This window comes from Lepidochelys olivacea, assembly GCF_965140295.1.
Source record: "Lepidochelys olivacea isolate rLepOli2 genome assembly, chromosome: 1".
NCBI lineage: Eukaryota > Metazoa > Chordata > Testudines > Cheloniidae > Lepidochelys > Lepidochelys olivacea.
In genome coordinates, this window is record NC_140411.1 from 156,682,595 (window position 1) to 156,748,395 (window position 65,801).

The 65,801-nt window shown below is 42.9% G+C and overlaps 1 protein-coding gene across 1 annotated transcript; it reads left to right on the forward strand.

Annotated features, from left to right (window-relative positions):
* The first annotated feature begins 21,977 nt into the window (after positions 1–21,977).
* On the forward strand, positions 21,978–60,361 carry LOC311522839 (amine oxidase [flavin-containing] A-like). The gene is made up of 15 exons (XM_084632368.1): positions 21,978–22,203; positions 30,390–30,484; positions 32,663–32,800; positions 44,414–44,518; positions 45,755–45,846; positions 48,715–48,856; positions 49,421–49,570; positions 49,924–50,083; positions 50,913–51,009; positions 52,997–53,050; positions 53,950–54,007; positions 54,444–54,541; positions 56,011–56,122; positions 58,010–58,072; positions 58,600–60,361. The coding sequence occupies exons 1-15, from the start codon at positions 22,158–22,160 to the stop codon at positions 58,753–58,755; spliced, it is 1,566 nt and encodes a 521-aa protein (XP_084488494.1). The 5' UTR covers positions 21,978–22,157; the 3' UTR covers positions 58,756–60,361.
* The last annotated feature ends 5,440 nt before the right edge of the window (positions 60,362–65,801 follow it).

A 65,801-nucleotide genomic window follows, 5' to 3' on the forward strand; every position in this document is an offset into this window, starting at 1 on the left:
CGGCTGAGCCACTGATCCCAAAACTACCAGTCTGTCAAAGTTCTTCCCTGCGGCTCCCCAGCCCATCCCTAGAAATATCATCATTTAGACTTGCCCAAGAGACGTATTCTGTAAGTCCTGGACTCCAAGAAAACACAAGCACCTGATTTTCCACTCACCCTGGAATAACGCAGGAGTAAGTCCATTGGCATCAACAGAGCAACTCTGGTGTCCAACTGGTTTAAATAAGTAGAGAATCGGACCCCACTGTAAAGAAGTTTGAGATTCTTAAAAGCCACATAGGTGCCCTCCAGCACACAGGTCACATTTAATAAAGTCTCATACCATAGCATGGCCAGCCACATCTATACTATTAGGGTAAAGAGATTTAATTATACATTGGTAGAGGAATAGACTCACCACTGGCCTTCATGGCTGTACATGGCATGGAAAGCTCTCTTCATGCAGAGCCCTCTACCAACCACCAAACCAGCCTTGGGGTGGTCTGTTTCTCCCATGACTCAGCCCTCTGGCTGGATCACTTTAGAGTCAAACCCCTTCCAGAGTAACCAGAAGGCCAACAAATAATAGTCCTGTGGCCTCAAGCCAAGACTCTGACTCAAGTCCTGACTCACTAGTCCTTCCACCCCTGCTCTCCAGGATCTTTGCACCATTTTTTTCCAGTGGCTGGCAGAGGAACCCAGGCCCTCCTTCTCTGGGTTCCAGCCCAGGAATTATGTAGTAAGCAGACCAAGTCTGCCTATTCAGGGCTCCCTGCTGCCTCAGCCTGTCCACAGGTCTTTCACACAGCCCCTTTCTGGGTACAAACAAGCTCACTTGCCAATGCTGAAAACTCCCCACAAATATCAATGTATTCAGTTGGTGGTTTTCAAACAGTTTATTATTTACTATTAGCAATAATAATGACTCATTACAGTGTTTTTACCATTATGCACAACAACCAAATAGAAGCAATCAAGACCCCACTTGACACTGAGGTTGAAGCTTCATGCTTTTTCTAGTCTTTATATAACCAGCCCCCACTGAAGAATGAATCATCAGTGCTGCTATAAACTGTGCATTTCCATAAATAGATCATTTACAGTGTTGAAGTTTAGCAGTGTTTTCATGTGGCTTATCCAACAGCTCTGCCAGGGCCTAGAACTGTTGCGTCTCAAATTTTAAGATCCTTGACAACATCAGTAATTTCACTTTTTCATAGGGTTGGAAATCTTTATACCTTTATTTTGCTCAGTCCAACAAATGCCACAGGGAACTAAAAACACATAGGGTGGGATCCACAAAGGGACTTAGGTTTTGCAATGCTGAGCATAGCACTGCCTAACTTTTGGGTGCCTAGACAATCATAGGAATTATACTGCGATCCACAAAGTTGACTTAGGCCCCAAGCTTCCGGTACAATGAACAGGCAGAGATGGGCACTTCAGAATGTGATCCACAAAAGCAAGCATGATAGGCACATAAGGCGGGTACCACAACCTCCTCCTCTGGCTGCATTTTGAATGGGACCCAGTCTGGTAGGCATGCTCAGGGGTTACTATACCAGGCCCCTCCCACAACTTAGGAGGTCAAACGCCTATCTTCACCCAGTTCGTGAATTGCTCTGAGGCTTATGTGGGAGACAGGCATCTGGATCCCTAGAGTGGGGCAGCAGTGCACGTGCCCTTAAGGCTGTGCTACCCCTTTGGGGGCCCCCACATACAACACATAATAAAAAGTGAATAGGGCCCTGTCATGGTTCCTTCCCCACTCTGAACTCTGCGGTACAGATGTGGGGACGTGCATGAAAACCTCCTAAGCTTACTTTTACCAGCTTAGGTTAAAACTTCCCCAAGGTACAAAATTATTTTACCCTTGGATTTCCCCTGCCACCACCAAACTTTATCTGGGTTTACTGGGAAACGTAGTTTGGACATGTCTTTCCCCCAAAAATCCTCCCAACCCTTGCAAGCCACTTCCTGGGGAAGGTTTGGTAAAAATCCTCACCAATTTGCATAGGTGACCACAGACGCAAACCCTTGGATCTTAGAACAATGAAAAAGCATTCAGTTTTCTTACAAGAAGACTTTTAATAGAAGTAAAGGAATCACCTCTGTAAAATCAGGATGGTAGATACCTTACAGGATAATTCGATTCAAAACATAGAGAATCCCTCTAGGCAAAACCTTAAGTTACAAAAAAGACACACCGACAGGAATATTCATTCTATTCAGCACAGCTACTTTCTCAGCCATTTAAAGAAATCATGATCTAACACATACCTAGCTAGATTACTTACTAAGTTCTAAGACTCCATTCCTGTTCTGTCTCCAGCAAAAGCATCATACAAACAGACACAGACCCTTTATTTTTCTCCCTCCTCCCAAGAAAGTATCTTGTCTCCTCATTGGTCATTTTGGTCAGGTGCCAGCGAGGTTACCTTTAGCTTCTTAACCCTTTACAGGTGAGAGGATTTTTCCTCTGGCCAGGAGGGATTTTAAAGGGGTTTACCCTTCCCTTTATATTTATGACACCTTGTCATAAATATAAAAAGGGTCTGAACCAAGCTGAAGAGGGTACATTTTGGATGAGATATAAAACCAAGCTTCTAGATGTTTGTGGCCATTAAAAAAACCCATGGCCTTTTTATTTTTACAAGTGTAGGTATATTAGCTCTAGCGTCCTAGGCAATGTCCAATGTGGGTAAATCTGCAAACCTATTCTACATTTCCCCTGCAACTTCACTGCTGTGTGTATTTACACAGTTCCTGCATTTCACCCTATGGGCAGCCATGATTTGTAGTGGGTGAACTGATTCCTCTGTATGCTAGTTTGTCAAGCACTTTGGTATACATTGGGGATGAAAAGCAGGATCTAATTATTATTCACAGCTTTTTTATTTTCTGGATGACTGAGGAAGCGGCAGGCTACTAACTAACAATTTCTTATTTGAATCCTTATATTCTACTTGCCCTGTGTCAGCCCCTTCTGCTATGTGCTTTCTTTCCCTTTCTGCTGTTGCTCGATATACTGAATAAGCACTAAACACTCTTGCAGGCCCCAGTTCAGCAAATCACCTTAATACAGTGCAACTTTAAGCACATCAGTAGTCCAATTGACTTCAAAGCCATCAGGAAGACATTCCAGAGGCTAATAGAAGACATGATGAAGACAAAGAAGTTCCCAGAGAATGACTGTTTCCTAACTAAAAAGAAAGGGAGTACTAGTGGCACCTTAGAGACTAACCAATTTATTTGAGCATAAGCTTTCGTGAGCTACAGCTCACTTCATCGGATGCATTTAGTGGAAAATACAATGAGGAGATTTATATACACACAGAACATGAAAAGATGGGTGTTATCATACACACTGTAAGGAGAGTGATCACTTAAGATGAGCAATTTCCATCCCAACATCAACCTCAGCCTGGACCAGTCCACACAAGAGATCCACTTCCTGGACACTACGGTGCTAATAAGCGATGGTCACATAAACACCACCCTATACCGGAAACCTACTGACCGCTATTACTATCTACATGCCTCCAGCTTTCACCCAGACCACACCACACGGTCCATCGTCTACAGCCAAGCTCTGCGATACAACCACATTTGCTCCAACCCCTCCGACAGAGACAAACACCTACAAGATCTCTATCAAGCATTCTTACAACTACAATACCCACCTTCTGAAGTGAAGAAACAAATTGACAGAGCCAGAAGAGTACCCAGAAGTCACCTACTACAGGACAGGCCCAACAAAGATAATAACAGAATGCCACTAGCCATCACCTTCAGCCCCCAACTAAAACCTCTCCAACACATCATCAAGGATCTACAACCTATCCTGAAGGATGACCCATCACTCTCACAAATCTTGGGAGGCAGGTCAGTCCTTGCCTACAGACAGCCCCCCAACCTGAAGCAAATACTCACCAGCAACCACACACCACACAACAGAACCACTAACCCAGGAACCTATCCTTGCAACAAAGCCCGTTGCCAACTGTGTCCACATATCTATTCAGGGGACACCATCATAGGGCCTAATCACATCAGCCACACTATCAGAGGCTTGTTCACCTGCACATCTACCAATATGATATATGCCGATGTAAGCAGTGTCAGGATGAGCTCCACCCTGACATCTGGTGGTGAGGTGTGGCAAGCTGTGGAAAAGAACTTCAGGGGCTGATCTCATTTGCATAGGCACACCCACCCCGCCTAGAATGAGGCCATAGCTGCCCAAATGGTCACTTTGGCTGCTGTAGGATCCCCAGTGTCTCTGTTATTGGGGCAGGAAGAATAAATTGTTATTACCCTGATTATGGGAATCAAGGACAGGGAACTGTACTTGGCCTTTTGTTATTATGGAGGGACTCACCATCAACTTAGTAGCACTCACTAGGCAAGGGTCATGGGTTCCAAAACTCTGTGAATTGAGAGAGGCTAGGAACAAGTATTAATACTTGGTGGCATGGGCCCCTTGGTGAGGGCCTTACATGCTAATTGCACTTCCCCCTCTCTCCCCTGTGGAATATCAGAGCTAATTTTGATTCCATTAGGAGTCTAGTTACAGGCTGCTGAGCTCACTTTGGGCTAATAGTGCACCAGCACTGAGGCTCCCCTACTACAAGCTGAATTCACCTAAGAGCTGAAATCACTGAGTGTTGTGTTAAGTAGTGGGGGAGCCTGAAGATATATTGTGGAGCAGTTTGTAGGACGGCTGGAGTGCCTTGTGGACAGGCTGGTGGAGCAGTTCGTAGGACAGCGGGAGCTGCTTGTGGGCCACGGAGCGGAGCTGAGCGAAGGAGTTCGTGGGGCGGTTGGCGGAGTGAAGCGAAGGCCTATGGAGCTGTGGGGCGGTCAGCTTCAGATCATGTAAGGTGCCTCTTACCCCGTCCCATCTCCACCCAGGTTGGGAGGTAAAGCTCCGCAGATAAACTTTCGAACTCTGGGGCTGCCCTGACCAGGGACAGAGACTTTGGGGTCATTGGACTTTTGGGACTTTGGGTGATTTGGGGTTGCTGGACTCAAGAACCAAAGGGAAAGGGGCATGCCCCAATTTGCTTGGGGTGGGTTTTTTTTGCTCATGGGTTGTGTTATGAATCCTGTTGGTGGTGTTTCCCCAACATAATGCCACATTGTTTCTCTCTGTTATTAAAAGGCTTTTTGCTACACTCAGACTATGTGCTTGCGAGAGGGGAAGTATTGCCTCTTGGAGGCGCCCAGCGGGAGTGGTATATATCTGTCCCAGGTCACTGGGTGGGGGCTCGAGCAGGTTTGCATTGTGTTATTGGAATGGATCCCCTAGATATTGAACCCAGCCCTTATTGCTGCCAACTCTGACGGGCAGAAGGGTTACACCATCATATGCCAGCAATGCCCCTCTGCCATGTACATTGGTCAAACTGGACAATCTCTACATAAATGGACACAAATCAGATGTCAAGAATTATAACATTCATAAACCAGTCGGAGAACACTTCAGTCTCTCTGGTCACTCGATCTCAGACCTAAAGGTCGCAATATTAAAACAAAAAGACTTCAAAAACAGACTCCAACGAGAGACTGCTGAATTGGAATTAATTTGCAAACTGGATACAATTAACTTAGGCTTGAATAGAGACTGGGAATGGATGTGTCATTACACAAAGTAAAACTATTTCCCCATGTTTATTTCCACCCCCCCCCCCCACTGCTCCTCGGACCTTCCTGTTAACTGCTGGAAATGGCCCACCTTGATTACCACTACAAAAGATTCCCCCCCCCCCCCGCCCCACCACTCTCCTGCTGGTAATAGCTCATCTTAAGTGATCACTCTCCTTACAGTGTGTATGATAACACCCATTTTTTCATGTTCTGTGTGTATATAAATCTCCCCACTGTATTTTCCACTAAATGCATCCGATGAAGTGAGCTGTAGCTCACGAAAGCTTATGCTCAAATAAATTGGTTAGTCTCTAAGGTGCCACTAGTACTCCTTTTCTTTTTACTTAGGAAACAGTCATTCTTTGGGAACTTCTTTGTCTTCATCATGTCTTCTATTAGCCTCTGGAATGTCTTCCCTATGGCTTTGAAGTCAATTGGACTACTGATGTACTTAAAGTTACACTGTGTTAAAGCGATTTGCTGAACTGGGGCCTGCAAGAGTGTTTAGTGCTTATTCAGTATATCGAGCAACAGCAGAAAGGGAAAGAAAGCACATAGCAGAAGGGGCTGACACAGGGCAAGTAGAATATAAGGATTCAAATAAGAAATTGTTAGTTAGTAGCCTGCCGCTCCCTCAGTCATCCAGAAAATAAAAAAGCTGTGAATAATAATTAGATCCTGCTTTTCATCCCCAATGTATACCAAAGTGCTTGACAAACTAGCATACAGAGGAATCAATTCACCCACTACAAATCATGGCTGCCCATAGGGTGAAATGCAGGAACTGTGTAAATACACACAGCAGTGAAGTTGCAGGGGAAATGTAGAATAGGTTTGCAGATTTACCCACATTGGACGTTGCCTAGGACGCTAGAGCTAATATGCCTACACTTGTAAAAATAAAAAGGCCATGGGTTTTTTTAATGGCCACAAACATCTAGAAGCTTGGTTTTATATCTCATCCAAAATGTACCCTCTTCAGCTTGGTTCAGACCCTTTTTATATTTATGACAAGGTGTCATAAATATAAAGGGAAGGGTAAACCCCTTTAAAATCCCTCCTGGCCAGAGGAAAAATCCTCTCACCTGTAAAGGGTTAAGAAGCTAAAGGTAACCTCGCTGGCACCTGACCAAAATGACCAATGAGGAGACAAGATACTTTCAAAAGCTGGTAGGAGGGAGAAAAACAAAGGGTCTGTGTCTGTCTGTATGATGCTTTTGCTGGGGACAGAACAGGAATGGAGTCTTAGAACTTTTAGTAAGTAATCTAGCTAGGTATGTGTTAGATCATGATTTCTTTAAATGGCTGAGAAAAGAATTGTGCTGAATAGAATGACTATTCCTGTCTGTGTGTCTTTTTTGTAACTTAAGGTTTTGCCTAGAGGGATCCTCTGTTTTGAATCGAATTACCCTGTAAGGTATCTACCATCCTGATTTTACAGAGGTGATTCCTTTACTTCTATTAAAAGTCTTCTTGTAAGAAAACTGAATGCTTTTTCATTGTTCTAAGATCCAAGGGTTTGCTTCTGTGGTCACCTATGCAAATTGGTGAGGATTTTTACCAAACCTTCCCCAGGAAGTGGGGTGCAAGGGTTGGGAGGATTTTTGGGGGAAAGACATGTCCAAACTACGTTTCCCAGTAAACCCAGATAAAGTTTGGTGGTGGCAGGGGAAATCCAAGGGTAAAATAATTTTGTACCTTGGGGAAGTTTTAATCTAAGCTGGTAAAAGTAAGCTTAGGTGGTTTTCATGCACATCCCCACATCTGTACCGTAGAGTTCAGAGTGGGGGAGTAACCTTGACAATAGGTCATGAAGGCAAACTTAAATAAGGACCATTAAGGTAAAAACTATTATCTGGGTTTGGAAATCTCATTGTTCTCTGCATTAATTTATCACAAGGATTCTTGAGCTTTTCAATGAGAGATGGTGCCCACTCTTCACTACTCCCTTCTTTTGCAGTCGAAGACATGCATGAGAAATAAGGGTTAGCAGTGCAATTTCATACCTAATGAAGCTTCCAATCATCAACGATGTCCACTGATTAATTAAAAGTTCCATCGAGCCAATTTGTGGACTTAAACCTTTTTTAGTTGTGCAGTTTGTTAGCTGCAGTTAGGATATAGCACAAGGTACATTAGGTATTCTTCATTAAAGCAATCAGTTAACTTCTTGTGGAGGTGGTAAAATGAATTCTGTCAGGGTTTTATTCTGCGGAGCACAGGTGTGGGGTGTATATAAGCTCATATATAAGCACAAAGTAAAAGTGCTGAGCGGGGCAAAAAATTCAAGACAAACCTGATCCCACATTAATAAGGACATTACTCAGCCAGTGTCATGTTACTCCTTGATGCAGATTGTATTTAATCCAGGTCATCTGAGACTTGCTCATACTCCACCTTCGCTACACTGTGGACTTTTAAGTAAAAAACATTGGAAACTTACTGTGTTGCTGGTCAGTGCAAAGGACTGAGTCCACCTACACTCCCCAAGGGACTGCACACACGCTTAAAGTTAGGCACATTGTTTCATGCACCACTTGCTGGGTAATAACATGAGAGAACTATGTTCTTATTTAAACTGGTTCTTTATTAAAATAACTATTTTATAGAGCTGCTCCAACTGCCCCTAGCATGCCAGCTAGGTGTACACAGACTAATTTCCGCTGCCTTCAGCAAACACTTCCTTCTGCAACCTGCGCTTCTCCCTCCAAGATCCAAGCAGGTCACTATGCTTTGGTACCTCTCTCAGTCAAAGCCCTAGCATCAAACTTTACTTCTCCTCCGTTACCAATTGTACTGAAGAACAATAACCTGGCATGCCCTGCTGATCACCATGTAATGCAAAGATGGCAGGGTCAGGAGTACCCACAGGGATAGTCACACTTCTGTTTCATTCAGCTGCTTCACAGTTACAGTAACTCCTCACTTAATGTCGTCCCAGTTAATGTTGTTTCGTTGATGATCAATTAGGGAACATGCTTGTTTGAAGTTGCGCAATGCTCCCTTATAACATTGCTTGTCAGCCACCTGCTTTGTCCACTGCTTGCAGGAAGAGCGGGCGTTGGAGCTAGCTGGTGGAACCAGCGTGGGCCAGCAGCCCCCCATCAGCACTCCACTCCCCTCAGGTCCCTGTGTGGCATCTGCCCAGCAAGCTATCGATTGCCAGGCAGTTCAGCTGTTCCTCCCCCATTGCCATGTGCTGCTCCTGCCCTCTGCCTTGGAGCTGCTCCCGGGAGCCTCCTGCTTGCTCTGCGGGGGTGGCGGGGGAGAGGGGTTCTAATGTCAGTCGTGTCCCACCCCCACTCCTGCCCCCTGCTCCTTTACCCCATCTCCACAGAGCGGAGGAGGACACAACAGGACTCAGGACTGAGGGAGCTAGCTGGCAGCAGCTGCTGTCTCAAATTGCTGATCTATTTAAAAAAGGCAATGTATTTAGAGTGTGGTCAGCGTACTTAAAGGGGCAATGTGTATCTCTCTCTCTCTGACATATGGTGTGTGTCCCTGTCTCTCTCTGCCATGTTGTCTCCCCTCCCTCCATTTGTGCTGCCTTGTAGAGTGTGAGGCTACATAAACAACAATGCATTAACCCTTAAGGGCTCAGCCAAGTGCTAGTTCATCATTAAGCAGTAAAGCATTCCCTGGGAAATATCCCACCCTCTGATTCCACCACCTCAACCAAGCTTCACAATCACCATTGTGTGCAGTATTTAATTGTTTGTTTAAAACTTATACTGTGTATATGTGTGTGTGTATAAAATATAGTCTTTTGTCTGGTGAAAAAAATTTCCCTGGAACCTAACCCCACCCGCCGCATTTACATTAAGACTTATGGGGAAGTTGGATTCGCTTAACATCGTTTCGCCTAAAGTAGCATTTTTCAGGAACAGAACTACAACATTAAGCGAGGAGTTACTGTATGTGAAATAAGAACTTGCAAGATTGGAAGAGCAAGCATTTCCAATGCTTCGTATAAAATAAAACAGGAGGCTCCTATTCCCTTAAAACCCTTTTCATTAAATCTAATCTTCACTGAATAAAAGGCCCTACCTCCTCCCTAAATATAGGAACCTGTAAAAGACTTCTGTCCTCCCTCCTGGAGTAGCCATTAATATCCCACAATGCCCAGGTGCAGACAAGTATTTGGAAACAATGGTAAACCACATGCCAACTGAATGTCTGTTATTGATTCTCCTCTGCTACAACAGCAGCTCTTGGAAAAACAATGCAGTTTGACTGGAGTGTATATTCTGAGTGTGTAAACACAGAGGACACTTTTCAGACTAGTGTTAAACATGCTTTGACTGTATATTCTTAAAACACATCAACATAACACTATGCACACATCCAAAATAATGCCTAGTGTACAAAAACATTTTTTCTACTGAAAAGAAAGATTTGATTAGTATGAAGTACAGTTGAGTCCATGCATTAAGGGCTACAGAAGTTGATTCTTTGCAGCCAAATTATTACTAGTGATGCTGCAAGTTAAGCCACAATCCAAGTGGGAAACTATACTACCCCATGCTAGTAGATAATGTCTTTTGCAGTCTTGACTATTTTGACGTGGGACTATATTCTATAGGAGCTACACACTGTAGGTTCCTGGAGACTTGTGCCATGAGGAAAGTATTTCAGTCTTTGGATGTTAGTGTTGTTTTCCAAAGATCTGTTGATCTTTTGTGTTTCTCTTTGTGGCTCTGGTGTGGTGGATGGGAGAACCTCTGTAGGCAATGAAGACGTGTCAGTGAATTAACAGAGGATATCATTAAAAAATGACCCAAGGAAGAAATTAAAAGAATTATTTTTATTTTATGCTTGCTAATGATAAAAATATCACTCAGAGAATCAAGATAATCACTATCGTTAAAGATCCTGAACAATTGTAAAGTCCTGCTTTTCTGGCCGTCATTCAACCACAAAAAGACACGGTAACTCTTTTATGAACCACATCAGAAGCTTTTGGCAGATCAGAGTTTTTTATCTCCTGGAAACTTAAAGTAAGACTTTATGTAGCTAAGAGTGTGCTGGCAACCGTGAGTGATAGGCTCTTTAAATGTCTTACTATGAAGACTTTTTCTTTATCAAGGTGCTGTGTACTCTAATGCCAGAATGAACCGTTTACAGCTGAGAAGTGATTCATCTGGAAAGCAAACATCTCCATTCTTGCCCTTGGCTAGTAGCACTAGTCAATAGTAGAACTGAGCTTAGTTGCATTCTGCTCTATAGAAGCTAGCTAAAATGCTGAATCTTTACTTTTTCTGCAAAAAGGCCACTCCATTCAGCATGTAGTCAGAACCTACAGAACATCATGGAAGCTGCCTTTCTCTTTAAGGATCAGATTGTGCCATCTTTGCTCACATGAGTGATACCTTACTCTAATAATCCCATTGAATTCAAAGGGGCTACTTGCAGAGTAAACTACTATTCAGCCTAAGTAGGGGAGGCACAGTCTGTCCTCAGTGTGCCAGCCTCAGGGACCAAACTTAAGATGCCTTTGAGGATATTATATATCTGTATTTGTATAAAGGGAGCAACATATGGACATGGTTCTACCCGGATGCAGATGCTCCCCTTTGTAAAAATTTGTGACCTATTTTTTTCTTTTCTTTTTGTCCTTGAGGAGTCCCCTGTGTCTCCTTGAATTTTAAAAAATGATTACTGGTAGGTTTATTAATAAATTCCCTTAAAATTTATTGAATGCATTATTGCCAGGACCTGTTGGTTTGTACATATTCAATTTTGCCTCAGCTATCCCTTTACCTGCTTTTAGTTACTAACTATTACTGAGGTTTTCACTATTTCCTAGGGACATAGGAAGCAACAAATGTTTACTTAGACTATCTTGAAAACAGTATTTTTATTAGTTTGTGAGAAATAAGTATAACCCACTAATGGGAGTGTGCTACATGTCCCCCCGCTGTGCCAATCCACAGAAGATATGAGTTGTTATAGCTCCCAGCTGTTGCTGTCACATAAACACATGTTCCTTTGTCTCTCTTTATGTTTTGTGCTTGTGTCATATAGGTTGTCAGTTCTTCAGAGCAACGGCTGTGTCTTCTTTAAATCTCTGTAATGACTATCACTTTCCAGCATATTTGAGGACTCAGTGTGCCATATTCTTGTTCATCCCCCTGTTTTCAAAAAGTTTCAATTATACACCATTGAGCTTGTTGCCGGCACAGAGTGTCCAAGGCAAGCAACAGTAGGGGTTCCTTGCCCGGTATGCATCACCCAATAATCACAACAGGGTGGAGAAGCAGACAGTTTATTTGCAGCTGCAAACAGGCCCAGGGAGACACAGCTGTCTCAAATCCTGCAGCCCCGACTGCAGATTACATCATATAATTTGTACCCTTTTTCCCAATTTAGCTACAGAAGCATATACAACCAATTACCTATTGCCCTGTACAATAATACAGCCAAAGCGGCCAATTAGATGTTTCCTCATTAGCATTATGTAAGCCCTGCCTTATTTGGTTGTATCCGTTCCTGTGTTGCAGAAAGCTAGTGCAAAACATTCCTTTCTTATCTATACGCTTACCCTGGCCAGAGCTGTCTGAAGGCTGCCTCTGAGAGCAGGCTGTCCGCTCTAAACTGTTTTTGCAGCTTTCTATCTCTGTTTTTATACTAGCTTCCTCATAGTCTGGCAGGATTACAGAAAGTTCACAGAATTGAGAGGCTTTGGTTTGTCTGGGCCTAGCGCGGGGGGGCTTCCTCGGCACTCGTGGCCTTCCACCCTCATGAGTTACCTAGTATGATGCCCAGTGTAACCAACAAGCTGGAGTAGATTAAGAATGTCATTATGAGTAAGGAGTCAGAGGAATGGCCCAATAACTGCAGTAAGCAGTCATACTCTGCCACTCACAAACCAAAAGTTCAGAAATTGTGTTGTTAGGGTTCCACCTTGATGATCCAGAGCATCTTGGCAGCTTCAAGCATCCCATCTCCTGGCCTTCTTTCCTAAAGGCATTTCTCCTGTTTCCCCTTCCCTGGCCTACCTCCAAACCACAAGAGCACAATGATACAGGGAACCCCACTGCTGTGGGAGTCTGTCCCTGAGTTCTAAGCAGGGCTGATGAGGCCATGGCACGGGGATCCTGAGAGCGAGGGGCTGCTGCAACCCCTTGTAATACTGTTTTAATATGACTCCAGCATAGTATCTGTTAGAACGGATCCTTATAACTCCGCACAGCTACAATGTGGTATAAGGAGCTAGAAGATCCCACTTCAGGATCTGGGCCTTGGTTTACATTTATACTGTAAACATAACCCCATAATATGCACTGAGTATTGTAAGTTGCATGAGAAAATGCCAAGATACCAGGAGGAGAAAGTCTGTTATTGTGATATTTTCAGCAAGATTTCCTGATCTTACTGTCCTTACTCAGGACACATTCCCACTGAACCCAATACTCGTCTGAGAAAGGACTACAGGATCAGAGTCTAGTTTTGCAGACCTGAGAGATTTGGATGGTTCAGATAACCATCCAGACTTTTGGGTACTTACCTGACCTGCACTTTTACACTGTCACCCATCAAAGATATATAGCTGCCTCAGCACAGCTGCCTCAGCACAGCGTTTCAGATAAGGTATCAGTCCTATAAGACTCTTAACAGTGATGATGTCTGCTCCCAAACCTCTTCAGAGCAATCTTGTTACTTTCCAGGTTGCTTTGCAGCAGAGGAACTACATGCACATAAAAACACACACACTTACCTACACACACACACACACACAAGTTTTCAACCCCACATTAAAAAAAACTGTACAGATTCAATAGAATCTATTTAACCAAAATCCCACGTGCCAAGAATTCATTTGCCATGCCCCAAACCTGAACCTTGGAAGCCTTTTCCAGTGTATACTTCTAATGGGAAAGGAGGAGAAAATCTATTAAAAATAAACTAGTTCATCAAGGGGAAAATTGTCACCCAAATAACAAGTGTATTTTCTGAGTACCTAGCAAAGATATGTAATATAAAGCAGCAGAATCCTTGTAGTACCTTTAATATTTATATATATAAAAGAGGAATTTTTTCTCTTGTCTGAGATTGCAGCAATGGTGGTGTTAAAAAAATATAAAGTACAAGACATAAAAAAATTTGAGCAACTGCTCAGCATTCCATTAAAAGGTGATTTTATTTTTCAGAAGTCACTGATTTCTGAATTTTTATTAACATCTATGGTACCTCTTAATACAGAAACCTGCAGCAGTTAGCTGTGACAGAGACTTCAGAAGTTGACCACAGTGAGCTGAGTTTTGAAGTCAAAACAGGAGTATGTCAGGGGTGTATCATGTCTGCAATCCTCTTCAGCATTGCCATCGACTGGGTAATGTGGCATACAAGAGAAGACTTGCCAATACAGTCTGGAAATCATCAAAATTCAACACCAAAACCAAACTCAAGATTTATCAGAGCTGCGTACTTTCACTACTACTTTATAGTGCAGAATGCTGTGGAATGACAAAGTATGACATGTCCAAACTGTCTTCATTCCAGATAACCTGCCTCAGAAAAATCCTCTGTATCTTTTGGCCCAGAACAATCTCAAACCAAGACTTATTCGCACAGTGTAGCCCAGAAAATACGAGCACCATCATTGCCAGGAGGCATTGGAGATGGATTGGCCATGTGGTTTGGATGGAAAATTATTCCATCACCAGAGTAGCAATAAGATGGACACCTGAAGGTAAGCAAAAACGAGACTGCCCGAAAACAACATGATGAAGAGCTGTGGAAGCTGAGCTGAAAAATCTGGGGCACAGCTGGCTTCGTCGCTGCCCTAAATGCCAGAGGTGTAATGTGTACTAACTAAGCTAACTAACAAGCATTTCCCTGCCTCAGTTTCTTCACCACTCCAGAGCATTCTTTGGGCTTGCATCAGAGTGCTCTGTGGGATCCAGGATACTTCCAGCACAGCTGCATAACTGCTCTTCTGAAACATGGACATGGAATCTCTCCTTCCAAAACTCCTTTTGTGTATCTCCATGCATCTTCCAATGTGAGTCCTTTTATAACTTTTTACTTTGGACACCTGTCACTTTATCTTGCTTGGTAACTTTCTACCTCTCTCCACTTCCCCCTGTCCCTTCAGCCAGGAGGAGGAAATATCTTCTGTCAGCTCAAGCAAACCCATTGGCCACTGGCACTTTACCTTGAATCAATGGTCATTGAGTTCTAAGGACCTGTTCTTGTCCCTAGTCTGGCAGAGACATGACACAGCCCTGCCCACTTATGGTGAATATACACATCAACAGGTATTCAAAATAAAGTATTTTCATAGTAACAGCTCCTTAATATCAGCCAGAATTCATAAATTGTACATAAGCTCCGCAAATCACCACAATAATTAATTGGGTCCAATACAGAAAATTGAGATTTTTGTTTAAAAAAATTATTCCTTAGGAAGGTGGATGGGAGAGAGGGAAAAGGGTATTGCTAGGAGAGTTCTGTTGGAAGGATATACAGTAAATGGGATTATTTCTAATCAGATTACTCACTAAGGGATCAGAATATGAACTACACACCCCAGAGAGACAAAAGGTCTCTGGAGACACAAACATGAGCTAGAGAAGAGTGTTTACTAAGGTGAAACCAAACTTGCTTCCATAACAACATTGCAGCTGGCATAAAAACATTCAGGCATAGTGATGACTAAATATTCTCAGAAAGGTACATGGAAAAGCCCATAGCTCTGACTGTGAGTAGTCAAAGACAAAGATATTAACCATAAATGCAAGTTAGGAGTACTGTATCTGCCTTTATCTTTAGTGCTTTCATGTAATCCAATTTACTTACTCTCTTCTGGAGGACAGACAGCTGCCTCCATCAGAGAAATGTTTTTCCAGGAATCATTTTATAACTGGATACTAGCTTCCTATAGACCTTTGCAAACCTGTTCCTTTGTATTTTAGAGAAAATTCTCCTTTTTGAATAGAATGGATGATTTAAAGCTGCCCGTCTTGTAACCTCTTGAGCACAAGAACTAGGTTTTCAGGTAAAAGAGCCCCAGTTAGGTGTAATATCTCACATTCGTGGGGGTTCCCAGGGTTCTGAGAACAGAACTACATATTAAACCACACACACAGTTATTTATTGTGACAAATTCCTGTTTTTATCCATGCTATACACTCTACTTTAATAAGGTATTTTAGACAATAAGAGGAAAAAGTACAATCACATGATGATTTATAATGGTAACACCTTAAGGCCCCAGCTGAGATTAGGGTACCATTGTACTAAGCACACTATCAACTTGTGGTTAGAAGCAGGGTAAAGAGGGAAAAGGCACAGAGAAATGAAATGATTGTCCAAGTGGCAGAGCAAGGACTAGAGCCCAGATCTTCAGACACCCAGTACAGTGTCCTATCCACACTGACTCTCATATTAACAGTTTTTGATTTAATTTTATGGGCAGAGAATTCTACCTGTAAGAAAAAACATACATAGCCCTTTCCTCCAGAACTACAGCCAGCTGCTATAGCCGGTCAAACCATTCCTATTGCTGTCCCACAGACTAGATTTATGAGATTTTTGTTTACAGTTGCAAGCAAAAGTGAATTTACGTTGTCATGGTAGTTTTCTTCTAATCCTCCTTACATAATCTGCATGGGATTTCATTAGGGTAATTAAGGGTTTTATGTCATAATACAGAGTGTGAGTGCTGAAATAATTTTTAAGAATAATTTCAAAATCACAGTATACAAACTGAGATTGTCCCATTTCTTGCATGCTGCATAAAGCAGAAGAAACCGTGTACAATGCTCTCTTTTAGGGACAAACAGGTACAAGTTAACCTGCCAAACCCTGTGCTGCTTTGCTTCTTATTTCCAAAGCAGCAGGGCATTGTTGCACACCAGCTGCATGCTTTGGTCATGCAGAAATGCCAAAAGGGGCATAGCCCCACTGAAAGAGCCAAGGCTGGACCGCATAGCCACACTGAAAGGGCACATAGACCACATTCCTTTGTGCTCAAAAGGCCCAAGAAAACTGCCTCTTCCTGCTGTACATTATGTTTAGTTCTGGGCATGGCACTGTGGCTCTTAGGTTAAAAAGCACCAGAGAGAGACAAACAGAATTTCACACTTTACAGCAATGTTCCAGGCCTTACCCTCTGTTTCCCTAATTCTGTGGACTGAACTTAATTATCTTGATCTGGCTATATCGTACAAACCCCTTCTAAACATCTGCCTGCCTTCCATAGATTCTGGCTGTGTGTGTGTGGATGAGATATGGCATTGCCAGGGCTCCCTGTATGAGTGTTAATCAAGCGGCTGTGGTACTGCACTGTACAGATATTTGCCATCTGTGACCATTTTCCTGGCTGCTGGCCCCCAGTCCTGTTACATACAATAAGTGTGCAGTTCTTGCCATTGTGTGTGTTGTCTCACATTGGGGATGGAACTGTGAGTAGTCAGAGTTCGTAGCAATCAGTGCCATCACATGGTTTATCTGGTTGCCCTTGTAGGAAGCCAGACCAGCGTAAGTGTGAATGAGGGTCAGATTTCGGAATTTGCCAGTTAGATTTGAATGCTGAAATCCAACCAACTAGATTTGCTGATCTGATAAAATGTTGTAGTCCACACTGAAATTTGTTTTAAAAGGCATAGAGAGGTTATGGGAGGTGCAATCTGTGTTCTGAGGTCGTTTTGGCAGCTGGCAGGGGAGACCCTTTGTTTCCCTTTAGAAGTGGAGTGAAGAAGAGAATGAAGTGCTGCTTTCTAGGTCTGAACTTCAAAACTCCAAGACCCAGCAGGTTCAGCTGCTGAAGATATAAGTCCCGTCAAACCCATCTATAACCCCTGCACCCCCACCCCTCTCCTGCACCCATGTGGGGAAACTGACCTGGATGCACATTGGCATTTCTCCCTCCCCCTTTCCCCCGCCACCCAGGAGGCTGTGAGGGAGAGAGTGAAGAGCAACCTCAGGGCTCCCTGCATTCGGCATCAGGAGCTGCTGCTCCCCTCACAGCACAGCACAGGTGGGGAAAATGACCTGGATGCACGGAGCACTTCATGTTGCTCCTCGCTCCCCCCACCCCAGCCCAGCTCCCTAGGTGGGTGTGGAGGAACGTTGATGGGGATGTGAGCAGTATCTGTGTGTCACTGGTTCACCCAGTCCCAGCTGAGTCCTTTTCATATGCACTTATATCACTAGAAAGGTCAGGCTAACCAACTGGTTTATATAACATCTTACAGAAAACAAAAGTTAGCTAAATAAAAAGGCTAATAAAGCTTGGTCTGTAATTTTACTACCACAGAGACCATGATGCACAAAGTTACTATGCAACACTGCAAATGTCAATACAATTAAGGTTTTTTTTTTTTCAAATTAAGGCATAAATCCTTTTTCTGCCCTAAATCTGCGTTACAGTGTATTCCAAAAACAAACTAACAAAAACAAACAACCAGTTATTTTTAACAAAAACAGATGCAGAATCATAAGAACATGAGAACGGCCATACTGGGTCAGACCAAAGGTCCATCTAGCCCAGTATCCTGTCTTCCAGCAGTGGCCAATGCCAGGTGCCCCAGAGGGAATGAACAGAACAGGTAATCATCAAGTGATCCATCCCCGGTTGCACACTCCCAGCTTCTGGCAAACAGAGGCTAGGAACAACAGCCCTGCCCATCCTGGCTAATAGCCATTAATGGACCTATCCTCCATGAATTTATCTATTTCTTTGTTGAGCCCTGTTATAGTCTTGGCCTTCACAACATCCTCTGGCAAGGAGTTTCACAGGTTAACTGTGCGTTGTATGAAAAAATACTTCCTATTGTTTGTTTTAAACCTGCAGCCTCTTAATTTCATTTGATGACCCCTAGTTTGTGTGTTATGAGAAGTAGTAAATAATATTTCCTTATTTACTTTCTCCGCATCAGTCATGATTTTATAAACCTCTATCATATCCCCCCTTAGTCTCTTTTCCAAGCTGAAAAGTCCCAGTTTTATTAATCTTTCATCATATGAAAGCCACTCCATACCCCTAATAATTTTTGTTGCCCTTTTCTGAACCTTTTCCAATGCCAACATATCTTTTTTGAGAGGGGGCGACCACATCTGCATGCAGTATTCAAGATGTGGGCGTACCATGGATTTATATAGAGGCAACATGATATTTTCTGTCTTATTATCTATCCCTTTCTTAATGATTCCCAACATTCAGTTCACATTTTTGACTGCCACTGCACATTCAGTGGATGATTTCAGAGAACTATCCACAATGACTCCAAGATCTCTTTCTTGAGTGGTAACAGCTAATTTAGACCCCATCATTTTATAGGTATAATTGAGATTATGTTTTCCAATGTCCATTACTTTGCAATAATCAACATTGAATTTCATCTGCCATTTAGTTGCCCAGTCACTCCGTTTTGTGAGATCCTTTTGTAGCTCTTTGCAGTCTGCTTGGGACTTAACTATCTTGAATAGTTTTGTATCATCTGCAAATTTTGCCACCTCACTGTTTACCCCTTTTTCCAGATCATTTATGAATATGTTGAATAGGACTGGTCCAAGTACAGACCCCTGGGGGACACCACTATTTACCTCTCTCCATTCTGAAAACTGACCATTTATTCCTACACTTTGTTTCCTATCTTTTAACCAGTTACCAATCCATGAGAGGACCTTCCCTCTTACACCATGAGATAATCCAGGTTTTTCTGGTGTTTTTACACTGGAATCTTGATTTTTTGTTTCTGTTGTTGGACTCAAAGTAGCCGTATTGGTTCTCCCTTTAGACAGTGGAATTTGGAGGATCAGAGCCAGAATTTGTCTGGATGTGGGTAGGTTCCCAGTACTGGATCTAGATGTTTGTGATGCTGTAGGAGGACATCAGGAACTATTTTTTTAAAAAAAACTGGACTATTTTGATAGGCCATTCAAATTACAGAGATTTTTTTTGAGCAGGTGGGGGGAGAGGGGAAGGAAAGAGTGAGCAGGATCCAGGTAGAACCATCTTTCCCCCCAAACAGTAGATTATTAGCAGCACAGTCCCAGTTACCTATCAGGGAAAAGACATCAAAGTATCTGTGCCTCTTAGTCAGGGATGGCTAAACTGCAGCTCGTGAGCCACATGTGGCTCTTGTAGAGTTAAAGTGCGGCTCGCAGAACACCTCCCCGCTCCCCTCCGCCCCTTAGCAAATTGCGGGTAGAGGGGAAGCTCTGGGCTTCTATCCTGTGGTGCGACTATGCGCTTCTGCCAGAGACAACTGGTACCCACTGAGAGGTGGGTGGCACAATTTAAAGGTTTGCTGCCCCACAACAACTTGCACCACCCCTCCAGACATGCCCCCGTTGCCCTCAGCAGCCCCTCCCTCCAGCTCCCAGGTGTTAGCACCGCAGGGCGGGGTAGTGGCAAGCTGCAGGGAGTTGCTGCTGCTGCCTTAGCTCCCTGGGGAGAGGCAGCAGCAAAAGCAGCAGCTCTCCCTGCAGCTCCCAGCTGTTTGCTGCTGCCTCTCCCCATGGCTGTAGCTCCCAGCTTGTGGGCTCCAGCAGCTGCCATGTAACCATGTAACCAAGCAGGGCCAGCAAACCCTGGCAAAAATCTGGGGCGGCGGCACGTAAGCCCAGAGTCCTGGCAGGTGCCTCCCGGCTCTGGAACTTCTGAAGATTGTCATATGTGGTTGGGAGAGTCAGTAAATTTGGCCACCCCGATCTAGGTCCTTGGGCTGTACAGTGACTGGGGATCACCTGAGGGCAGGGCTGGATTAAGACCTTTAGGGGCCCTAAGCACTGAAAAGATTATGGTGCCCCCCCCCATTACATAATTCAAAATAAAAACAATACTATACCGTAAAATAAAATTTTCTTTTTTGAAATGACACAAAACTTACTTACATGTACATGCTGAAATTAAAATAGCTTCTTTCTAGATTTTCTGATTGCAAAATTCTGGATAAGTTCATCGAAGCTGACTCGACAAAGCATGTCTGCTTCCATACACAATAGGGAAAGTGAATCAAGACTGTCCTGACACAATGTTGTTCTCTGAGGGTTTTTTATTCTTTTCAGCTGAGAAAAAGAGCGTTCTGCGGAGCAGTTAGTAACCATCAATGATAGAAAAATACGTAGCACGATCTCTACGTTTGGAAATACACATTGTATTCCGTCTTTCAATATTGTGTCATGAAGATCAATGTGACTGAATTTCATTTTTCCTGTTTCGTTAAACTTTTTGCACATATAACAGTGGAACTGCCGTGCTTATCCTCAGAGATTCATGTTCAAGTCAAGAGGGTATGAGTCAACTAGCTTTTGGGAACCATGTGAATATTGTTCGTCAGATAAATCCATATCGTTTAGAAATAAAATCTCCTTGATACTTCTTTGTACACTTCACCTCTCCTCTTCATATGAGCTTCAAGTGTATCAATTATAGTATAGTAAGTAGATACGTGAAATTTGTCTCTAGGATTCAATGCTGTTTCTGTTGCACTGCTATCATTTGCTTGTTTTTTCCTGATTCGCTTGCAGGACTGGGCTTCTTTGTAGTTAGTATCAGGCAACATATCTTTTGATATGTCTTCAAATCTTTCGAAATCATTCCTCAAAGTGTGTAAATGGTCTGCTAATGATTGACAGAGGTCTGCACATGTTTTCAAATCCAATTCTTTTTCTTGGAGAGCTTAACTTGTGTGGTAAAAGTGTTGTAAAATTTCATTCCACACGGTCAACATGAATACAGACTCTAGTCCTTGCATCTTGTTTGCAATGTTTTCTGCCTCTTGTATAGTTTCTCCCTTTTGTGATTGGTCTTCAGCTATACTTGGAAGAATATATCAATAATAAAACATAACTTTATTGCAATACATGACAGGATCTGATTTCCCTGCATTATTCCGATCTACCTCAGTAGGATGTCGTGCCCCCCCCCCCCCGTTTAGGTGGGGATAAGTAATAAAAAGAGGACAGAAAAAGGGGGGAAGAGTGTATAGTGGAGTGTAAGGAAGTCTAACAAAGTTCTGATTTTTCCCATGATGACTACTTTGGTGCTTTTTTGGAAATATCAAATTTAAAAAAAAAAACTCTTTTTTTTTTGGTGCCTGCTACTTTGCTGGTGCCCTAAGCAGGTGCTTGGTCTGCCTCCTGGGTAATCCAGCCCTGCCTGAGGGGCTGAGGAGTTCACAAGCACTGCTGCTCTGAGGGCGCTGTCCTGGGGGCGCGCTCCCCTGGCCCATGCAAGAAGGAACTTTTCATCCCCAGGAGACCCGAGCCGCGCCCCACAGGGAAGAAGAGGACGCGAGACCGGCCGCCTGTGTCTTCCCTTCCCACGACAGTCCGGGAGGGGGCGCTTCGGAGGGGGGGGGGCTCTCCCCGCTTTTCCCAGGACCTGATTGACACGCGGCGCTGCGCGCTCCCTCCCCGCACCCCCGCGGCCGGCTCCCCGCCTCCAGCCGGCCGCTCCCCAGCGGGGGCCCTGATTGGCGGGGCGGCGGGCGGGGCCGGGAGCGCCGCGGTCAGACTCCGGCCGGCAGCGAGGCAGGCGCGAGCGGCAGCTGCTCCGGGAGCCGAGGCAGAGCCATGAGCGAGAAATGCGACGTGATCGTTGTTGGGGGCGGCATCTCAGGTCAGTGCGGCCCCTGGCGTGTCACGGCTGGGGGCTCGCTGCCTTTGTAACTCATCCTTTACAGAGGAGGGGGCTGTAATTTACACCCCCCTCCGCCTCTGAGCTCCACACCCTGGGGATGGCAACGGGTTGTGTGCCTGATGGGTGCCCTTGTTTAGCCCCCGCGAAAGTGCAAACCCGAGGCAAAATCGTCACAGGCCCCTTGACCCTGATTCAGACCTGGCACAGCGGAGAAGCAAAAGGTGCAGCTGCACTGCGGGTGGTCTTGAGTTTTGTATGCAAGCTGAAATGTGATGCGCCCCCCCCCCCCCAAGGCAATGGGTGAAAGCCTTACCCCATCGCAGTCCGGTGAGCCGGGTGGCAAGGAAACTGTAACTGCCTCTATCATGCTGCAACAGCTATAACTGTTGCAATGTCAGGAGTTATGTTTTCCCCGGCTGAACTCTATTGATACTGATGTGTTGCATAGGTGTCCGTTGCAATAATCAGCCCAGGTTAGGCTTCCCTTTACTTAACTGATCTTATAAGAAGTGTAGGGTAAAGCACTCTTGTGACCTATTTTGAATAAGTATCTCTGATAATAGATTGTCTGAGCAGGATGCTTTATTCATTTTCTCTACAGTTCTCATTTTGGGCTCATATTTCCTTCTTTAGGGTCTCAACCATTCCCCTCTCAGCAGCAATAACCCTGTTGTCCCCTTTCCTCAGAAGCGGAACAGTCTCCCTTGGCACTGTCACGCTGCTGTTTGGAAGATTGCCCCAGTGCATGTGACAGGTTTCAGAGTAGCAGCTGTGTTAGTCTGTATCTGCAAAAAGAAAAGGAGGACTTGTGGCAGCTTAGAGACTAACCAATTTATTTGAGCATAAACTTTCGTGAGCTACAGCTCACTTCATCGGATGTATGTAGTGGAAAATACAGTGGGGAGATTTATATACACAGAGAACATGAAACAGTGGGTGTTACCATACACACTGTAAGGAGAGTGATCAGGTAAGGTGAGCTATTACCAGCGGGGGGGGGAGACCTTTTGTAGTGATAATCAAGGTGGGCCATTTCCAGCAGTTAACAAGAATGTCTGAGGAACGGGGAGGGGAGTACTTTATTAGGCATATTAGCCAGGCTTAAAGGATTTATGCAAAGTAAACCCAAACATTCTAAAACAGTGTTTAATTCTGTTCTCTGGCATTCCTGTGCAGCTCTCACTAAAGTAAATGGGAGTCATTCACAGGTACATGGAGCAAGAATTTTCTTTATCGTATAAAAAAGTATGTGGTCAGAATATTGTAGCAGGTGAAATGTGAAAAGCCCAGAATTTCTGAGGGACCCAGGCTTCTAGCAAGGACATCTTTTCTCAAAGAAAAAAACCCCGTTTTAACTGTCGCACTGTAATTTGGAAAGATCAATGTTAATCAAGAAAATATAAACTACATCTGTGCTGCAATCATTTAAAAATAGTGTTTCTGTCACAGTTGAATGACAGATTGAATTGAACCTATCCTAAACCTTGGCCTACACATGTGAAAACAATAACATTAAACAAGAGCAATCTAGTTCACACACACACCGTTTTCTTACTGGCAAAACAGCAGTAACAAAGTGCAAGAACGAGCTATGCATTAAGAAACATCTGAAATGACAATAAGGGCACTTTCTACTTCTCTTGTAACTTCTCAGAAGTGAAAGACAAACTCTCCCCATGCCTACGATTCTAGTCTGTTTCAAAAGCAAGAATACCAAGCCAAAACTTTTATCTCCTGGCTCCATTCAGTTTCATTGTACAGTGGGGTTTACACGCCATTTCATTACATTGTACCTAACTAGGGTGCTACATTATTTACTAATATTGACACTGCTGTAACTTTACAATTCTATGAAAAGGGTTCCCCACTTAAAATCAACCGATGGTTGTGGTCAGCCTGTTGGCACAGTTGATAACTGACTCACTGAGTTGCTGCACTGAAAATGACCTCTTTCCTCAAACCACTAACAAAGATTTCCACATACACTGTAAAAGGAAAAGGAGAACTTGGTGGCACCTTAGAGACTAACAAATTTATTTGAGCATAAGCTTTTGTGAGCTACAGCCCACTTCATCGAATGCATGCAGTGGAAAATACCATGGGGAGATTTATATACACAGAGAACATGAAACAATGGGTGTTACCATACACACTATAAGGAGAGTGATCAGGTTAGGTGAGCTATTACCAGTAGGAGAGTGGGGGGGGGGGGCCGAGGGAAGGAGTACTTGTGGCACCTTTGTTAGTCTCTAAGGTGCCACAATTACTCCTTTTCTTTTTTCCAGTTAAAGCGTATCCTGAAATGGAGATCACTTATTCTGCATTGTTCTGAAAACTATGCCATGAATCAATTAGAGGGTGGGTTTTTTGATTGAGAGAAATGAGTTGATCAAGAAAACTAACACTGACAAACACAGAAACCAGTGATCTTAAAATCACAAACTAAATGAACCCTCATACTTAATATTGCCTAAACTGTCAGTGGATATAAGGAAGAACAAGTAAAGTTTCAGACAAATAGAAAGCTAGTAGCACTCTGGGTGAAGGGAGATTGAAAAGAGGAAATGAACTTAGCCTAGTTATGGTAGTTAGCATTTTTTTTCAGCTCCTAAATGGCTTTGCTGTCTTGTGAAAAAAGATAGTGGTTGAAATTAATGTATTTATTCATTTCATTCTTGTTTGTTGTTTTTCTTCAGTGATCTCAGATGGATCCTTTTACAGTCTGAAAAGAAAAAATGGGCCTGATTCTCCTCTCATTTGCAATCTTTTATACCAGGTGTAACCACGCTGATGTCAGTGAAGTAACTCTCAAATTACACCAGTGTAACGGAGAAGAAAATCAGGCACAACTCACTTAAACGTGTATTTGTGGTACCTAACCAATCTCCATTAAAAGGGAAATGGGAGTGGGAAGAGAGGAGAGAGTTTCTCCCTCAGGATATGGTGGAAATGTGTTGTAGCTCAGATTGGCACATCCACATTTGCTTGGCAAAGATTTCTGTTAGACTAATGAGAGCTGAGTTTAAGGTGACCATTGCCAGATTTAATTTCTCAATTGTGTGTGGAAATAATTAGATTTGCCATCATTGAAGCAGTAAAAGTAATCACAGCACTAGCATGTTGTTATAGTAGAACTTTAATGTAATAAAGATTTATTGATAATTGCCTTACTTTACTGCTAACTGATAAATCTTAGGAGAATAAAAAAGAAAAATATTCACACCTTAAGGTCAGGAAAAATTGCAGACAACCCCCTAAAGAGTTTTTTTTCCTTTTATTGCTCATTCAGACTCAGCCAAACTTACTGCTACAATGGGTTAGTAGCTAATTTTATGTGGAATATGTGAATTGCCATAATACTTTAAGAAATAATAGCCTACAGTGTTTTTTTTAAAGCTGGTCTCTTTGTTGCCTATAGTAAACAAATGAACAGAGAAAGAGGTTGACAGGTGAAAGATATTTATCTCTGTGTATTTAAAAAACAAAAAGATAGCCTTAATTTTGAAAAGTGACTATTGATTTTGGTTTCAGAGTAAGAGCCATGTTAGTCTGTATCCGCAAAAAGAACGAGGAGGACTTGTGGCACCTTAGAGACTAGGAAATTTATCTGAGCATAAGCTTTCGTGAGCTACAGCTCACTTCGTCGGATGCACGCAGTAGAAAAAATTTATTTTGGGTGTCTTAATTTTTAGGTTCCCAGCTTGGGAAGCCTTAAAGTGACCTGATTTGGGAGGGTTGGATGCTCAGCATTTTCTGAAAACCACTCTTGTTTAAAGTTCCTCAAGCCTGGCACCTAAAGTCATGAGTATTATTTGAAAATTTACATCCATAACCATATGCCCCTCCCCGCCCAATACAGTAGTTTAACTTCTTGCGTTGCCGTAATGTTTTTAAAAAGATTTCCCAAGATGTAATCTCACAGTCATAGAGGTTGCAGAGAAGCTAGGCTGCAAATAGTCTGACACAGGGATGTATAGCAATAGGCCATTGCGCTGCCATTGGAAAGAAAGAGATTCATGACTGAGACAAGACTTTGCTTCTCAGCCTATTACGGGGTGGCCAAACTGACTCGCAAGCCACATGCGGCTCTTTCACCATTAAAGTGCAGCTTGCAAGCCTCCCACGCAGCCCCCTCTTCTTGACCTACCAGACTTGGGGTGGGGGAGAGCTCAGGACCTCTACCTTGCAGTGAGGTGGTGGGATAGGGGCTTCTTTCCAGCAGGGAGGGGGGCTTGGGGCTTCAGCCCTGCAGGGCGCACCTGCTGGGGCTTGGGGCTTCGGGAGGAGTGGGGCTGAAGCCCTGAGCCCTGGCTTCTGTCTCTTGAACTTCTGAAGGTTGTCATATGTGTCTTGAAAGGCCAGTAAGTTTGGCTACCCATTGCATGAGGCTAGGCACTTGCAACGCCTGCTCTTTCAGGTTAAAGGTCTTTAACGTCAAATAGCTGGTCTCCAGGCTTACGGTTGTTCCTGATGTAAGTAACTTTGAAAACACGGGGTGAAATTCTGGCCCCATTCATGTCAATGGTAAAACTCCTATTGATTTCAGTAGGGTCAGGATTTCATCCAGTAATTCTGGATCTGATAGTGTGGTTTCAGACATATTCTTTGCCTGGTGCTGTGATATCAGAGATAGAAATATAGTTACCTCTGCACCGCACTGTTCCTCAAACTTTTGCAGTGTGCTGTGTGCTAATAGTCCACCAAGGTGCTGCTTTCTGGTCTCGCTGTGGCTGCATTCTTGTGATCTTCTGTGTATATCATTTGGGATATGCTTTGGGTCTCTCGGGATGGAAAGTGCTATCTGTAAGTAAAACAATAATTACTCTGGTTATGGCATAACTCTAACCTTCTGGTTATGGCATAACTCTAGACTCTTCGCTGCACCAGCAACTCTGAAGGTCAGGTATTAAAGGAATGTCCACAATATATACTGATTTTGGCAGTCTAATACAAATTTCAGATAAAATGAATACTTCCTTAGAGAGCTACACTGAATAGTCTACTTACATGGACCTCATCAGAACAGCATCTGAGCAGTTTGCAGTCATTAATGAATTTTTATCATCACAACAATCCTGTGAGGTAGGAAAATATTACCTCCATTTTACAGACAGAGAGTGGAAGCACAAAGTGCACTAAACTAAGCAACTTGCCCAAACTCACACAGGGAGTCTGTGGCTAAGCCAGGATTGAACTCAGATCTCTTGAGTCTGAGTCTTGTACCCTATCTACGAGATCATTCTTCCTACCCTATGAGCTAAAAGGCCTGGTTAATTTTATTGTGCTTGCAAATAGCTTTTTCTGGACTTCTATCTGCAAGCCAAATAGTGTTACTTGACAGCTGTATACTTTCTAAGCAGCTGTATTTTTCACCAGTTAGACTTGGTTTGTGTTCTGCAGGCTGACATTAATTTATCTTCCTCTTATCTAATTTTACTGTTTAGTGCACACTGTACATCTTGTGTTTTACGTCTGATGACTGCTTTGGTTGATATTATTGCTATTTCTTCTGAAATGAAGGCAGTGACAGGAGTCATTTAGGGCCTCCAGTAGCATGACAAAAATTAACTGGAATACAGTTTTCTTGTAGTGTCTTCAAATGGATGGAGCTTGATTTCAGGTTGCCATGGAAACCCCTATGGAGGCTGTACAAATTGTCTTGCCTTGTTTATCCTGATTTAATAACAAGTGGACTTCTACAGCTTGAGCATAAACAAGGCACGTTCTTGGCAGGCTCACTAGACCAGCTAATGCACCGCTAATTTCTAAACTTGGCACCCCCCAAAAAGTGGTATATAGGAAAACATGGTCCAAATTATGGTCTCTGTTGTGGCTTTTATAGTCTCAGCTATGTTTAGTGGGGATAGAGAATGCAGTGGTGCACTGCTCCAGCACCAGCTGCTGGAGGCATTCTCTTTGTGGCGGAGAGAAGCAGAGAGAATCCCTGCAAGGGTGTTGGGAGAACACCCTGATGCAGTAACTACTATCCTCCTGGAAAAGGTACAGCATGTGTTCCCCACAGTACTGGCCACCAGCTACTACAGGGCGCAAAAGGAAGGAAGCCTAGTACCTTAGTCACGGGAGTGCTTCCACTGAAGTCTACGAGGCTGTTTGTGTGCGAGGAAGGTGCTACCCAGCGTGATTAAGGCTTGGAGAATCAGACTCTGAAACAGTGTGCCCCATTTCCCTGTTCTTTACCCTGTCTTGTTGGAATGTCATTATGGGCTAGATTATACACCATTTACATACAGGGCCAAGCACAGCACCCCAAAGGTCTTCCCCCTCCCTCCCCTGCTGATAGGGTAGAACTAGTGCAGAGTGTGCTGTGCCAGTTTAAGGGTGTTAGCAGTAGGCATACTCCAAGCTGCTCAAGGAGACATCTGTATCTCTGAGATCCCTCTCTTAGTGCTCCCTGTGAGGCAGAGTCTCTGTGCTGCCCCTGTTGCAGAGCTACGCGTTAAAGGTATAGTTTAGCTCTATGATACCTTTTATTCAGCTGTCACCTATGTAGGGTCTCCCCTTTTTCTTTCCCTTTATACTGAGCTAAACCTGCATAATTCTGACACTGACTGGGAGAAAGGAACCTTATGGGTCAATGAACCTCACAGCACAGCTGACATTTAGAGACCATACAATGGAAGCACCAGATGGGAATATTCTTTCTCCTCCTTAACTCAGATATCACCACTTTCCTGATACAATAAATGTTTCAGAGTAACAGCCGTGTTAGTCTGTATTCCCAAAAAGAAAAGGAGTACTTGTGCCACAAGTACTCCTTTTCTTTTTACAATAAATGTTGTTGTTGCTCAAATGTATCCTCTTTAATGGGCTAGCATTTCTCATCATTTTCTAAAATGCACCAAATTATAAGCAGTAATGAGAAACTGTGTGGTGAAAGTGGAATGTAAAGGGAAAAACTGGAGACACCCAAGTTAGACACTTTCGCAAGCTTCTCACTAGCAATTATTTTTTTCAGTACAGTATTTCAAACTTCTACCAGCACAGCTGCACATAATCACGTATTTCATTTGTGCAACAACAGGGCATTTTAACTTTCTCGGTTTCTGAGAATGATTTTTTTTTCTTATGAATGTTTTTCCTACCTATGAAATAAAGTACCATCTGGACAAGGGCTATAGGGATTACTCCATTTTTGTCTTCAGAACAAATGCAAACACACAGTTACACTGTCCATAGCATTAGAATGATATATGATCTGGCCTTTTGAGGTGTGTGTGTGTAAAAGCAGTGGTTTTTAAATCACATTTCTAAGGAGTATGATCAGCATGAATATTAAATTATTGTTCCTTACTGCAGGGTATCTTATTGGAAACCTAAGACTGTCTTTCCGATACTTCAAAACAAAACAAAGAAGCTGCTCTATGCCAAATTGGCCTAAGGAACAATGGGTTAATGACAAACTTGTGATTGTTTTTCACAATCTTGGTTCACATTCATAAAAATAAAGAGGATTGCTATCCTAATGGTTTTTCGGTGTCTCTGATCTCCATCATATGCTCTCATAATTAGATCATCTGGAAGAGAAAATCATTTATCTTGCAAAGCATCCACATTCAGCCAATTTGATTGCCAGGGCCAAACCCTGCTGTATTAAAATAAATCCCTATATCAAATGTACTGTACTTCTGACTGTGGACAGGGATAGTGGCAGGGAGTGAGACAGGGAGTTGATGGGAGAGAGAACAACTAGGAAAGGTTGCTTTCCGGAGATGTCATTCTATATATCATCATATATTATTTGTAGCACCTAGTGGCTACAATCAACATGGGGGGCCTATCTCTTCAGGCATTGTACAAACACATAGAAAGAAACAGTCCCTGCACTGAATAGCAGATATTTTGTTGTCTAAAATCTTAATACGTTTTTAAAACCTTGGAGATTGAAGCTTGAGTCTTTGGGATTTTATCTGTCCCAGTGTTTTTTACACAGAGAACTCAAAGTTAATGTTAACCAGATGGTTCTGTAGTGAAATTGCATTTCACATTTAATAGGGTGCTAAAGCTTTTCACGGCTTCTGGAGACAGCATGGAAAGTTCTGACCACACGGTTTTGTTGTTTTTAAAAAGCTCTTCTTGCTCTGAATAGGTCTTATACTACTTATAGGTCTTATACTTTAAAATGATACTTTCTCTTTTTCCTGTAGGTATGTCAGCAGCCAAGCTGCTGGCTGAATCTGGGCTTAGTGTTGTGGTTTTAGAGGCCCGTGACAGAGTTGGAGGAAGGACTTTCACGGTTAAGGTAAGTGCTTTTTGACAGCAGTAACACTTGATTTTGTGGGCGCATAGGGCTAAGGATGGGAAGAGGTTCTGAATGATGCGGACCTTTAAAATGGGTATAAATGTAAAGGTTGCTTATTAAAAACTACATCTCATTTGGATTACGTGGCATGTACAGTGGTTGCCAGTGCGCTTAATGTATATCAGACACTGAATTTGAAACTATTCCCTTCCTCCTTCAGATACAAGTTAGACTTCTGTCCATTGCAGAGGAGAGTCCAAATCATTATTACTTTATATACATGTGCCGGTGGAAGGAAGTTGCCAGACCAATATGATAATAGCTAGTTCTCTTTGGGTATTGTTATGATGTCAGAAAATACAGGGTCACTGTAGATGCCGTATACAGCCAGGATCATATTGTAGAAAGATGTATGTTTGGAAGGACCAAAGGTGGTGTTTTAGGGCAAATGGCCACTCTTTCTACATGGGTACAATCCAGTAGAAGACTGAAAACTTTCACAGATCTGTGATAAGAAGCAATCAAGGCTCTTGAATATTAATATGACATAAGGCTCTGTCATTACAGCTCAGAGGTTTCTTTTAATGCCATTTCCCTATAAGGCTGTCTGTAACAAAACTATTACAAAAATGTACTGTACTTTTTTCAGAGTAGCAGCCGTGTTAGTCTGTCTCAGCAAAAAGAAAAGGAGTGCTTGTGGCACCTTAGAGACTAACAAATTTATTTGAGCATAAGCTTTCGTGAACTACAGCTCACTTACTTTGTTTCCCAACTACATTGGTTGTCATTAACAAAATAAGCATTTACCTGAGATACCACACTGTGATGTACAAATATTGCAGCTATTTCTGAATCTAAATATAGAGAGATGCTTAATTATGTCAGACACCACTGTGTGGTAACTGGGGATAAATATTAATATTCAATAGCAACCATTGTACTTCAAATCCCAGCACATAAACAACATCCTTCTATGACATTAAAAATACTTGATTTAAAACTCTTGCTATAAACAAAATCGAACAGAATTATTGTCTTGGGAAATCAGCCTGCTAACAATAGTATGTGTGTCTTCCCAAGTGTATCTGATGCTGTTCAAAGTTCTGCATGGAGCTCCTTCACTGCCAGGCACTAATGCAGCAGTGTTACATGTTCACACTGTATTACATCCCAGTCCCGTGGTGCTGGAGAGGGGATTATTGTTTTCAAATACTCTTGCTCAGACTAGAGGTGCTCAGACACAGGATTATTGTTTTCAAATACAGGTGCTCAGACACAGCAGAGCTAGGGGCCATGTAAGTACCTAGATAGAAACGGCAAGCTTTAATATCAGATCTATTTTCAGTTTGTAAATATTAATAAAGGAAACCTTCTGCAAGGATTGTGGGGGGGCCTCTCTTTCAGTACAGAAACACAGTACAATATGGATTCTGAAAAGGTAGGGATAGTTTTTTTTGTTTTTTTTTTAACGGCCATTTATTTAGATTTTAACATTGCATCTTGTATGCTAAGGACCTCAAATGATTAAAAAGACAATAGGGGAAACTATATTGAAATACTGAAAATAATTATCAAACTGTCATGATAGCATTACCATGTGTAATAGTCCTCCATGTCTCTCATAACCCTCCTTATCAGAACTGTGTGCTTGGTTCTCCACTGCTTTGCACCTCATCTGCTCATTGACATGTGGGCATGACTGCATTAAGGCGTGGAGAATTCTAATCTAGCAGTTTTCAAAGTAGCAGCCGTGTTAGTCTGTATCCGCAAAAAGAAAAGGAGTACTTGTGGCACAAATTTATTTGAGCATAAGCTTTCATGAGGTACAGCTCACTTCGTCGGATGCATCTAGCAGTGTTTGACACTCACTTTGCACCAGTTTTGCACAAGTGTAAATAACTACATAACTTAGACCTCAGTGGAGAATCCAGCGCTAACTTTCTTTGCTCTATCAGGAAATGAACAGTGAGACAATAGAGCTTCTTGAATTCTGTAGTTAAAGGACTCAACCCTATACCTGCTTGAGTCAATGAGAGTTTTGTCATTGACCACAATGGGTGTAGGACAGAGGTCATTGTAGAGATTCTGCAATATCTAAGACCACCTTCCAGTTCCTAGAGCTTTCTGCTGCAGGCCATCCTCTAGCCTTTCTGATTCTTGCAATTTTTCTTTTGACAGAACAAGAAAGTTAATTATGTAGATGTAGGTGGAGCATATATAGGACCTACTCAAAACCGAATCCTCCGATTGGCCAAGGAACTGGGTATAGAGACCTATAAAGTCAATATAAAAGAGCGTCTTATCCATTACGTGAAGGTAAGATTTAAATCTTCTTTTCTGCACAGACAGCTAATGAGACTGTTGAATGTTGAAAAGTACTGGCATTTGTGAAAAGAGTCCTGTGTAAAGTGCCTCCTTATGCATTTATCTGTAGTAGATACTGCTTTTCCATTTTGATTTATTGGCAATTGAAACAAAGATTTTCTTTTTTAAAGTGTGTAAAATATATTCAGTCCACAGGTGCTGGGGGGAGCAAATGGTCATTCCACCCTCCCCCTTTAAACAAGGGGGAACCAGCCCCCCACCCCACCCCCCCGCCACCACACACTTTTGAGAACCGGAACTCAGAAAGGGCTCAGGGGCTCCACCAACCCCTTTTGGCTCCTGACTGAAGATGGGTGTAGTAACGGCAGCACCCCTCCTCTGTTGTCATGATAGTGGGGTGGGCAGGACAAATTTGAGTGGCGTTGTGACCCCGTGTTTCCTCCCCACTTTTGCAGTCCTTCCAGCACCCATGATTCAGTTAGACTGTTACAATTTTAAGACAGGACAAATTTGGTACCTAATTATTTTTGAAAATATGCTTTGTAGAGCTTCAATATTTCTGGATGGCTGTCCAGTCTTTTGCATCCTGCTTTCGAAAACTCATATGACTTTAATCAGAAGCATTTATAGAAGCTGTAAGCAGCTCTGTGTGAAAGTTCTTTGCTCTTTAATTTTTTTATTTTCTAATATAACCTTGTAAAATGAGGGGGGGGAAACACCCATATAGGTTTTGAGCCCCACAAGGAGTAAATGCCAAACAAAGAGCTACTTCTCTGGCAACAATTTACATTTTTAGCTATGACCACATCTAAATAAAATGACAGTTCCCATGCCTGCTTGGCCACACTACTTGCTTTTTTATTTCCTTAAAATTCTCCATACATTCTTCCCTTTAAATGAAGTGACATCAAGATAATAGCTGATCAGTTCTGCAAGTTGCCTGCTGCTTGGGCAAGTGGCCATTTTCATTGAACAAACAGCAGTTCCATGGAATGTTATTTTTTCCTCGCTGAAGAAAAACAATGAACAGCTGAAAATTGGAAGTGGGCCTTGAGAAACAGTTTCTGATATGAAATACCAGGAAGACCCAGTCATAGAAGCAAAAAAACAGTTTTGTAGTTTAAACTATTTTTAAAACACGTTTTATTTTTTCTAACACTCAAAATATGCCATTTATGAAAATATTTACATGTAAATGATTTGCCTAACATTGTTTTATAAATAAAATCCTATAAAGAACATGTAGGATAATACCAGATATGACATACTTTTCACAGTAACAAGGCTAACTACACCTCTGACCCCTTCTGATCTCTGTGCGCTCACCTCCTCTCAGGTCTCAAGCCTTTAGCCATCACCTCTCTCTTGGGGTGGAATCATGTGATTCCTTCATTCTCAGGCCAGGCCTTAGCTGCAGTCCCCAGTGATGCACCATGATTTATTCAGCAGGCCTGACTTAGGCTCAGACCTTGCAGTTCTGTTCCCTCCAGGAGCAGTGACAGTAGTAAACAATGACCAGGCAGCTTCCTTAAAGCAAAATATTACTTATTTAGAACCAAAGCATTTAAGAGAAAACAGATCTTAAAAACTAGAAAACATACTACATGTATGTCTAGCCTATTAGGCATTTACCATTTTTCACATGGGGACGCTAGTGGTTCTAAGCTTCCTAAAGGCCCCCCTGAGACCTCTAGGGTTTGCATAATTTGTTCTCTTAACTCACAAACCATTTCTTTCCCCCTGCTTCACAAGGAGTCTCCTTTTAAAAGCTGCTTAGTCTTTGTGATCACCCTGTGTCCCAGAGACTAGTCATCTTTTAACTGTTTCATAGAATATCAGGGTTGGAAGGGACCTCGGAGGTCATCTAGTCCAGTCCCCTGCTCAAAGCAGGACCAATCCCCAACAATTTGTAGCCCTTTGTTTTATTCGTTCCTAGTCATGGCAGAAAAAGGCTTACAACTTTGTTGGATACAGGATTAAAAATCCTTGAAGTAGATAGCTTTGCCCATTGCCTTGCAAATGTGTGCTGAGGTGTCCATATCTAGTCCATTGTCATCTTCCTATTTGTTTTTTCCCCCAGTCCCCACTTAAGCTAGATCAGTACGTTCATACAGGAAAGTCTTAACCCAATTACACAATTACTTCCCCTCACTGAACAGATCACATACCATGTTCCTAAAATTGTCATCTCAACATTCTTAGATTATTAGGTATCAGTTCCTACAGTATTTATAGCAGTATTACATCTCAATATTCTTAGGTTATTACTTAGCAGCTCTACTTCTGTTACAATGCTTACAAAATAAATTGGACCAGGTTTTCAGTCTCTGTAAATTGTTATAGCTCCAGTGACTTCAATCAAGCTATGCTGGTTTGCACTATTTGAACATCTAGCCTACTGTATTTAATTTAAACTCAAATGTGGGCCCCTTTCCTTCTTAATGACTCTGCCTGTCCTGTGTGCTAGAAGCCTCTAATAGGATACATGAATTCATACCCTAAATCCATTTTGACACTGTAGATCCACGTTTCTTTGTCCCAGGTTTCATTATGTGTGCTTTAGGTAATGACCGTGCTTCTCCCATAAGCTTTCTTTGGTGTAGAAGTGTGTTCCTGAATAAGAAGCAGAATTACAAGCTTGTCAACTATCCTACATGCCATGGGCTAGTCCTGGATTTGGCCTTGCAATCCTGCTGAGCTACCTTTCTTCTATGTGTAGGGCTTCTGAAATCTCAGATCAGAGCAACAGAAAGCAGATTAAGTTCTTAACATGCTGACTGCCGTAGGTGCTAAATAATGCCTCCCTTTCTCCAGTAGGCCTGCTATTCCAGGGGCTGGAAGGCAAAATGATCAGAAGCTGCCTTCTTTCTCTGTCAGCTGTTCCCCTTCCTCCTCTTCCTTCTTCAGTGTATCATCGTTCTGTGTTGCACTATAGCACAAAGATCCCACCCATCACTGGTTGTCTAATGTAACATTGGGTTCATCTACACTTGGAGCTGGGAGTGCGATTCCCAGCTCAAGGAGACGTACTTGCACTAGCTCTGATCAAACTAGCATGCTAGCTATAGAACGTAGCAGTGGCTGTGAGAGCAGCAAGATGGACTAGTTACCGCGAGTACATACTAGGGGTCTCTGACAGGTATGTAATCGGGGTGGCTAGCCCCTCCTGCCACTTGCACTGTGGTGATTACATTCTATTTTTAGTGCACAAGCTCAATGACTGCTAGTGCAGGTATGTCTCCTCCTTGTACCCCAAGCTGCAAGAGTAGACACATCAATCTCAGATATCCCCCTTTGTGGGAGGCACATAAACACTAGGACAGAACCTGACAGCATGGTCTATTTCTCTCTCCCTCCCACGAATTCCAGCCCTAAACTACTTGCTTTCTTCCCCTCGGATCTCCATTACTCTTTCTTCTTTCCCTTGAGATGTTGTGTTATATCACATTCTCAGATGGCAACTACACTATCTCCCTTTTAATCCATTCTCAAGATCCATTTCTACTGTGATGCGTACAAGAAGTTAGCTACTTAATACTGAGTATATTAAGGGGCATTCAAGGCTATATATATATAATTGCTTGTATGTTTTATCCCTTTCCCTCCCGTTCATATGTTTCTTGGCTTCTTAAATTATAAACCCTTTAGGGTAGGGGTTGTGTCTTCATGGGTGGAAGCATGCCTAGTACATTCTAGATGCTACTGGAATCTAAACAACAACAATAGTACTTCCCAGAAAATGTAGAGTTAGTCAGCAGACTATTTGATACGTGGAATTATGGGCATGAAATTCCTTTATTGATCTGGAAAATATTTGCTATTTAAATTACCAGGTTAATTAATTGTAAGTTGTGGATTTGCTACCAAGTTCCACATTTGAACGGAAAGCACTCAGGGGCAAGATTTAAAACATTTCTATTTAACTATAATACAGTATCTCTCTCAGCTAAGGCTTGTCATAGTTTGTTTAGCTGTGGTTAAACAGGGAGCTCCATTCCCAAGTGCTTGTCTCTGAGGTTCACATTCCAACTGTGCTGAGGTCAGAGAGGTGAATGGACAGATTGTTCAGGAAGCCCAAGCCAGCTTTAGACTTTGCTATGACAGTTTCAACCATTCATGCCCCACCACAGATTCACAGAGATTTTTTGTTCGGCAGTTTCCCACATGAGTCAGGAGGCTTTGCTCTAGGATACTGCTTAGAAACATTTAATTTAGAAGCAAGGAAATTTAGCTAGGAAGCAACTAAAGAGATTTAGAGTACTCCAAGACATTCTGTGAACTTCTATCTGGGGAAGGAATTTTTAAAGTGTATTATACTAATTGCACTTTTAAACGGGGCTTTGGAGTGGAGCCCGGAGCTGGAGCGCGGAGCAGCTCCGGAGCAGTGGAGCTGCAGGTTTTTGCCTGGAGCTGGAGCGGAGCCAGAGCACAGCTCCAAAGCTCTGCTTTTAAAGAACCATGAGCTTTCACTGGTAGGTAGATTTCCTTTGCAGCCACTGTGTATCTAAAAAATCCAAACCCAAACCCAAACCTACTATCTGTCTTTTCGCATTTTTTGTTCTCCCTTTTTCTATAGAAAGAACTCCACTTGTTACCATGTCAACCAACATGAATCAAAAGCTAGTTCATATTCTGAAACACTAAATATATTTGGTTTTGGCATGTAGATTTTGCTTAGCTATTAGGCTATCTCTCCAGCAAGACTGTTCTTTATTTATTGCCCCCCCCCCCAGCCCAGTAAGAGTGTGTTAGGAATGAGGGGGAAAGGGAGGACTTCTTCCTTCACAGATCTGGTTGACAGTGCGGGGGTTGTTGTTTTTTCTGTCTGATATGTTACTTTCATTGAAAGTCCCTCCATTTTCACTTTCATGTCAGTTGAATAGAAGCTTCTAGAAACCATAGCTGTTGGTACCTTGCTGTGGTGTTAAATGAAGCTCCTCTTACAAAATGTGCAGCCTATTGGTGTCTGTCTGCAGCATTCACACTGATACACAAAATCAATGGGTAGATAAGGGATTTTTTTTTTTTTTTTTTTTAATTTTGGTTGTGCTGCATTCACTCAGCATTTTCAAAGCATATGAACTTCTGGCAAATGGCAGTCGTTTGCATGTAAAGCATGGTGTCTTATATAGAATGATTTCTTCCACGCAAAGGGTACATCTATACTGCAGCTGGGAGCATGCTTTCCAGCTCAGGTACGCAGACACACACTAGCTCTGCTCAAGCTAGCACATGAAAAATAGCGTTGTAGCTGGGGGTAACATGGGTGGCAGCTCAGGCTAACTGCCTGAATACAAACCCTCCCAGACCTTTTGGGTATATACTTCGGTAGCTAGCCTAAACCGCGGCCCAAACTGCCCCTAGGTACCTTTTAGTACAGTAGCTCAAGCAGAATTAGCACGTCCGTCTACATACACGGGGATGAAGGTGCAGCTGGCGAAGGTGTGAGCAAGTCTGTGTAGAGATTTGTGAACTGCAGAATCAGATCCAATAAGGGGAACGACAGACATTCTGAACCTGAATGTTCTTGTTCCTTATGCACGAGCACTTGGGAAGAAGGGCATGATGGCATAAGGAGCCACCGCTCCAGCCCAACCTGTGTGCATTGTGCAAGGCCCAAGGGCAGTCTCAGTCCTGCATTCAGCGGAACACAGGGGCTGCTTCTTCTAGGAACCACCGTGGTGCACATTGCCCCAAAGGAGGCGTGGGAGAAGAGACAGGTTTCAAAACACACACCTCTGCCCTCCCTCCCCCAGCCCCCAGATCAGCAGAGAGGAGTAGGCTGTGCCATCCTCAAGGTGGGTGCAGCTGTGCACTTCCCTTGCACATCTTGAAGCTTAGGGTGGGATTGCATCTCCCTGAACTTTGCTTGGGGTGGGATGGCTCCGAAGTGCATCCTACCATGGACTAAATGCCACCGTTTAGCCCTGTGTGTGCACAGTGCAGCTCTAACAGAAGCCTTCTCTCCAAATTGCTTTTGCTAAGCACTGAGCTGTGGAGCATCAGATTGTTTTCTTTTGTTTGGTGTGAGGTAACTAAGTCAGGCAGGCAGCAGGATTAAAGTCTGTAGGAAAGTACTCAACACCCTAGGGAAAGAAAAATTAAATAAACTCTGTGGGTTAGTCAGGCAGCCTGGCTATTAGCATGGGAACCAAGCCAGGAGGTTATTTGCTTTTCAGTTAAGGAAACAGTAGTTCAAGGTAATCCACCCAGAACGTTACAACTAGCATAAAAATGAGATAATTTCAACCCTTGCTCACCGCAATGAACCCCTCTGTAAAGAACAAAGACGCCACTGATGCCCTGCTTGGGATGTGGCAACTTTTAAAAGCAGTTATATAAACTTTTGGGCCAATAACCACTTGGCCTGGATTTCCCCCTCCCCTGGAAACACCCATGCAAGAAGGTGGCATGGGGATGGAAGATGGTCAAAAACTACAGTGATGGGCACCAGGATAAGCATCTGCATAGATAGATCAATGATTTCCCCCTTGAAGCTTTCCTTGTATCAGTCCTTTGGGTTGAAGTAGCAGCTTCCCTGCCCCGCATGCTCCACAGATCTCCTGAGGTCTCCAGCAGGCCCAGGCTATCTGCATGGAGGTCCTGTGTCTACATGCTAGATTTGGGGACCTCTAATCTCAGCCCCATCATCTCCCTGGCAGTGTGGCTCCATTGGAGCCATGTAGTCAAGGACTTCCCCAGTTGCTGCTTCCTCCAGGATCCCACTCCTCCTGAAGTTGCCTTCCCTGGCACAGAAGAACTACACAGAAGTTAACACAGCCTCACGCTGTATTAATTGTCCACTGTTCTAATTCACTGGTTTGAGGGGAGTAAAAGGTGCATCCCGCTTGACTCTTCCCCCTTCTGTATGCAGCGCATCATTTCGCCATCTACAGATCCCAGACTTCACTGAGGTCTCTCCACAGGGTCCAGGCCGGCCAGGAAGGTTATTGTTGTAGAAGTCACTAGCACCACACATACCCCACCATACCTCTACCTTCCCTTGTGGGGGACAAGGGAGTAATTCTGAGGGAAAGATTCAGCCCCTGTGGTTAGAATCGCTAGAGTTTAGCAGGTGAAAGGAAGTAAATCAGGGATCGGTCCTCGGTACGGTTTTGTTCAGTATCTTCATAAATGATCTGGAGGATGGTGTGGATTGCACCCTCAGCAAGTTTGCAGATGACACTAAACTGGGAGGAGAGGTAGATACGGTGGCAGATAGGGATAGGATACAGAGGGCCCTAGACAAATTAGAGGATTGGGCCAAAAGAAATCTGATAAGGTTCAAGAAGGACAAGTGCAGAGTCCTGCACTTAGGACGGAAGAATCCCATTCACCACTACAGACTAGGGATCGAATGGCTAGGCAGCAGTTCTGCAGAAAAGGACCTGGGGGTTACAGTGGGCGAGAAGCTGGATATGAGTCAACAGTGTGCCCTTGTTGCCAAGAAGGCCAATGGCATTTTGGGCTGTATAAATAGGGGCATTGCCAGCAGATCGAGGGACGTGATCGTTCCACTCTATTTGAGATTGGTGAGGCCTCATCTGGAGTACTGTGTCCAGTTTTGGGCCCCAAACTACGAGAAGGATGTGGAAAAACTGGAAAGAGTCCAGCAGAGAGCAACAAAAATGATTAGGGGGCTGGAGCACCTGACTTATGAGGAGAGGCTGAGGGAACTGGGATTGTTTAGTCTGCAGAAGAGAAGAATGAGGGGGGATTTGATAGCTGCTTTCAACTACCTGAAAGGGGGTTCCAAAGAGAATGGATCTAGACTGTTCTCAGTGGTAGCAGGTGACAGAACAAGGAGTAATGGTCTCAAGTTGCAGTGGGGGAGGTTTAGGTTGGATATTAGGAAAAACTTTTTCACTAAGAGGGTGGTGAAGCACTGGAATGGGTTACCTAGGGAGGTGGTGGAATCTCCTTCCTTAGAAGTTTTTAAGGTCAGGCTTGACAAAGGCCTGGCTGGGATGATTTAGTTGGGGATTGGTCCTGCTTTGAGCAGGGGGTTGGACTAGATGACCTCCTGAGGTCCCTTCAACCCTCATATTTTATGATTCTATGAAATAAAGGGACCCCAGTGATCCTTTCTGCTACTTTCTTTAGAGAGCCAGTTTGTCACATCCAGGGTGGGGCATGAAAGGGCCTGGAAGCATTCCTTCTGTGCCAGAGCTCTGGCTAGGTGTTAGTTGTGCTGATGCAGCTGGTCCTCCCTGCTCAGGCTTTCAGTGCTGAAGGTCAGCAGAAGAAATTTAGTCTTCAGAGCCGCGGATCGAACACCTCATCCAAGGCCTAATTCTCAGTCCACCAATGTCAATAGAAATTTTGTCACTGACTTTTTAGGGCCCAGGATTTGGCCCTCCAAATACCATTAAAATTCCAGTCAGTTACTGAAAGCTGTTACGTACCAAGCCAGTGCTATTGCCTCAGTTTAGCAAAAGAAAATAAATAAAAGCACAATAATTTCAGTGTTTGGATTGTAAGCTCTTTTGTTCTGTGTTTATATAGTAACTAGCACAATGGGGTCCTGGTCTGAGACTGGGGCTCCTAGGCGCTATACTGCAATACCAATAATAGTAAATAATAAAAGAAGAAATGAGTGTCAGAAGTAATGCTAAATGTTTCTAAACTTGCTCCGAGTAGGCTTAGATTACATGGTGGTTAAAATATTGGCAGCCAGTCTGCACTAGCAGTGGAGCTGAACTGGGGCTAGTGCAGCAGTGGGAAATGTGCAGGAGAACACTAGTGTAGACGCAGCCAGTATGGCTAGAGAGCGTGCAGATTCTGTCTGTCACATTCGGAGTTCCAACTGCAGTAAATCAGAGAAGAGTTTTTGGAGTATCTGAGCATTTTGCTGCCTAAATCAGTTTAATCAATAGCTAACATTGGCAGAGCTGCTTTGGAAGAAGGCCTACAGAGTTACTGTCAGCTGTTATTATCTGGCTCTTGCTGTGGGCACTGATAAAGGAGTGCCTTGGTTTGAATAAGGGAGGGGAGGGATGGGAGGGATTTATTTTGAACCTACAGTCACAAAAGTGACTCTACCACTTTTTTAAAAAAAAATATACACTTTCTGGGATTGAGTAAAATAGGCTTAAAATGTGAGGTGGTGTGTGTTAGCTATTCCATTCCCAATGGAAGTTCAGTATCCCTATTGCCAGTTTGTGTGAAGAAGGGTCTTTATTACACAGTAAAAAGAAACTGAGCTTCTTTGAAAGAGAAAGTACCTCCTTGTATCCATCTTGGCTTTCTGTAGCTAAGAGTTGGGTGAGGCTTGTTCCATCTTCTATTCATGCAGGAGATAGAGATGTGGGAAGTTTTCATATTGTCATTCATTCTGAAGGGAGAGTTTATTTCTGCCCATTCCCTCAATGTCACCTGTGCATTGCAACACCTGGCTTTGTAGCCTCAGTAATAATTAATCTTTAAGGCAATGAGATGGTGAACTTAGACCTTGCCCTTTGCCTTTCAGTGGCATTCGCTTTGTTTTATGATGAGAGAGTGTGTGCTGATATTTCAGATGCATCTAGAGTCCTGATTAATAATAGTTAAGCTCCACAAATACAGAATATGATTTTTTTAAACAAAGCAGTAAGAAAGATTTTTAAAAACCAAATAATTTGCTCCTTCCTATAGCATTTATCCCTTATGAATAGTATCGGTTTACCAAGCTAGGACTTCTGCTGTACTAGCCAGTACATCATGATTCAGCATCCATCCAGTCGTATCTGCTCCACCCTACAGCACAGTTTGTTCTCTTCCAAATTCCACTTCAGAGCTGCTGCCCAAAGCGAAGGAGGAAGCAGTTTGTCTTGATCTGAATAACTACCTTGCAGCTGGTTCATGGGAGCGTTCGTTCTGTTCTAGTAGCAGCAAGTGCACGTACTGCAGCCACGTTGGAGGGATATGGAGAAGAGCTTATGGGCAGCAATTCCCACCCCACCCTCTCCTAAAAAAGATGGGGGAGAAACTGTGGCCCCGATGGTTGAGAGTGGCTACAAAAGAACTCTGAGCTAAACAAGTACCCAGTACCCAGAGGGAGTACCCTGTTTCAAGTGCTCAACATAATTTGAAAAAAAAAAAACAACCCGTAAGGACTTTGGGAGCCTAAGCAGCACTGAGAGTGGGAGGAGGTGACAGTGGCTCACGGCATTATACCTAGCTGGGCCACAAGCTGGCACTGTACCTCCTAGATCTGCTGTGAGAGCCCGTTCGCTACCAGCTCTTGCTACAGTTGGGACAAAGGTCTAGCCCACATTCCCCATCCCATCCCAGAGCAGCCCTTTGGCCTCAGGTCATTGTGTGGAGATAGAAGGATCATGGCTACATCTTGCTGAGGGATCAAATACTACTGGCTATGCCAGGTGACGCCACCTACCCTCCCGCTGCAGTACTATACCTGCCTCCTGTGTCCTCTCATCTCCGCACCTCTGCTCTAGAACATCCATAATTTGACCCTAAATCTTGAGGTTTGCCTTCTTTACTAGTCTCACCAACTCGGGTGGTGAAATGCCCTGGTGTAGGGTTTTGGTGTTAGGATCTCTGTAGAAAGCCAGTCAGAAGAGAATCAATAGGGCGCGCACGCGCACACACAGCACAAAGTCAATGGGAATTTTGACATTGATTTCAAGAGGAGCAGGTTCAGAATGATTTGGTGAGGAAAATATGGTGACTGTTGATCCAGCTCCTCCTTCAGATAAGAGCTGTCAAGAGAACCAGTTGCTCAAATGTGTGTCGTTGGATTGCTTTCCTTTTAATGATTTCCCAAGGTCATCGGAAGTAGCCTGTATAGCTGCAGCAGTTTCCTGGCAGATCCATTTTTGTATGTATTCATAACGAGAATTATTTTCTGAAGCCAAAAACATCTGGAGGGTTTTTTTAATTGGTTTGTTTTTAGTATAGAATTTTTTAGATGCTAGTGTTGTCTCAGGATGCGTCATATCACAAAGGAATGTGGCCAAATTTCTAAGCCTAGTGACTGATGATCAGTGACTGCAGTCAAAGATATTCAGGTCGTTTTGATGCTTATTGAGAGTTTATCCAAATTTTTCGTTGCTTATTCAGTGTGAGCCACCAAATTGTCTCAGTTTCAGCCATCAGTAACAGGCTTAGCAGCAAGGAATACTTAACATTTAGAACTTGTCTTCCTGAGGAGTTATTCCAGAATAGCTATTTCCTGTGTGTGAATATTTTGTGCATTAAGACATTCTTATTCTGGAATAAGAGCATCCGTACATGGAGTTAATCAGAAATCACTAATCTATTTTAAAGTCACACCCCACTTTATTCCAGATTATTTTTATGTGTATACAAGCCCTCAGACATGTCTGAAATCTATTATCTAAAACCAGATGCTACAAAAACTGAATTTTTGGATCCTATTAAGACAACTTGGTTTTCTTAACAGTTTGTCACCTGGCCTACTTGTTGATCAGCATTTCTCACAGCAGAAATTTACCCAGGGTTCATTTACAAAGACTTTTTGGATTGAAAGTTAATTATAATATTGCTTTGGTAACTGCAATTTCTGTTTAATTTGTGCTGCCGTGAAGCCTTGATCTGTTTTCTGTTGTATCTCAGTTGGTTACCTTTATTTGTGCATTTCAGGGGAAGTCCTACCCATTCCAGGGTGCATTCCCTCCCATATGGAATCCCATAATTTACCTGGATTATAACAATCTGTGGAGGACAATGAATGAAATGGGGAAAGAGGTATGATGTAAATGCGGACTGCATATAAATCTATCATGAGATTATACCATCAGTCTTGGTGTCACAGGGAATAGGCTTTTTTATATGAAGGTTCAGAAAAACCCTTTCAGAATTCCAATATGGAGTGTCAGACAACAACCACAAACACTGAACGATATCAGGGCACATGCACTGAAAGGGTAGAAGTGATTTTTATGGCTAAAGATTGGAGGCTAAAATGTGCTATTTTACTAAAGGACTTTTAAAAATGTCAAACCCTGGACCATGGAAGACTAGACTGTGTTTAGACAGTCTACCCTTTATAAAGGATATAGCTGCAGGGCCCCAGGAAAAGCACTGTACGTCACAGAGGTAAGATTCCTGCCTTGCTTGGGGAGAATAGCAATACGTTACTAATCCAGACCAGTAGGGGAGTATTACCTCCTGTGGTGGTGCAGCTGTGCTGCCCAGTGTATTGGGAAAGAGGCAAAGTCAAGATTCTGCCAACGTGCTCAAGGATGGGGCAAAGCAGCGGATGTGCTTAGCACTTGCTTACCCCTGCTGTAGGTCCAGAAAGGACAGCATAGGAGTTGCGGGGGTGCTTACTGTTATGATGATGATGATGATGATTGTGGGCAGCTCCGTAAGATGGACTAGAGGCTAGTTCAGAGTGCCATTATTTTTAAAACCAAAATTTGTAAATGCTTCAGAAATGGAACTTTTAACATTCTTGACCATCCACTGTGCAAAAAAATCCCTGCAGAGGATTCCAAACTTTCAGGTATCTGTCAACTGTTCCATAACCTTTCTACTGAACTGAAGGCCAATCTGGCAAAGACTCACACACCTCAATAACTTCACTCACACAAGGACAAGTCACTCATATGTGTAAGGTTTTGCATTATGATGTACCTACACTACATGCTTTCTCCCAGAAATCTCTGATAATACCTTTCTTTCGACAAGACTCAAACAGTAGTGCATTCCTGTGTTGAGACTTGTAGGCAGCAGATCAGCATTAAATGTGTAGTTCAGTTTTACAGTGTGAATAAAAGGCCAGATTCTGCCCTCAGTTTTACTCTGGGTTTGCATGAGTGTATCTATTGATGAAACAGAGAGAGTCCAGATTTACACCAGTGTACCAGTAGGTGGGAGCAAATTTGACCCACTATATTAGCAGGCCTGGGGCTGCCAACCAAATATGACTAGGTAGTAATATACTATGCACTAAGTTTAATATTTTGCCTTCATTTGTAGATCCCTGCTGATGCACCCTGGGCGGCCCCGCATGCTGCAGAATGGGACAAAATGACAATGAAAGAGCTCACCGACAAAATTTGCTGGACCAAGTAGATAACATTTTATTCACTTTAAAATCCTCTAGCTTCCTTGGCACGTTATATGATGGGGTGTAAAGTGCACTTACTGAGGTCTTCATCACACTCTTATTGACTTCAAGTGGGTCAGGTCAGACTTCAATTTTGCAGATGATGCAAAGGGAAAAGGGATTGTAATGACTTAGGAGGAGAGAGTTAAAAATATAGAATGAGCCTGACAAATTAGATGTTTCTGAAATCACTGAAATGAGATTCAATAAGGACAGAGGCAAGGTGGCTAATGTATGAAGAATAATTGAATGCTCCAGCAAAGAATAGAAGATAATTGGGTAGACAGTAGGAAGAGGGAAGGTTGTAAAGGTATAGTGGATGATAAATTGAATGCATTAACAGTACTGTGCTGTCACAAAGGCAGCAAATGTGATACTAGATTGTCTCAACAGAAGTACCCATGTAAAACGAGTTAAGTGATTGTTTCTTTTTGCTCAGCATTAGTGAGGCCACAACTAGAGTAGTTTTTGGTGGTGCAGTGTATAAAAAATTGACTAATTAGAGCAAGCCCAAACATCATAAATAAATAAAAATGATATATGGGTTTTACAGCAGTTGGTCTATGAGGGCAGGTAAAGAGAGTTGAACATGCAAGGAGCTGAGCGCCTCAACTCCCAGTGTTCGGCACCTGGCAGCACCAGGGTCTTAGATTGTAAGCTTTTGTGGGAATGGGCATTGTCTTTTCCTTGTCTGTAAAGTGCCATGCACTTCCAGGTGCTATCTGAATAAAACACCACTGCCTGGATGTGGAGTCAGCAGCTCCAGTTGTGGTCTGCTCTTCCTTCCTCATTTCATAGCATCCGCCCTATAAGGAGGCAAACAGAACCAGGTAGACTGTATTAAACCTATCCCACTTTGCTGTGCCATTCCCTTACACTGTACTAGAATAGCTTCCACCTCTATACTTAGTACAATACCTTTTATTTAGGCAGGTCAGCACTGTTTGCCTTTTCTTTCTTACTAGTTTTTAGCACTATATCAAAGATTTCAGACTACTTTCTCCCTCAAGGTATTGTGCTTCTCTGAATCCTTCTCCTGCTCTGAGGCTTACAGAATATGGCCACTAGGTTTCTGTCCTGATCGTTATTGCATGATATTTTCCATACAATTAATTTTATAAGCCACTTGTCTGCCCATGCCTGTAGTCCAGTGGTTATCAACCTGGAGCCCAGTCAGCACACAGCTGTGGCCCATGTAACATGCTCAGGGCCATACAGGTAGCATATATACAGGTGTGGATGCGGCCCACATAACACATAGAGAGCTGCTTATGTAGCCCACGATGGTAATAGGTTGAGAATCACTGTTGTAGTCTATAAAAGTAATTGTGAGCAGTCCTTTCTACACCCAATGGACTTTCTTCTAAGTCAGTAACTCACAGATGTATAAGCAGTACTAGATTTATAATAAGCTGTATGCTACAGTGCTTCTGTGCATTGTGAACAAAACTGATTCTATTGCTGATTCTTGTAATTTTAATGAGGATGTTGAGCTGAGATATGTTCAAAAACTCAAAACTCTCTCTGCTTTATTCCCTTCAAACCAATCAAAGTTTCTGAGCCACTGCTCAGAATGGTAGTATTATAAGTAGGAAACTCATCTTTCTGCATGCTGGGTACTTTCAGAGCCACACCAATAACTTGCAAAGGCAAGTAAAGCGCATGCCTAAGTAAATTAAATCTACCCTCAGAGCCAAAGTAAGAAAGGGCTGTAAAAGTTCACAAGTTACATATTCCATCAGAGATAGCCTGCTAAGTTGGTTACCTCAGCAGATGAATAGAGATTCTCTCTGTTAATGAAACTTTATCTGGAAGCACTTTGACTGTCTTTCATAAATGATCTAACTTAGTATGCTAATTAACAAATCACAAGTGAAATATAGGTGAATACTCTGGGCCTAATTCTCTGGTGGTGTAACACTGTTGTGTTGAGTGGAGTTACACCAGCAGGGAATTTGGCCCTCTGTATATATATTTACTATGATTGCTGTCATTGCTGTACATTGTAGTACTTAAATTTGATGAGGCAATAAAATTTATTGCAGTGACATGTGGGAGAGTAAGAAGTGGCCTTGGAAATGTACTCCTTAAGCTACCAGGGATGTATCAAACCGTGGGAGTGGTCTACTTGATGAGCTCCCCATGGAGGAGAAAGGCAGAAGACCTCCACTAACTGGCTATCAAATGCATCTCCTGTTGAGAAAATATTTGTTTTGTGGCAGTAGTGGCAACTGGGAAACTAGTTAAGAAGCAGGGTAAATAAGAATGGGTAAATGATAGGGAGCTTCTTATAAACATATTCAAATAGCCCTTTCTACAGGCCAAAAAAATTGAATTGAGCAAAAATGATCTGTGCGCTTTCGGGAAATAACCTTGTTCAAAGATAATAAAGAAAAACTAATAATAGCCAACAGCAAAGTAATATTTATTATTGCTTAGTGACTAATTGAATTTAAGTTCAATGGTTAACAACAACAAAAACCTGTTTTGAACCAAAACAGAATTGTTATGGTTTTTCTCACCAAAACAAACATTTTGTTCAGGTGCAGTGAAATATTTTAAATATTGTTTTGAAATCATATTTCATTTTGAAAGTGTAGTTTCAAAACAAAATGTCAAAACCAAAACATTTTGATATTGCCAAAAAAAAAAATAAAACTTCCCCAGTTTTTTTCAGCTGAAACTATTTAAGTTCAACCTGAATTTGTGATTTTGTTTCAGGGCCCTGAAAAATGCATTTTTGGTGAATGTACTAATTATCCAAAAACTTTTACCCAGCTCTAATATCTACTTCCTAACCCCGTTGTCTTTGCTTTTGTTTTGCATACAGAACTGCCAGAGAGTTTGCTACTCTCTTTGTGAATATCAATGTCACCTCTGAGCCACATGAGGTCTCTGCTCTCTGGTTCCTGTGGTACGTGAAGCTGTGTGGGGGGACAACCAGGATATTTTCCGTAACCAATGGGGGGCAGGTACAGAATGTCATAAATGTTTCCTTTCTTGAGATCATAATGAACAAGTGTGGTGGTCCTTTTCCATTGCACAAACTTAAGTTCTCTGCAGTTAATGAAAAGATGAATAATCAATCAATAATTTACACAGTGCAAGAGTTCAATATGTGTTTGAAAGTGTCAAATTATCATCTATGGGAGCTCTGTACAATGTGGCATCTAATCAATCTAGGCCTCAAGTTAAAGCAGGACAATTTATTTAACTTCCCTCCCCACATCCCTTCAACATAGGTTTTTTTGCTGCTGTTGTAATAGCTGCCATTTTGGTTTCCATGGCCACTTATTATTGAATGTATGAGTGTCCTTCAAGCATACAAAGCAAGTGTAGTTCAAACTAAATACAAGTGTAGTAAAAAGTGTACTTGGATAACTTGATTAGTTAACTCAAAACAACTCTTGAAAATCTGGCCTTGTTTGTGCGCTCTGTGTACTTGAAAATCTCACCCTGATCTTCTCATGTGTTAACAGAATTTATGATAGACTCTACTCTGAAGATGATTTCTTGGTGGGTTTTTTTTTTTCCAGGAGCGGAAGTTTGTTGGGGGTTCTGGTCAGATTACAGAAAAGATAATGGAACTCCTCAAAGGCAGAGTTAAACTGGAGAGGCCTGTAGTTTGCATTGATCAGTCAGGTGATAGTGTCATCGTGGAGACTCTAAACCATGAGATATATGAGGTAATTCAATAAAAATAATAGTAATTTGCATTTAGAGTGTGTGTGTGTGAGGGGAAATGTCCACTGCAGCTCTTAGCCAAATGTAATCAGCACCACACATTTGTGTGTCTCTGCTTCTCAGACTCCCCTGAAAGTCTTTGAAATCTGCTTTACTGATTTATTTATGACTGGGTCTCATATTAATGTATTGTTAGTTGGCTCCTGACATTAGTCTACCTTCTATCTGCTTTGTTGTATTGTGTCATTTTATATTATAGTGCCACAAAGGTCATCTTAAATAAAGGAAAATAATATTTAGGTTCATATCTAAGATTGAAGGTGTGTGTGTGATATATCAATTCCTTGTGTTTCAGGGCAGTTATGTGATTAGTGCCATCCCCCCAGGCCTGACTACAAAGATCCATTTCAACCCAGAACTACCGTCAGAGAGAAACCAGTTAATTCAGCGTCTTCCTATGGGTTCTGTCATTAAATGCATGGTGTACTATAAAGAGGCCTTCTGGAAGAAGATGGGTATGTGGGTATCAACTCCAGGGAAAAATGAAGAACTTGGGAGTTTAGTGTTACACTAATTTTAAAGCCACGGTTTTATCATCTTTAAGTGTTGGAGAATGGGCAAAAAAAAAAGTTTCCAGAACTGTGTGTGAGGATGCTTCATTTCCAATATCAGAACAGCCACCGTTGCATTAAACAGGTGGATTTTTTTTATGTTATGAGGATTTATATCTCTTCAACCAGCCACCAAGTCATTCCACTGTTGTCCACTACAGGGTTTCTTGCACCTGCCTCTGAAGCATCTGATTACTATCAGAGGCGAGATACTAGACTGGGAGGACCAGGGGTCCGATCCACTATGGCAATTCCTATGTTATGTCCTACCCCTGCTGTTTCTACCCTACTTCTGTGTAATCCCCTTTGAGAGTTCCACAAGGAGTACAAGATTGAGTTTCCACTGAGGAGGCTTGCCAAGAATAGGGTTCTGGTGTTGTTTTGGGCAAGCTACTTGAGGAACAAATAAAATATATTTCTACTAAGTCTGAATATTTTTTTTTTCAGTTTCTGTTATTTGATAAGAGTAAGTCTCCATAACTTTCTGTGAGTCACAAATAAATTCATGCAAAGCAACAAAATCCCCATTTAAAAACAAATTAGGATGTGTATGTACACGCAGTTTGGGAAACTGTACTGACAGGGAGAGAGAGAATGCTAGAAGGAGGTTCCAGATTTCTTGGTATTATCAGTGAATGAAGAACAGCTCTACATTTACTTTTTATGGAATTTTTTTCATTACTACCAGTGAATAACACCCAGCAGTTATTATATGTTTCCTTTCTCCTGTCAGATTACTGTGGCTGCATGCTTATTGAGGACGAAGAAGCTCCAATTTCAATAACCTTAGATGATTCCAAACCTGATGGATCTGTGCCTGCCATTATAGGGTAAGGAGCCCCTAGTCCATATTCCTAGATTTTTAGATGCTTTTTAAAGGACTTACGGAGGGGATTGGAAAGCATGCAAATCACTATAGGTGATATTCATACATTGTAAGGATGCATGGAAGGCACACTGGGCCAGCTGCAGTCTTTGGGCATCCTCTTGTGTGGGATAAAGTAGTTATGCAGCCCCTTCAAGCCTCTGGATTCCTTGGAGAGAGGCTTTTCACCAGCTGTGAGGAGGCTGGTGGGAAGGGAGGTACATTGTCCAATGTGCCTATTCCTATGGTTGAAGTTAAGCACACATTTAAGGGTTTTGCTGAATTGGGTCCATAGAAATTAAACCTCTCTTACTCAAATTTACCAAGCATCTTGCTCTGGCTATACTGGGCCTTCTCTTTTGGCCATGCTGAATACTGAAAATGCAGTTGACAGAAGCCATTGTTTGTCTTGAATCTGCAATGCATTGAAGAGAGATGAAGGACTGTTCCTCACAGCATCTTGTAATTCGGTTGAAGCACAGCTGCTCAGTGACAGATTTGGAATTCTGGAGAAACTGCCAAGTATTTAGCATTTTATTTTGGAAGGAGAGCTGGAAAATGTGTAACAGCACTTAGTGGCTTTTGAAAAGAGTGAATTAAGTGAATATAAATTAAAGAAAAGTTTACTAAATGTTTCCATTTTAAATCCAAGGCGAACCTTCCAAACAAACTGAAAAAACACTTGTGTATATATACCAAATAATTGCATGTACAGTACCATACAGAGAGAGCCTAACACTCCTATTGAATTGTGTAACGTTATGGACACACAGTTTTAAAATGTCCTTGTTCTGAACTCCATGAAACCCCCTAACATTCCTCTCAAGTTACTGTCAACAACAGGAATGTAAATATTTTTTCTTGCTACTAAAATCAATGTCGGAATCATCTCTTTGCTAATATGCACAACTTTATGAAGGATTCCAGGAGCCAAATTCATCTGAGGTCAATGGAATTATTCCAGGAATCAATTTGACTCTAGCTGAAAACATCTTAGAGCAATTACTGTTAGGAATGTGACTAGCCTTCTAAACTGCTTGTCATAAAATATATGTTGTGTATACTGTAGCCTCACTCTCCTGCAATTGCCCTGCAGCTGACCTAATCATGGATCTTTTAATAAAAGTGTTATTGGCCTTGTAGGAGGGGCAGCTACCTGGGAATTTAGAGGGACAAGAAAACTAGAGCCCAGTTCAAGGAAACTCAGGTCTTGATCTTAGCCAATTCGAATTTAGATCTCGATATGGAAAGAGAGGCTGCACGTCTTGTATTGGTTGATTATCTCCTCACACTGGAGGAAGATCAGGGTGTTGCCTAATTCCGTTCCCACTGAAGTCAATGGGCATTGCACCGCTCACTTCAGTGAGAGGAGAATTAGGCCAATGCTGAGCAATTTTGAACATTCCACCATAGGGGTGTCTATTGATTCTTCCAGAACTGTGAGCTCTCTTTGATACCAGTTACCACAGGGTACTATTGACCCCTGTGCAGATCCTAGCAGGAGTAGATGGAGTTGCTTTCAAAGGACTCGGCCCCTTTCTGAGATCTCCCCCAGACTCTCCCTTGTCAGTAGTCCATGCCTCCGTCACCTTCACCTTGAATTGCTGTACTATGCTGTACCTGGGGCTACACCTTCAACCCATTAGGAAGCTTCAGCTAGCACAGCACGTGGTAATCAGTTTTGTTAGCTTCCTGCAAGTAGCACTTTACTCCTGTGCTCTGTGATCTCTGTACAAGCTGATCATTTCTGGATATAATGCAAGAAGCTATTGAATATGGATAAATGTATTCTGTGATGATTAAGCTATTTATCTGGTAAAAGAATGAGACTTACCAGGAGTATGTTTGCCTCACTCATTGTAAAGTCTTTTAAACCAAAGACTTTATACGTGTGCTTTGTAAATCAGCCTGTGTATTGACACTGCACAATACTTATGTCCTCTTGTCTTTAGTTTTATCCTTACAAGAAAGGCCTATAGACTTGCACGGGTCAGCAAAGAAGAGAGGTAAGAACTTACAAATTTCAAAGAGTTGTTCTTTAGGATGCTTCACCAAGTAATTTTATATACCCATAGAGCAACTACAGATAATAGTATTTCCTAAACGCCAAGGGCCAAACTCAGCTTGCGTAAGCAGGCACAGCACCCAGGGAATCCATTTTAAGGATATTTTAAAGGGTCCACATGCTATCTGCTTTTTCATGTTATCACTAGCACATTGTCTTTCATAGATAGTCCTGGGGCACTCTTTTGGTCTGCGACAACTGCTGGTTATTGCAAAGATTCCAAAATGCTTGCTTCCTTCCTGACCATTTTCACATAGTTGGTCCATTAATGACATGAAGGGAGTGCTGAGGTACATAACCTTCGGTGTCCTTCCCCTAAGGGCCAGACAAAAATATTCTGACATTTATTATTATTTACATACATGTATAAACATCCGTGTCTACAACAGTACTATTTCCACAACCATGTATGAAAAAAGAGTCCAGTTTGAAGCTTATTTTGTTATTCATAATAAATAAAATACCATTGAGCATTTTACAGGTCGAAATTTGCTCTCAGCTACCCTGTTGTAAATCTGGAGTGATTCCATTGACTTCATTGGAGCTATTCCAGACTTATACCAGTGAATCTGAGTATAATTTGACCCTGCATCCTCAGATAACTGTACAAACATTCATTTATTGGCACTCAGTCCAACATGAGCCTCCCAAATGTGATATCAGGATTTAGCACTTAGGCATCAGCGTTTGAAAATTTGGCCTAAGAGTATGAACTTGGAATCTGTTGCACGTGCAAAAATAACTTTACCGTGTATTGAAACAGATTTTAATGTTAAGAACAGCAGCAAAGAATGAGGTTCTTTCACTTGTTTTCTGATCGCTGTTTATATTTGTGTTTAGGAAGAGAAAAATCTGTGAGCTGTATGCCAAAGTGATGGGCTCAGAAGAGGCTTTACATGTGAGAAACCATGGCCTGTTCTTTCATTTACATTGTAGTAGTGCTACTTGTTTCTTCTGAATGGTGAAGCAAGGACAACATTTACATTTTAGTTCTCAAAAGCAATGCAGGTTACGCCATATGATACCCGCTTCCCCAGCTGCTGGTGTACCCCAAACACTAGCAGGAGTCAAGAACTCTGACTCTATACCAGAAAAGAGGATAAGAATTGTCAAAGTCGTCTATATTATATGGGAGATTACTTCTCCATAGAAGTACAAACCTGCTCATTTTGTGCTGTTGGATAGTATTAACAGCATGCAGTGTGAGTCCTGCATCAGCATTGTAAAAAAAAAATTCTAGTTTTGTTTCCTAAAAGCCGAACATTTACTTATTTTATTTCCAATATCCTAGCCAAGGGCTTGTTCTTTCTTTCACATCTTGTTAACTGTTACAGCCAGTGCATTATGAAGAAAAGAACTGGAGTGAAGAACAGTATTCAGGGGGATGTTATACAGCCTACTTCCCACCAGGCATCATGTCTCAATATGGAAGGTAAACAAGATAACATTGTGCTTTTTTTTTTAAGTAACTTCTTTGTAATTGTTACAATATTCTTTCTATACAAAACACATTGAACATACAGCATAGGGTGAAATCCTGGCCCCACTGAAGTCAACGTGAGTTTTGCTGTTGACTACAGTGGAACCAGGATTTCACCCATAATCTTCAGTGAAACAGAACACACTGGCTAATGGACCTATGTCAGCAATACAAGACCTCTTCCCACTAGGTCACTGACCATTTTTGCTGCTTAAAATGTTTAATATGTTCCTTCAGTGCTTTCTAGAAGAGTGATGTTGTGACCACTGAAGTCAATGGGAGAGTTGTCATTAACTCAATACCGGCAAGGTCAGGCTCAGGCAGAGCTAATTCATTTAGTCACAGGGAAGGAACAAATAAGTAAAATTCTTATAACATAAACCCAAACCCACAAACAATGACATACAGTTCTTACATCTAACTAGGAGCATAGGAAAATTGCTTTGTTCATATGGCCCACTTCAGCTACTAGTGATCAGAAGTCTAGTTCTAGTACTGAAGTACTTGCGGTGAACATGATACTCCTTCCTGCACACAATGGGAACAACTCAACCCATACGTCCTTGGCAGGGGCACACTATGGCCCTTTTAAGATTTTTCTCAAGCTGGCTGCCAGTCAGCTGGGGAATATCCTGTCCATGTTTCAGGATGCTGGGGATTCCCTGAACATGTGGGTGCTATATTTTATTAGCCTGAGTGCCATGGATTGATGGGTGAGGTTTATGGCTTTGCCCAGAGGCCGAGCTAGTTTCTGGCAGCTGTTTAAAGTCTAACCCAGTGTTTTCTCTGTGACCAGTAGAGACTCTCCCTCTATGAAAAGGAAGTGAAATTCCTGTGGCTGTGTGGACCAGGAAGCTTATGGAGTTTGTGCAGCTAGCATCTGAACTAGAGCAGCGCAGGGTCCTAAAGGGGGAGATGCAGCTTTCTCTTCTGCACACAGAAGCATCTCTCTCTCTTCCCCTTTAGCATGCAGCCATACAAATGGGCAAGTTCTGCTGAATCTCAAAATATAAGAGCAACCCATCCCTGCAAAGGCATCCTTCGTATCCAGTTGTAATGGAAGAATAAAAGCAAAGCGGCCATACAGGGGAAATAAATCCATTTAACCACAGTGCATTTCTGGTGCCTCTTAGGATTGTTCCCTATCCAAGCACTAAAATGAGACATCTTCTGAGAGATCAGTTTGTGTCTTGGATTTTCTCTGATTTTCTGTGTCTTGACTAAAGTTAACATGTTGTAAATAGGAGCAGGTAAGATGCTAACCGAAGGGAAAACCTAATGTATTTCTTTCCCTTTCCATACCAGCTCTTTAGGAATTCTTGAGAAACTTAACAGGCTCTAGTGTCAAGGGCAATAATTGCTTTTAAAATGATCGTCAGCCTTCTGTTAGTGGTCTTTGACATTTTACATTTGTTTTAAAGGATCATTCGCCAGCCCGTTGGCAAGATCTACTTTGCGGGCACAGAGACTGCTACCCAATGGAGTGGGTACATGGAGGGGGCTGTGCAGGCAGGAGAGAGAGCAGCAAGAGAGGTACGGATAGCCACTTTTCCTTGATCATGGCTATTGAAGACCAAAAGAGGCCAGATGTTTCATGGAGATTTTGATCTTTGTTTCTGACATGGAGTATGTCTGCATTTGGAGCTGGGGCTGTGATTCCCAGCCAGAGGAGACATATCCATACTAGCCGTCATGGGGCTAATCACTAAAACTAGAATGTAGCTGTCCTCGCATGAGTGACGGGGCCACCCCAAGTAGGTGCCGGTCAGAGACTCTAGGTACGTACTCAGGGCTAGCAGCCCCTCCCACCACTCCCATTGTTGCAGCTACATTTGATTTTTAGCCTACTCCCTCACTGAGAGCTACCACAAGTGGGTCTCCTTGAGTTGGGAATCATATGCCCCGCTCAAAGTGTAGACATACTCTGGGTTCATTAGCTACTGTAACTGTACTAATGAAAGAGGGCTCCTAGAATGAACAGTGGCAAGATTCCAAAACACCACGAGCCAAAGTTTAACTATATTCTGTATATTATTAAACCCTTTGAGGCATTACAAGTTAAAGTCTCAGACAAATCTGAATGTTATCAAATTCATCACTGAAATATTAAATCCAAGCCAGTGCAATGTATCCTGTGCCTAAAAATAAACACCTCAAATCCAGTTCTGCCCTCAGATCTACCCATGCAACTTCCCTCAGAGTCCATTATTTGTTTTAGCTCATTATGTATTTCTTGCACTAGCTTTTATTTCCAGTTAGACCCTTAAAATCTGACCTTTCTACGACAAGTGGTCACTCCCTTCTGCTTCTCTCTGACAGAGAGCATGTAGCTGAGGTCTGTCGATCCATCATAGGCAACGAAGAGTCTGTTTCAAAAAAAAAGAGCAAACAAATAGCACATACAGGGCTTGCTTCTCAGTCAGACTGGGGATGTCTGCACAGCAGCTGGGAGGCTTGCTCCAAGCCCAGACAGACGGACTCGTGCTCACGCCGCTTGAGCTGGCATGCTAACAGTAGCAGTGTGGACACTGCAGCATGGGTGGCAGCACAAACTAGCCATTCGAGTCCCCAGTCCGCCTGACCTCCTGGGTCTGGGCTCAGCTAGAGAGCCCAGGCCACCATCCCTGTCGCACTGTCCTCACTGCTTTTTTAGTGTGATAGCTAGAGCAGAGCTAGCATGAGTCTGTCTCCCCAGACTGGAAGGCTGGCTTTCAGCAGCAGTGTGGATGTACCCAGGATAAAAGGACCTGCAAGTGGGCACAGACTATATTTTACCCCCGCCACTGTTCCTTTACTCTGGCAGAGCAGTGTAAAGGAGGCTTAGTGGGACTGAGAATCGGGTCCAGGGCTTCCATTTGATACGATAGTATATTATTTTAATAATCATAAGTGTTTCAGATCACCCCTCCTTCTCTTTCCCTCTACACACCACAACAGTGGTAGCTACAGAGACATTTACCTATTTGTGCTGAAGACATTTTATGCCCTTGCAAACCTCTGCCCTTGTTACAGCACTATGGTTTTTTGTTGTTTTAGAAACACTGATTTTTATACTCCCCAAAAAGCCAAGGGATAACTCCACAATTGAACCTTCAGAGGCACAAATTTACACCCCTGTCCCTGTGATTGGCAATCCAACCAGCATCACTGCCAGTAGATGTTCAATCTCATGAGTGACACAAGGTTAAACTTACTTTAATATTTCTCAGGTTGGGTAATAGACTGTCAGGTAACCTTTTCGCCTGTGCCTGGTGGGATGAAACCTATGACAACGGTCTCAAGTGGGAAAGCTGCACAAGTTGCTCTGACTTTTAGCTTATGAAAAAAGTTTTTCATTTTCTTCATTACTTAATATATTACCAGCCTATGATTATTAAATAAAACATGAATGTTCATGTGGTGTCATTATTTTTCTTCCAGATATTGTTCAATATGGGAAAGATCTCAAAGGGTGAAATCTGGATGCCTGAACCAGAGTCAGAGGCAAGCTTTATATCCTATGCATTGATAGAGCAATAGCTAAACCCAGTGTTCTGGTTGCTAGCCCTAGCTAAGTTCTTATAGCGATGGGGCCAATTGAGTGCTTCTGATCACCTAACATTATGAATGAATTCATCTTCCCAGCACCCCTGTGAGGGAGGGAAATATTGTTTGTTATTTTGCAGATGGGGAACTAAGGCCCAGAGAGAATGATTTCATTGCTCAGGGTACTCCTGGGAGTCTTGGAATAGCCAGGAAATGAACCTGATTCTGCTGACTCCCAGTCTAGGTCCTTAACCACAAGGCCACCCTTCTTGCCTAACCTGTTGTCTGATTTATATCCGTGGTTCTCGGCCTTTTCCATATTGTGACCAAGTTACAACAGGAGGTGTTTTGGGACCCCTTCCTGCCCCCCATTTAGTTAAAAAGAAAGAGAAGCCTATGATTTATATAATACATTCGTGAGCTCTGTACTCTCCCTCTCATGGCAGAGGTGACCCTGCACTAATACTGAATGTTTCCTCCTCCAGGATGTCCCAGCCCGGCCAATCACTACTACCTTTTGGGAGAGAAACTTGCCATCTGTACCAGGACTGCTGAAGCTCGTTGGATTTTCCACTTTCTTCACTTCAGTGGCTGCCATTGGGCTGTTTGCCTACAAAAAGGGGCTGCAAGCTCAAAACTAAAGAGTGTCCATGGGAAATTGCACACTTGCTGTTTTCCCCTTCCCAATCCAAGGGTTATCTTTGGAGAGGAGTCACACGGAAGGCTGGAAAGGGCAAGAGACCTTTTTTAGGTGTTCAAAAGAACGTCTACATTAACACACCAAAACCATTCAGATCAGTGTCAGTTCAACAACAAAAAGATCTATTGTGGTGAAAGAAGTGGCATTTCTAGTTTCCTTCTACATTAATTTGGCTTGATTGACAGCATAAAATCAATTGCATATATTTCCTAATATCTGGAGGGGACAATCCAGAGCAGAAACTTTGCAAAGGGCAAGATGCCCTTGGATGATATATTTTCTTCCATTTGCTGTTGTGTTTGTTTTTTTTAAAGTAAAATTAATATATATCTTTTTGTTTCTAAATCCATCTCTGTGCAGAGGTTGAGTAGGTTAGAGGGCTCTTCTGTAAAATCCCTGCTGCACATAAGACTGACAAGCCAATTGACTTACAATAGCAACAATTAATTAAAAACATATTTGAGTAATTATTACATAGAGATATAGAACTTAGCCATGAGCTGAATGAAGATAATTAGCATTCTACTCCCACCCCCCAGTTCAATACAGCCAGAAAAAGAATACAGATGAACTTTTTGACTGTATGTTATTGAACAAATGGCCACACTTGTCTAACAGTGGAGATCTGTATCTCAGTTGTCCATTTGCTATGGATTATGTGGACACATTATGGATCTGTTACCTTCTGTCCTATACACCTGTAATGCTGCTTGGCCTACTATTAAAATTGACAGAAGTGAATTAGCGAAGTTATAGACCAACTGACCTAGGATACTAAAGACATTATTTTCACAGTGTCAGCAGTTTCCTGGCTCCCTATTAATTTGCTGTTTCCCTTCACATATAATCTGTACTGCCTTCTTACTTTCAGGGGAAATATATGTGGGGCTGGAATTACTGCCTTGTAAATGCCAGTAATTGGATGCTTCTGGCCATCCCACTGTTGTACAGGAGACATTTATTGCTACATTCCAACAATGCTTCATGCACTTGGAACTTTAGAGTGTTTTGTTTTCCAAATAAACACTTTTCAGCGTGTTAATTTAGAGTACAAACAGAATGATTTAATAGTGCTTAAGGCCTGATCCTGACATCACGGAAGCCACTTATATCCAGGGGAGCAGATGCAGGCCCTGAATGAACATTAATCTGCACCTCTTGGAAAAACTGAATCAAGGCTGTCGTCTTCTACACTAGGATGCCTAAAACCACTCTACTGCTTTCTGCAGTTCTCTTATGCTAAACGATGAGCTCAGAGAAGCCAGAGTGTGTCTACCGATTAAATTAATGTGGTGTTTACAACTTGTTTTCTGCAGGTGCTGGGCTATAGTTGGTGTGGTATGTTCTCCAAAAGTATTAACCAAATAATCACTGTTATTAACTGAAATGGAATATATACATTTCAAAATGTGCCATTGTTATGAACTGCTTTTAAGAATGTGGATATTGTATGTAAGTCCAGGAATTCCATTGTAATTCAACAGTTGTGAAATGTGCCTTTCAATAGTCCTCAAATCTTGATAAAAGGATCCATTTTGTAAAGCTTTCTTCAGATTCTTTCACTTGCATCTTTTTTGTGAGTTTGCCCAGTGTTCTACTTATTTTAGACTTTGCCATCTGCACCTGTGTTAAAGCTCGTGATACATCACATACAATAAAACCGAAACACATCCAATGGATCTTAATCACCAGACACAGAAAGAGAAGTCTTCTCAACCCATGTGACCTCTCTCCTAACCCCTCCCTTTACTCACCCTCTGTGCCTTAGAGAACACATGAATGCAGGTCCTTCTGGAGTAAACTCTGTAGGCTCTGGTGAACCAAGACAGGATGCTACTTCCAAAGCAAAGGACTTTTCACTGAGACAGCTTGTCACCAGTCCGCTTCCAATAAAAACTGGGCACAGTTAGTGCCAGCACTCAGATGATCACAACTACCACAGGCAGAAAGGTACAGTAACTGCTCACTTAAAGTCATCCCAGTTAATATTGTTTCATTGTTATGCTGCTGATCAATTAGGGAACATGCTCGTTTAAAGTTGTGCAATGCTCCCTTATAATGTCGTTTGGCAGCCACCTGCTTTGTCCACGGCTTGCAGGAAGAGCAGCCCGGTGGAGCCAGCTGGTGGGGGCTTGGAACCAGGGTGGGCCCGCGGCCCCCCATCAGCTCCCCTAAGTTCCCTGTGCAGCAGCCGCCCAGCAGACTATCAATTGCTGGGCAGTTCAGGTGTCCCTCCCCCCACTGCCGTGTGCTGCTCCTGCCCTCTGCCTTGGAGCTGCTCCCGGGAGCCTCCTGCTTGCTGTGCATGGGCGGGAGGGAGGAGGCTAATGTCAGAGTATCCCCCTACTCCTGCACCCCACTTACCCCATTTCCATTGAGTGCGGGGGGGGTGGGGAAATGGACAGGACAGGGCTCAGGACAGAGGGAGCTTCTGGCAGCAGCTTCTGTCTCAACTTGCTGATCTACTTAGAGTGTACTTAGAGTGGGGTCAGCGTACTGAAAGGGGCAATGCGCGTCTCTCTCTCTCTCACACACGCACTCTGTGTCTCTCTGCCATGTTGTCTCCCCTCCCTCCATTCGTGCTGCCTTGTAGAGTGTGAGGCTACGTTAACAACGTGTTAACCCTTGAGGGCTCAGATGATTGCTAGTTCATCATTTAGCAGTTGGGCATCCCCTGGGAAATATCCCACCCTCTGACTTCACCACCTCAACCAAGCCTCACAAACATCGTCACTGTGTACCAGTATTAAATTGTTTGTTTAAAAAAGGAGAGAGAGAGAGTGCGTGTTTGTGAAAAATTTCCTTGGAACTTAACCTCCCCACCCCCCTTTTACATTACTTCTTATGGGGAAATTGGATTCGCTTAACATGGTTTCACTTAAAGTCGCATTTTTCAGGACCATAACTATAACTTTAAGTGAGGAGTTACTGTACTTCAACCAGTAGAGAGCTCCAAACTATTTACATCTTCACTCAAAGCCACTGCATGAGAATCATCCAGGCTGCACCATTATTTATAAGATAATCTGGAGAGTTTTCAACTTCCTTACCCATTTGGTACGTGCACACATTCTCTCTTGAATTTAATTGTTGGGAAAGGACATAATAATACCAGCAGGGAAGCCCCTTGGAAATGTTGGATTTTTAATATACTCAAAAAAGAACTGGAGAAGTTCATGGTGGATAGGTCCATCAGTGGCTATTAGCCAGGATGGGCAGGGATGGTGTCCCTAGCGTCTGTTTGCCAGAAGCTGGGAATGAGCAACAGGAGATGGATCACTTGATGATCACCTGTTCATTCCCTCTGGGGCACCTGGCACTGTCGGAAGACCGGATACTGGGTTAGATGGACGTTTGGTCTGACCCAGTATGGCCCTTCTTATGTTCTCAGTGGCAGCGCCAAACTTTATTGAAAGAGAGTTTGTGGCAGACTCCCTGCAGAAAGTAGTTTAAAATGGAGCATTTGGGAATTCAGTTCTGCTTAGTTTGACAAAGGAAGAACAGCAGCTACCCATGTTATTTGCCAGACAAATGGCCACCCCTTTAAGTCTTCTTTACACCACTCCAGCAGTGGCCAGCTGAGGATTCCCATGCACTGGGGAATCCTCCAGCAATGCAGAGTTAGTACAGACGCAGTGAAGAAATCCTATGCCACCACGCCTCACAGGGCAACATGTCAGGGGCACGGCCAGGGGAAGGGAAGATGGCCTGAGTGGTGCCACACTTTGGCAATCCCTGGCTGCAGGAATGGCCCTATGGGCCACTGCAGACAGGCATAACTTAAAGCACCTCTGAGCTGCTCTAAGTTGCACCAGGGCTTGAATATTTCACTAACTTAATACATTACATATCTAGCCACTCAAATACATTCACCGGTTTGTGTATATAGGACATCTGTCTGTGTTCATTTGAAATTGATTTCTACGTTTTGCTTCTAAGACAGCTTTTATGCACGTATTGGAAGTGAAAGGAAATAACCCAACAATATCCATAGCTAAAGTGGGACTAAAGCAAAGAGACACCAGTATTATTAGTGGTGGACATTTTTCTTTTCTAGTTTTTCCGGTTAAACACAGGCAATGCTTGCAACGTACTTCAGTGCTACAGTGATGGAATAATTCAGCTGAACCTGTCCTGAATAATTTAACATCGCCCAGCGAGTGCTCCTAAACAGCACAGTGACAAGTGCTCCTCACTACTGTGGAGACTGTAAATGGTATTTGAAATAAAAGTGTTTGATTAAAATTGGCATTTTAGAATCTCTTGCTGCCTTGAAGGCACCATGCTGCTGCAGAAAAAGGACAGCAGTTGTGATTCTGGCAGAGATTATAAAGCAGAAGGGAAACTGGTAAAATACCCTTTTGACAATCAGAACAACTTTACTGTTTAAACATTTGGTTTTACTATTAAACAGCCAAGTTCTTTCTGAAACCAATTTGAAGATAAAACAGGGTGGAGTTTATCATCATCTCTGCCTGGGCTCAAATGGAGCCATTCCCATCGTCAAAGTGCTGCTGTTAAAACAAAAGTAGAAGCACTTCCTTCCACTGAGAGCCTTTTAGCAGAAGTTGGCCGGGCCTATTAAGTTATGTCTTGTTGCTATTTTGACACATGACTTTAGCACTCATGAAAGATGTGTCAAAAGAGGCCCTCACTCTTCAGGGCTGTCAGTTTGCCAAGAGGAGTAGATAAGCACAGGCAAGCAGTAGCAACGCCGGCGTCCTTGCACTGCCCCACCTGTGCAACTCTCTGCTCACCGGAGGCTCTTGCTGAGCATCCTGGCCCATTTCAGTAATGTACTTAAGCACGTGCTTGACTTTAAGGCTAGGAAGTCAATGGATGCTTAAAGTTAAGCATGTGCTTAAGGTCTGCACTGGATTTAGCTGGAGTGCTCAGCATCTTGCAGGCCCAAACCCCTGGACAGACTGAGCCAGATTCATCCCTGCTCTAACGCAAGCATCAGTACTACAACAGGAGGGAAATGGATTGTGCCTCCTCTAGTCAGGGACTGCCAGGTGCTAGCTGGTCCCACAGCAAAGACTACAGCAGCCTTAGAGCTGCCCGACTTTGCATCCCAGGTCTAATGCAGGGCCTCGGAACAGCCACACTCCCTCCAATGCCTTTCCCTCAGGCCACCCCAGAACACTCCCTGGCCCAGGAAGCACTGCAACAAGGAGGGGGTGGAAAGCGGTTGTTATTGTCCTGACTCGGGGGATGCATGGGTAACAGGAGTGACCTGCAGTTCTCCAGGGACATCATCTCCTGATTAAAAGAAAGGAGACGATGTTCTAGCCCACTGGGAAAGCCCAAGGACACACTGAACAATTATCCTCACAGATGGTCCCCTGGTGTGCTGTCGGTAAGGAGATGTACAGTATCAAGTTACCAGCATGGAGTGACTACACTACGCCCTACACTAGGCCCCTCAGAATGGCTGGCGTGAGGTTTGTCTTTGTAGAAGACTGAGCTGGCTCAGTCGCAAAGGCCAAGTGTCCCTCTGCATCATCGCTTAGCTCGGACCACATACCACCCGGTCCAGCCACCTGTGGCAGATGATGGAACAAGCCCCCGGACTCTTGTAAAGGTGGGGAATGCTATGGGCTCGCCACAGGAAAATAAGGGCTAGTGAAGGAGAGAAAAAGGGGAAATAAAATCTCCAAAGAGGGAACAGTTAGGGTTAAAATCCCATTTAAAAGTATGGGGGAGGGAACTCAAGGGGAAAGACTGATATCTGATGTGTTGAAGTAAAACAGAGATCAGAGGAAGCACGGATTGAGGGAACAAATGCGAGAAGAAAAAGCTACATATTATCAATGACATAAAACAAACAACAAAGAAAAGTTGTCAAAATATCCAGACAATACAAAGAGAAGAATATGTGCTGCAGCCCTCTAACATCTATTTTATTGTCTGTCTCAGAGACCACACCCACAGGACCTGAGACCCTCACAACCTTTAATGGTTTTATCCTCACAACACCCCTGCGGGGTAGGAAAGGGCTATTAGCCCCATTTTATAGGTGGGGCATTGAGGGCCCAAGAGGCGAAGTGACTTTCCTGAAGTCTCACAGGCAGTCTGTGGCACACCAGGGGGCCTATGGCTTCCAAGCTATTGCTGTAACCTTCACTTTTATTTGGCATAAAGGGTTCAGAGATTAGCCTCTGCTCAGAGGTTTGAACCTCTGGCTGTTGGGTTGCACCTGACAGAGCCCAGACATTAATTAAAATTCAGCCCTAATTAAAGCCTGGAGGGGCAAACAGCACCCCTGTACAAGGGATAGCCACCTGTCACACACAGCCCTCTCCTTGACACTCACCAGGCTGTTGTGTTTGGGTACCAATTCACTAGCCCCATGTGCTCATAAGCTTCCCTAGGTCTGAGTAGGCTGCAGTATTGTCTCTCTCTCCTTGATCTCTCTGCCACATTTCCTAAGCAGGGACTGTCTGTAACCCCTTCACAGAAGCAGAGCCCCACAATCCCCTGGACCTGTGCTGACCCCTCAGATTGCCCAGTGGCTTAAGCACACCCTTTTCCACAGCTCCAACTTTATGGATAATCTAGGTTTACAGTTTAGCTCTTCAGGGACACATAATATGTGACGCAAGCAGACACACCTGTAGGCTTTACAAAGGTTTCTAAACACATTGCTCTTTTCTCAGATAGCACAGTAGCTACAAGTAGCCAGAAAAACATCATAAAAACACCTACATGCATTTCCCTGCCTCAGTTTCCTCACCATTCTGACGTATTCTTTGGACTTCAGTTTGAGTCCTCTAAAGAGTTCAGGATCCTTCTGGCTCTCCTGCACATGGCTCCTCCTTCAGCACACGGCATCGCTCTGGTCTTTTCTCCATCTCTTGCCTGTTCAAGCTTTTTGTAAAAAGTAAAATGGCTGGTGAGAGCCCCATAATTTTATAACCACCATCCCCCTTGTCAGCTGACTCCCTGATCAGCCTCGACAGGTGATCAAAATCCCCTAATAGGGGA

Bases quoted from the DNA above. Each gene is read 5' to 3' on its own strand.
- LOC311522839 (XM_084632368.1), top strand. From the start codon at position 22,158: ATGAGCGAGAAATGCGACGTGATCGTTGTTGGGGGCGGCATCTCAG. The intron at 48,857-49,420 runs GTACAGAATGTC...TTTTTTTTCCAG, and splicing joins CCGTAACCAATGGGGGGCAG to GAGCGGAAGTTTGTTGGGGG. The intron at 54,008-54,443 runs GTGAGAAACCAT...TAACTGTTACAG, and splicing joins GCTCAGAAGAGGCTTTACAT to CCAGTGCATTATGAAGAAAA.